This window comes from Stegostoma tigrinum, chromosome 23, assembly GCF_030684315.1.
Source record: "Stegostoma tigrinum isolate sSteTig4 chromosome 23, sSteTig4.hap1, whole genome shotgun sequence".
In the NCBI taxonomy this organism is placed as follows: domain Eukaryota; kingdom Metazoa; phylum Chordata; class Chondrichthyes; order Orectolobiformes; family Stegostomatidae; genus Stegostoma; species Stegostoma tigrinum.
The window spans coordinates 12847889-12919977 of NC_081376.1; the positions used below are offsets into that span (position 1 = coordinate 12847889).

General features: G+C 43.3%; 1 protein-coding gene across 3 annotated transcripts; it reads left to right on the plus strand.

Annotated features, from left to right (window-relative positions):
• The first annotated feature begins 15121 nt into the window (after positions 1–15121).
• Positions 15122–38358, plus strand: LOC125462508 (cytochrome P450 3A30-like). Of its 3 annotated transcripts, XM_048552624.2 has the most exons (14): positions 15122–15266; positions 16415–16508; positions 20082–20134; positions 21486–21585; positions 22124–22237; positions 23185–23273; positions 27092–27240; positions 28281–28408; positions 29381–29474; positions 30775–30935; positions 35113–35339; positions 37488–37700; positions 37832–37994; positions 38170–38358. In XM_048552624.2, the coding sequence occupies exons 1-14, from the start codon at positions 15169–15171 to the stop codon at positions 38263–38265; spliced, it is 1779 nt and encodes a 592-aa protein (XP_048408581.1). In that variant the 5' UTR covers positions 15122–15168; the 3' UTR covers positions 38266–38358. The 3 variants fall into 3 exon arrangements, with proteins under 3 accessions (XP_048408581.1, XP_048408583.1, XP_048408582.1); XM_048552626.2 differs by lacking the exon at positions 38170–38358 and having other exon boundaries at positions 37582–37700; positions 37832–37947; XM_048552625.2 differs by lacking the exon at positions 37488–37700 and having other exon boundaries at positions 15123–15266.
• The last annotated feature ends 33731 nt before the right edge of the window (positions 38359–72089 follow it).

Sequence of the window (72089 nt, forward strand, 5' to 3'; positions counted from 1 at the left end):
AGGATTGATTTGTCCAAAGTTTGAGATCATCCCTGTTTGCTTCATGTAATGTGTTTAATGGCTATTACTTTTAAGGTGAAAGCAAGTTACAGCAGAGATCTTATGGCTATGACAATTCACAACTGCATAATGTAGAAATATTTCTTGCCAATCATTTCCCTTTTAATCCCTCCTGAAGGGAAGTTGGTGCCAGGCTGACAAACCAGCCATAATACACTGTAGGCAGGCTGAAAAGTCAGGCTTCTACCCTCTGGAGCTATTAACATATCTGCTCCAATAGTTCTGGCAACACCAGATCTTAGCAGTCGGTGCTGAAAGCAGGAAGGAGGCATTTACTAACCTTAGGGAGGAAAGAATGGGGGTTGAAGGTGTTCAATTTTGGAGTGTAGTTCAAAAAGTGGGGGTACTGTTTTATTGCAGGGGTGTGGGATGGGAGAGGAGGTTGTATGCCTTTGATGGGCATAGGGACCTACCAAAGATAGCAAGCCCCTTCCTTCCAGCCAATGCTAACTATATTATGTGTGGTAGCAGTTTCACTGTATTCTGATTGTGATCTGTGATGAATAACCCCAGCTTCACTGACTAACTGAAGTTTGTCAATCTTGCCATTCCGTTAAGTCTCTTCTGCACTTTCTCAGAGATCTTGATAATCCTCCTGAAATCAGGTGCCCTGAAACCAACCTAATACTCTAGCTGAGGGCTAACCCGTGAAGTGTAAAGTTTTAGCAACCTTTCCTGGCCTTTGTAATTCATTCCTATCTTCAAGAAAATGAATTCATATTAACATTTCCATTCTCAATTTGTCCTACCATCTTCAAAGATTTCTATGGTTGCAATCCAGGTCCCTTTGTCCCTGAACTCCCTTTAAGATGTTATTATTTAGTTCAAACTTTAAGGTTTTGGAGTAAATCTATAGCTCTGGTTGTGGGTGTTGAGGTTAGTTGGATCGCTGAACTGGTTTGTTGTTTTGCAAAACAACAAAACAGCTCTGTGAGCCAGCCAACCTCAAGTTCCATCTTTCTCCTCAGTCTTTCTTCCAAGATGTATCATTTTACAATTCTCTGTGTCACATTTCATCTACAATTTACTTAACCAGTTCATTAGTTTGTGTCCATTCCTGGAATTTGGGACTGTTTTCGTCAGTGTTTACTGTGTTTCTGAGCTTCTTTATATCTGAGAATTCTCAAAGGATGCAAATATGTCCAAATCTAGTTCAATTTGTATCAGTACTGTATTCCCACTACTGCTACCTAGGAAGAATACCTACACCCTTGACTCCAATTTGAAACTGCCCAACACTGATCTGTCTTCTGTCCCTTAGCCAATTATCCACACCACTGTTTTAATACGGTGAATTTGCAAACTAGTCTATCAAATACCTTTTGAATGCCATAACACACATCAACTGCACTACATCATTAACCTTTTCCATTACTTCATTACCGGACTAAATCAAGATCATCAAATATAATTTGCATTTAACAAATTGGTGCTGACTTTCATTTAAAATTTTATACTTATATTATTATCCTCAATGGTGGTTATTACATTTCCAAATTTCATATTATCTTTGAACTTTGAAATTATGTTTTGTATTTCCAAGTCCATGTTATCGATATATACCTCATGAATGTACTGAGCCTAATACGGAGTTTGATGAAACATCCTATCTACTTCACATAATTGTGTAAAACAATTATTCATCAGTACAATCTGCTTCCTGGCCAGTTTTGTACTGCTCCTATCCTTTCAATTCCATGAGTTTGTGTTTTGTTCACAAGTGTATTAAGTGTAATTTTGCTTTGGCAAAATCAGATTCTAGGCGTTGGGCAGAACTCTGATGCTTCATGTCTTCAGTTGTCATTGGGTGGAGAGTCGTTTATTTCCATGCATTTGCATTTCATTTATACTCCAACTTGGCATATCAGTGTGGGATTTCTAATCTTCCTATCTGCAGTCAAGAAACTTAATGGAGCAAAATCTTGACCAGTCAAACAGAATGGGTACTTGGTGATTTGTCCAGTCAGCACTCATTGAAGCTTGTGGAATGCTTGTGCCAGCCATTTAGCTTCTCTTTACATGGAACCACTTCTTCCATACAATGTGCCTTATAGTCAACGGCCACGGCTTTCTTGGACGCTTTATCCACGCAATGTAGCACCAGCAAGGCATTATCGGGCTTGGTCTTGGCCCAACTCAGGCACAATTTGAAAGCTTCAAGTATATAATTTGGAGCTAAGGGAGAGCAAGAACTTCAATTTGTGGAGGTTATTTTGTGCTGAGGGACAGCCAGGGTCTTAAGTATTATCAGAGTTTTTAGTACTGAGGTAAAGACAGATAACCTCTGTGTCTTAGCTTCCTTGTTAGCACAGATGGTTTTTAGCACTGAGTTAGAGGCTGGCATTCTCTGTGTTTTAGCTGGACTTTTACCATAGGCAGCTAATGGCAGTAGGTAGTGCTGAAGAGTGAATGGATCAGTCAGACAGGGGATGGTCATGTCACTGTACGGTATGGTGATGTATCAAAGTCAGCTGCAGCATGTACTCAGATTACATTGAAAAGACACTACAAATGTTTGAAGAAAATGGCAATGTGTAATCATCAAAAGGAACAAGTGTTTAGTTAGGTAAGGACGGACTGCAATCAGTTAGGGATACTGCTACAGTCAGTTGGAAGTTTGGTTCATGTGGGCACTTCAAATCTTTTAACCTATGTCACAGTTAATCCCTATGGCTTCTGAACTATTCCTTAGTCTAGTTCTATTTGCTGCTTCCAGACCTCTGCACACCTGGTTTTATCTCTTTAATCCCCAAACCCATATAATCAACTGAATGTTACTTTGCAGTTTCTTCTTTCAAAGGGGTATTATTTCCAGAAACATTCTGTAATATAGAAAGGATTACTGTATTTTCTATTGCTCTAGATGGACATGACTCATTGTCAGTAAATAAAATTTGACACCCCACCCATTTCATTGAATTGATCTATATGGTCTACTCCATCTTCTAGATTATCTGCCACTACGCCAAAGAAATATGTTCTCCTATGAACCACAGCACCAACTCAAAACTAAGTAATTCATTTTAGTAATGTTCCCTAACATACTGCTAACAATTATAAAATAAATAATCTCTGAATTGATTCATATACTCTTGCACATTTAATTTCTTTTCAGACTCACAATTGATACCAATCGCTAAATATTAAATAAAAATCACAAATTAATTCATTGCCAATCTAAATCCATCGATGAACAATTAAAATCATTGAATCCCTACAGTGCAGATAGATGCAATTTGGCTCATCAAGTCTGCATTGACGCTCTGAAGACAATCCCACACATACCCTGTAACTCCACATTGTCCATGGCTAATCCACCTACCCTACACATCCCTGGACACTACGTGGAGATTTAACATGACCAATCCACCTAACTTGCACATCTTTGGACTGTGGGAGGAAACTGGAGCCCCTGGAGGAAATGCATGAACTCACAGGGAAAACATACAAACTCCACAAAGATAGTCATCCAATGTTTCCTAGCTATAGATTATATTTTCCATATTTAATTATTTTCCTCATTCCATTGTTTTTCATTAAATCTGTAAATGAAACAGTAAATTAAATTCTGTCCATACCAACCAATATGTGGATAATTTGTCCAGTCACAACACTTGCTGATTCACTCTCCAATAACGTAATAAATCTCCAATTTTTTCAGGCTATGGATTATTAAATGAAGTTTTTGCACTTTATTACTTATTTGCTCAACATCTTTAAAGTCTTTAAAAAAAGTATTAACATCAAAAGATGTTCAAGTAAGGGAACAAGATAAACTGGGCAATGAGCCAATATTTGGAAGGCATGGTGGACAGTCAAAAAGAGAGAGAAAAAGTACAGAGCTAGGGTGGTAATTCTGGGGAGTGGGATCTAGGCAGTTGAAGCACTAAAAATGACTGGAGCTGCTGAAGGACGGTGTCACAAGAAGGCAGAAGAAAAGAAATACAAAATATGAAAATGTGTAGTGTCTTGTGACAGTATTGTATGTTGTAAGTGAGTTGGAGGTTGGGTGGGAATTAAGGCTGGCAATCTATTTTCACAGCAAAGTTCATTAGCAGTTATCCCTTGTCTTGCTAAAAATAACATGGTCAACAAAAATCATTCCCATATGAAAATATATGACCAACCCGTAACTTTTACATTAAAATTCCTTTTGCCTGCCTTGAAACTAACCAGTCCAAATATCTGATTACTAACTCGTAAAAACTTTAAAAAACTATTTCTATTCTTGCTGTTTGACAAAAGTACGTAGAAATGTATGAATTAGGAGCAGCATTGAAAATATTCATCAATACTATCTATGCCACTTTTTTAGGGGAGCGGAATTCTTCAGACCAACGACGTTCTGAGAGAAAATATTTCTCCACACCTTTGTCTTAAATGGGGCACTTCTTATTCTCTTCAACTTTCCATGTCTCCCATTCTCAGCTTTCCTCCCAAACCCCTCTGGTAGCTGCTTCCCCTGTTTCCCGAGCCCCATGCTTGCTGTGGCCCTCACACAATCTCTCTTATTCACTACTCGCTTCTCCCTGAGTGAGGGCTGGGGTGAGAGATGATGAAAGGGAGGAACTGAGTGAGAGGAGCTGTGAGTGGGATGGTGGCAGGAAATGGTGATCAGGAGGACTGACGAGCAAGACTACTGTCAGGGAGTGAGGCCGTAAGTGGGAGCAGCGAGCAGAGTGTAGGAGGGGAAAAGCACACAGGAAAGTCACAGGACTTAGATGCAGGAGTAAGTCATTTGGCGTTTAAACCAGTTCTGCTAACCAATTCCATCCATTCACCTGCGTGGGCCCATGGAAACGTGGTGTAGTCTTTTTAAAAACCAGAACATGCTCAATAACTGTGCTAAAACAAAAATGCAAGCTGTGCTAATGATGTGCTGATGCCTAATGCATTACAAATGCTATTAGAACCTGTTTTAATGGGAGAATGTAATCAGTAAATTCTACTTAAATGATCACTATGACGCAGCAACATAAGATTTAGCCATGATTCTCATTCAAAAAATAAGATTTCCAACAGTGGAGGATAGTTACAAAAGACAAAATGTGTATGTAAAATCTATTCCAGTCATTCACAGCTATGCAGTCACCATGTATTTGAGAAGGAAATAATTTTCATTCCAGCCAGGATTAGCTGTAGTCATCAAGAATGTGAGGTGTGTGAGAGAGGGGATGGTGGGCAGGGGGGATGGATGGACAGAGGGATTGTTAGGATGAAGGTTGTTCCAGGGATGGGGAGTGAGGCCTGCAGGCGAATTAAGTACGACAATGCAAGGAATGCATAAAAGATTCTGTCCAGACTGCTGCTGATCCTCTGACACGTATATTATCAGGAGTGGTTAAACATCAGTATGTATTAAAACTCCAAACTGCAATTTCCTTTAGTTGGCTTCCTTTAGCTGTCTTATAATGGAGCTGTTTCAAAATCTCATTAATTTGGAATTAAATCTGAAAACAAAACATCATTAACATGTGCTTCAATTCTTCCCTTAACCCTTTAGCACTTTAAATAACTCGGACAATTGTACCCACAGTCATTTATATTTTGTGCACAAACCAATTGGGTGGCACAAATGAGCATACAATATTTGGCTTGTGATTTATTTGCATGGCTACACATGCCCTTGTTATGGCCGTCTCTACCCAAATACATCACTATCCTTAAAGCACTCAAGTTACAGAGCTTTACCCTAAGGATTGTCATGATGTGGAGGTGCCAGTGTTGGACTGGGGCAGACAATGTCAGAAATCACACAACACCAGGTTATAGTCCAACAGGTTCATTTGAAAACACAAGCTTTCGGAGCCTTACTCCTTCAAGTGTCACTGAGAGAGGTTGTATCAGACATAGAAGTTATAAGTAAAAGATCAAAGGTTCATGCCATTGATTAGAACGTACAAAAAAAAACCTAAGATGCCGTTGAATCTTTAATCAGTTCAAAGGTTTTAATTTATTAGTATGTATATGTAAATCCTGAATTCCTTTCAAGTCACAGTCCTTACAGAACTAAAGGTTTTATCAGTATAAAGAAGAGTGCCAACATTTTCATGCACAAATTGAAACAAGACTTCTTTGCTGCACACCCTCCAGCCAGCTATACACCAGATACATTGATGGCATTTTCTTCCTTTGGACTCATGGCGAGGAACCACGGAAACAGCTGCATAGTGATATCAACAAATTTCGTCCCACCATCAGACTTAACACGGACTTACCTTCAGAATCAGTCTCACTCTTGGACATATGGCTGTCCATCAGGGACGGACACCTTTGTACATCACTCTATCGCAAGCCCATGGATAGCCTCATGATGCTGCACATCTCTAGCTTTCACCTGAAACATATTAAAACAGCTATCCCTTATCGACAAGTCCTCTGCACACAGAATCTGTTTGGATGAGGAGGAACAAACGGACATCTGAAGGTGTTGAAGGATGCACTTATAGGAACAGGATACGATGCTCAACTTATCGATCACCAGTTCCAGTGTGCTACAGCAAAAAATCATGATGACCTCCTCAAAAGACAGACACGGATTCCAACCGATAGGGTGCCCTTCGTCGTCCAATACTTACTGGGAGTGGAGAAACTATGCCATGTTCTTTGCTGCCTTCAGCACATTAACAATGATGATGAGCAGCTAGCCAATATCTTCCTCATGCCTCCACTTTTCACTTTCAAACAACTGCCAAATCTTAAACAGACCACAACTGCACCTCCCAGTCACGAACCATTTGAACTCCCCCTCACATTCCTCAGATGACATGTCCATCCTGGGCCTCCTGCAGTACCACAACGATGCCACCCGAAGGTTACAGGAACAGTACCTCATATTCCGCTTGGGAACCCTGCAGCCCAATGGTATCAATGTGGACTTCACAAGCCTCAAAATCTCCTCTCTCAAACTGCATCCCAAAACCAGCCCAGCTCATCCCTGCATCCCTAACCTGTCCTTCCTCCCACCTATCCTCTCCTCCCATCCCAAGCCCCACCCCCATCTCCTACCTACTAACCTCATTCTGCCCCCTTGACCTGTCCATCCTCCCTGGACTGACCTATCTCCTCCCTACCTCCCAACCTACATTCACCTCTACTAGCTCCATCCCCACCTCTTTGACCTGTCTGTCTCCCCTCCAGCTATCTTCTCTATCCATCTTCTATCCGCCACCCCCCCTCCCTATTTATTTCAGAATCCCCTTCCTCTCCCCCATTTCAGAAGAAGGGTCTAGGCCCGAAACATCAGCCTTCCTGCTCCTCTGATGCTGCTTGGCCTGCTGTGTTCATCCAGCTCTACACCATAATACTAGACAACCATGTTATGGTAATCTCTGCAAGACATGTCAGATCTTCGACATGGGCACTACCATTGCACGTGGGAACACCACCCACCTCAAACACAGCAGATACTCGTGTGACTCGGTCAACATTGTCTATCCCATATGCTGCACGCAAGGATGCCCTGAGGCATGGTATATTGACAAAACCATGCAGACATTTGACAACGGATGAAAGTGCACCATGCAACAATTACCAGACAAGGATGTTCCCTCGCAGTGGGGGAACACTTCAGCAGTCAAGGGCATTCAGCCTTGGATAAACATCCTCTAAGCTGCACTTCAGGATACACAACAGAGCAGAGGCATATAGGCAGGTTCAGTGCCCATGAGGACAGCCTCCAGCGGAATCTTGGGTTCATGTCACACTACAGGTGGTTGTACAACACACACACACACACACACACACACACACACACACACACACACACACACACACACAGAGACAGACAGACAGACAGACACACAGACACACGCACAGACATACACGTGAATCTATGGGGTGAACTTATATTTGCAAATGCATCTTATTTTGTTCAAAAAGCACACAATTTATAGATAGTCAATATGGCGTTTTATAAATTCCTACTTTAGAAGTTGAATCAGTCTGACTCCAAACCAAAACACAGATTCTAAACAGGGCCTCATACCAAACATGCATTGTCTGACCCAAAATATCACCTCTGCTTTACACTGATAAAACCTTTACTTCTTCTCAGGACCGTGACTTGTAAGGAATCCGGGGTTTACATATATATATGAATCAATTAAATACTTCCAACTGATTGGAGATTTAACAGCATCTTAGGTTTGTTTAGAACATCCTTATCAATGGTCTGAACATTTGATCTTTTACTTATAAATTCTGTGTCTGATACTACCTCTCTAACACTCTGAAAGCTTGTGTTTTCAAATAAACCTGTTTGACTTTAACCTGGTATTGTGTAATTTCTAACCTCAGGATTGTGAAATTGCACTTTGCTCAGAAGCTCTCTTCAAATTATGACTGGTTTTCAAGACACAACGAGCATTTCATAACTTTTATATTGATGTGAGCTGCTTTGTATTTTTTTGTTTTGTTTAATGCATTTTTATGTCACCACTTTAATTCTGCCCTGTTGTAGATTCTTAAATATGTTCATGATGTCTATGATCAATGGTGGAATATATTGAAACTTCAATTTCTACAAAGAAGGAGTATTGATGTGTGTTCCCTATTGCTTATATTGATCAATTCTCATTTTATTTTCAGATGAATTCTAATTAGATTGGTGGGGAAATCAGTGTTTTTAGAGATCAGGAAAACAGACAAAGGAATGGGACCATGGTTAGGCCTAAACTCCTTTTGCAGTCTATACAGAAAGTTTAGGGGCACATCTTTCACGGAGTCAACAATATATATATAATATTGAGTGGTCCTGCCATTTAAACAGACAGCTCCACTTTCTTTGATAACAAAGTGTGCAGCTAGATGAACACAGCAGGCCAAGCAGCATCTTAGGAGCACAAAAGTTAACGTTTTGGGCCTGGACCCAAGGGTCAAGGCCCGAAATGTCAACTTTTGTGCTCCTAAGATGCTGCTTGGCCTGCTGTGTTCATCCAGCTCCACACTTTGTTATCTCAGATTCTCCAGCATCTGCCGTTCTTATTATCTCTGAGCTCCACTTTCCCTTTTTTTAAAATCTTGTTAATATTTGAATTCAAGTTTATGGTATGCACAAAAGCTGTATACCAGAGTTGTGGACATATTGGAACTGATTTCTTTTTAAATAGTAAAGGCAGGCATCTGGCATATGAATGCTATCCTCTGGCTATCCAAATTAAACAAGCATCTAGTATTAAAGAAGGTCACAATTTGTGGGAGTACCAGGTATCTGCAGTTGACAAGATGGAAATGAAACTCAGACATAATTACCAGATGTAAAAACAGTTCATTTTACCAAAGTATGTCCCATTTGCAATGACATTGCTGTTAAACGTTTAAGACCCATTCGAGGTCTTTACATAGCGTTTCTTGCAGGTGTCTCAGTCCAGTGTCTGGACTAACACTTCCAGTAACGGGGTGCAGCATTATGGAAGGTACTGTCTTTTGGGTGAAACATAAAGCTGGGGACTCTGAAATGAACATAAAAGACCCATTAGTATCATTCAAAAATGAGAAAACAAAACCTTCCTGATCAATATTTTTCCTTCAGCCAACATCACTAAAAAGATGGATATAATAGGAACTGCTGATGCTGGAGAATCTGAGATAACAAGGTGTGGAGCTGGATGAACACAACAGGCCAAACAACATCAGAGGAGCAGGTAAGCTGACATTTTGGTTCGAGACCCTTCTTCAGAAATGGGGGATGGGAAGGGGATGCTGAAATAAATAGGGAGGGGGGGGCAGATAGAAGATGGATAAAGGAGAAGAAGGTGGAGAGGAGACAGACAGGTCAAAGAGGCGGGGGTGGAGCTAGTAAAGGTGAATGTAGGTAGGGAGGGGATAGGTCAGTCCAGAGAGAATGGACAGGTCAAGGAGGCGGATTGAGGTTAGTGGGTAGGGGATAAGCGTGGGGCCTGAGGTGGGAGGTGGGGACAAGCTGGGCTGGTTTTGGGATGTGTTCGGGAGCGGGGAGATTTTGAAGCTTGTGAAGTCCACATTGATACCATTGGGCTGCAGGTTCCCGAGTGGAATATGAGATGCTGTTCCTGCAACCATCGGGTGGCATCATTGTGGCAATGCAGGAGGCCCAGGATGGACATGTTGTCCAACGAGTGGGACGGGGAGTTGAAATGATTCGCGACTGGGAGGCCTGGTTGTTCATTGTGAACCGAGCGTAGGTGTTCCACTAAGCGGTCCTCAAGCCTCCGATTGGTATCCCCGATGTAGATGAGTCCACAAGGGGAACAGTGGATACAGTATACCACACTGGCACATGTGCAAGTGAACATCTGTTTGATGTGGAACGTCATCTTAGGGCCTGGGATGGAGGTGAGGGTGGAGGTGTAGAGGCAGGTGTAGCACTTCCTGCAGTTGCAGGGGAAAGTGCCAGCGGTGATGGGGCTGGACGGGAGTATGGAGCAGACAAGGGAGTCACGGAGAGAGTGGCCCCTCTGGAAAGCAGATAAGGGTGGAGAGGGAAAATGTCTTTGGTGGTGGGGTCGGATTGCAGGTGGTAGAAGTGCTGGAGGATGATGCATTGGTTTCAGAGGTTGGTGCGGTGGTGCGTGAGGATGAGGGAGATTCTGTTTTGGTTGTTACTGCGGGGAGGGGGTGTGAGGGATGAGTTGCGGGAAATGCGAGAGACACGGTCGAGGTCGTTTTCGACCACTGTGGAGGGGAAGTTGTGGTCCTTGAAAAACGAGGACTTCTGGGATGTCTGGGAGTGAAACGCCTCATCTCGGGAGCAGATGCGGCAGAGGCAAAGGAATTGGGAATAGGGGATGGCCTTTTTGCAGGAAGGTGGGTGAGAGGAGGTGTAATCTAGGTAGCTGTGGGAGTCAGTAGGCTTGAAATGGATATTGGTTTCCAGGTGGATGCCAGAGATGGAGACAGAGAGGCCCAGGAAGGAGAGAGCGGTATCAGAGATGGTCCAGGTGAACCTAAGGTGGGTTGGAAGGTGTCAGTGAAATGGATAAACTGTTCGAGCTCCTCATGGGAGCACGAGGCAGTGCCGATACAGTCATCGATGTAACAGAGGACGAGGTGGGGGACAGGGCCATCTGCCAAACCATCCACAACCTCATCACCTCAGGTAGCCTCCCACCCACAGCCTCCAACTTCATCATTCCCCAAATCCACTCCACCCGCTTCTATATCCTTCCCAAAATCCACAAACCTGACTGCCCTGGTCAACCCATTGTCTCCACCTGCTCCTGCCCTACCAAACTCATCTCCACTTATCTTGACTTCATTTTCTTCCCCTTGGTCCAGGAACTCCCTACCTATGTCCGTGACTCCACCCACACCCTCTACTTCCTCCAAAACTTCTGATTCCCTGGTCCCCAACACCTCATCTTTACCATACATGTCCAGTCTCTATACAACTGCATTCCCCATACAGATGGCCTAAAGGCCCTCCCCTTCTTCCTGTCCCGCAGGCCTGACTAGTCCCGTTCCACTGACACCCTCATCTGCTTACCTGAACTCATCCTCACCCTCCACAAGGAGCTCGAACAGATCATCCAGTTCACTAACACCTTCCACCCCAACCTTAAGTTCACCGGGACCATCTCTGATACCTCTCTCTCCTTCCTGGACCTCTCTGTCTCCATCTCTGGCAACCACCTGGAAACCAATATCCATTTCAAGCCCACCGACTCCCACAGCTATCTAGAGTACACCTCCTCTCACCGACCTTCCTGCAAAAAGGCCATCTACCTATTCCCAATTCTTTCGCCTCCGCCGCATCTGCTCCCGAGATGAGGCATTCCACGCCCGGACATCCCTGACATCTTCATTTATGACAGACCGCAACTTCCCCTCCACAGTGGTCAAAAATGCCTTCAACCGTGTCTCTGGCATTTCCCGCATCTCATCCCTCACGTCCCGCAATAACAACCAAAACAGAACCCCCCTCGTCTTCGCGTACCACCCCACCAACATCCGAATCCAATGCATCATCTTCCGACACTTCTACCGCCTGCAATCTGACCACACTACCAAAGGCAGTTTCCCTCTCTGTGACTCCCTTGTCTGCTCCATACTCTCCACCAGCCCCACCACCCCCAGCACTTTTTCCCTGCAACTGCAGGAAGTGTTGCACTTGCCCCTACACCTCCCTCCTCATCCCCATCCCAGGCCCAAAGAAGACCTTCCACATCAAACGGATGTTCAACTGCACACCTGCTAATGTGGTATATTGTATCCACTGTTCCCATTGTGGCCTTGTCTATATCGGGGATACCAAGCGGAGGCTTGGGGACCGCTTTGTGGAACACCTCCGCTCGGTTCACAATAAACAACTGCACCTCCCAGTCGAGAACCATTTCAACACCCCCTCCCACTCTTTGGACAACATGTCCATCCTGGGCCTCCTGCAATGCCACAATGATGCCACACGAAGGCTGCAGAAACAGCATGCCATATTTCGCTTGGGAACCCAGAAGCCCAATGGTATCAATGTGGACTTCACAAGCTTCAAAATCTCCCCTCCCCCGACCGCATCCCAAAACCAGCCGAACTCGTCCCCATCTCCCTAACCATTCCTCACCTCAAGCACCACCCCCATCTCCTACCAACTAACCTCATCCCACCTCCTTGACCTGTCCGTACTCCCTGGGCCGAACTATCCCCTGCCTACCTCTACACCTACATTCACCTTTACTGCTCCAACCCCACCTCTTTGACTTGTCTGTCTCCTTTCCACCTATCTTTTCCTTTATCCATTTTCTATCTGCCTCAACCCTCTCTCCCTATTTATTTCATAATCCCCTTCCCGTACACCATTTCTGAAGAAGGGTCTCGACCTGAAACATCAACTTTCCTGCTCCTCTGATGCTGTTTGGCCTGCTGTGTTCATCAGCTCTACACCTTGTTATGCTGTTCGAATGTATTTTTTTTCTTTCCATTCATTATGAAGACAGTCAGGCAATCAGAAAAAAACATTGAATGAATTGCACAATTCACAAGGAAATACACTCATTTCCTGTTGAAATCAGTTGCTTTTCAGAAAACAAGCTGAGGGTGAAGTAGAGCAACATATTATAGAGTCACAGAATCATGCGGCATGGAAATAGACTTTTCGGTCCAACCAGTCCATGTTGATCATTATCCCAAACGAATCTATTCTCACCTGCCTGCTCCTGGCCCATATTCTTCCAAATCTGTCCTACTGAAGCACTTATCCAAATGTTTTTTAAACGTTGTAATTGTACCCACATCCACCACTACCTCAGGACATTCATTCCACATGCGAAACACCCCCTGAGTAAAAGATTTGCCCCTCATGTCTTTTTAAAATCTCACTCCTGTCACCTTAAAAATGTGCCCCTAGTCTTGAAATCCACCGCCCAAGGGTAAAGGCAACTACCACGAACTCTATCTATATCCCTCATCATTTTATAAACTTCAATACGATCACCTCTCAACTTCCTACGCCCCAGTGAAAAACAATTTCTGAACCTCTTCAGTCTCTCACAACCCTGATTGTCGGTGTCCATCTCTCCAATAGACCATAAGACATAAGGTGTGGGGGTAGCCCATTCAGATCATTGCATGCTTCACCAATCAACAAGATCATGGCTGATTTGAGAATCCTCAACTCCTCTTTCCTGCCTTTTCCCCATAACCCTTGATTCCTTGACTGATCAAAAATCTGTCTATCCCAGACTCAATAGCCCTCTCTGACAAAGAGTTCCACAAATTCACCAACCTCTGAGAGAAGAAATTTGTCCTTATCTTTGTCTTAAGTGTGTGACACTTTCTGCTGAGACTATGAACTCTGGTCCTATACTCTCCCATAAGGGGAAACAAACTTACCGTAGCTACCCTATCAAGTCCCCTAAGAATCTTGTGTGCTTCACTAAGTTCTCTTTTTATTCCTCTATGTTCCACTGAGTACAGACTCAATCTGCTCCTTCTCTCCTAACAAGACAATCTCTCAAGCCTGGTATTAGCTTAGAGAACCTTCCCTGGAATACCTCCAATACCAGAAAACCAAAATAAATAAGGGGCCCAAAACTGTTCATAGTATTCTAGTTGTGGTTTGAGTAGTGCCTTGTATGGTTCTAACTAAACCTCCCTATTTTTGTACTCCATTCCCTTTGAAATAGAGGCCAACATTCCATTTCCCTTCCCTATTACCAGGTGAACTTGGATACTAGCTTTTTGTGACGCAAGCAAGAGGACATCAAATCATGTGCCAAGTTTTTGCTCACTCACTTAACTTCTGCAGACTCAGTATTCGCCTTCCCAGATATTTACTGTCATTTGCGAACCTGGCTAATGTACATTCACTTCCCTCATTCAAGTCTTCAACATAAATTGCAAACAATTGTGGCCCCAGCACTGATCCCTATGGCCTTGCAATGGCTACAGTTTACCATCATGAAAATGTCCCCCTTATCTCAACTCTTTAACATCTATCAGTTAGCCAATCCTCCATCCATGCTAATATACTATCTCCAAAACCATGAGCACTTACGAAGTAGCCCCTAATGTGTGGAACCTTTTCAAAGGCCTACAGAAAATTCAAATATACATCCACTGCTTCCCGCTATCGATCCTGTTTGTTACCTCATCAAATAATTCCTGTAAATATGGCAGACATTTCTCCTTCATGAACTTATGCTGACTGTGCTTGAACATATGATCTACTTCTAAATTATCTGCCTGCACATTCTTTATCATAGACTCTAAAAGGTTCCAATAAGATATTTCAGCTGATTGGCCTGTAGTTACCTGTTTTATATTTGTCTTCTTACGTTTTTAAATTAAGTTTCAAAATCTTCGAAACAGTGTCCAACCTGCAGGATGGTGGGCACACAGGGACTGCAGGGTCGGTAAACGAATGTACACGTTTGTTTCTTTCTGTATGATTTGGGTTTTATTAATTGGGCATTTTAATGAACGTGGATGATTCAGATGTGCAATAAACTCGATTAAAAGAGGCACCTTGTTGGCACGCGATGTTTCGTCACCTCACTTTGCAAATAACAAAGTTATTTTGTGGGATGGAGTAACCCTGATTCCACCCACTGGCTCGCTGCTCCCTCCCCCTCCGTATAAACACTGTCAACACTAGCTCAGGCTGCCTAGAGCTGTTGCTTGCTGTTTCTCGTCGGGATGCCTGTCCTTTTCACAGAGAGGCTGGGGGCGATCCGCGCCGCTCTGTCCGACCAGACCTGGATCCTTCTCCTCACTTTCCTGCTGCTGCTGGCCTGGTAAGTGCGGGATCTCTCTATCGCCTTGTCCTCCTTCCAGCGATGGGACACAATAGTCACAGAGTTCAACTGCAGGTGCTATCGGAGACGAGGAAAGTTTTGCAGCATTTTGTCACCGGTTGGTGTTTGTGTTTGAACTCTGTATTTGTGTGTATGAGGTCGGGGAGAGACATAGGGAGCTCTCCTCAGCGTCTGACCCCACTCACCCTGCCCGAGGAATCGCTGATGATTCGTTTCCCCTCCGGCTGCCCCCAGCCCTGTACTCCAGGCTGGAGCTGGATGAAAGCTGCGGATTCAAGTTTAGGAGGAAGGTGACTTGATTGGGATTTTATTCTGCGGGAATATTAACATTCCCATGGATTTTAACCCCACGCGGAATTAAATCATTTGGCTATTTTTTCCAAGTTTCCACTTTAGAACAAAGGTGAATCTTGGCAGGTGAATGTGAAACTCTACATTTACTGCTGGTTTACACTAAGCTGCAGCAATAGGACAAGGTTGAAATCTCGAGTTGCTTCTGCTAAAATCCAAGATTATGTACATGAAGAGCAATAGTGAAGGTGAGATTGATCTCCTTCAAGTGGAGAAGATTTGATAGAAATTTTCAAAATCATAAACGGTCATCGTAGAATAAATAAGGAGATACTGTTTCCACTGAAAGGGGGATTGGTAACCAGATGGCCATATAAGGAAGAGAGAGATAATGGGAACTGCAGATGCTGGAGAATCCAAGATAATAAAATGTGAGGCTGGATGAACACAGCAGGCCAAGCAGCATCTCAGGAGCACAAAAGCTGACGTTTCGGGCCTAGACATTCATCAGAGCCATATAAGGAAACAGTTTTTTTTGGTAAAGTGGCAAGTTGCTATGATCAGGATTATATTGCCTGAAAGGATGGAACAAGCGCGAAGTGTACTTCCTGAAGCATGGGCTAATGCACTGTGTAGCTATGTCCAGAACTCACCCCTGAACCTTGTTTTAAAATGTTCAAAATTATTTCCATTTTTAAGTGTTGATGTTTTATATGGAAAATTGGTGTTTAAATGAGAAGTTATTTTGTGGGACTAATTAATGGGAGTTTGTTTGATTTAGCTCATAACCAGTTTATTTATTGTTCACTAAGATTTGTAATCAATTCGCTTTACAGGTACAGTGTTCTACCATATAGGCTATTTAGGCGACTTGGAGTTCCAGGCCCAATGCCGCTGCCATTCCTTGGAACATTTCTACATTATAGAAAGGTATGTTTGATTTTTGTTTTTCTTTCTCAAGTCAGAGTTCTGTCTGTTATTGAACAGTTCTGCTCTAGCACTGTTTCTTCTTTCATAAGCGATGATAGAAGCTTGTGATTGGATGAGGAGACCAAAACTCAAAACACATGAGAAAGGCAAGTGTATTTGCCATTTTTTTTAAAGCACAGTGAAAATGGGTGAGGGGAACAGAATGAGGAAATTAAAGAAAGGTTAATCCCTGTACTATATTACTTTACATTATGGTTCTCCTGTTGTCCTGAACTGAGAAATAGCAGGTACCTGATTGAAAGTGGGGAAGATGGTACTAAATTGTGATTGGATGAGCAGCTTTCCTCACTGATTGTGTTGCTCCAGCCCAACCAGTGACAGTTCCCTCTCACCCAATCTAGCAGCTCCTGCAGGGACAGAATCTATTGTATCAGAGGTAATGGGAACTGCAGATGCTGGAGAATCGAGATAACAAAGTGTGGAGCTGGATGAACACAGCAGACCAAGCAGCTTCTCTAACTGTGAGCCTAACCATCCCTCCACCCGCCTCCAACACAAGTCCTCTTCCTGGACACCACCCCAAGGCCTCCTACCCTCCCTCGACCTCTTCATCTCCACCTGCCGTTAAGACATCAATCACCTCAACCTCTCCACCCCTCTCACTCAGTCCAACCTCTCCCCGGCAGAACGTGCAGCTGTCTGCTCCAATCCCAACCTCATCATAAAACCCGCGGACAAGGGAGGCGCTGTTGTAGGATGGGGCACTGATCTCTACATTGCTGAGGCCAGGCGTCAGCTCTCCAACACCTCCTCCTACCGCTCCCTGGATCATGACCCCACCCATGAGCACCAAACCATCATCTCCCAAACCATCCACAACCTCATCATCTCAGGTGACCTCCCACCCAAAGCCTCCAACCTCATTGTTCCCCAACCCTGCACCGCCCACTTATATCTCCTTCCGAAAATCCACAAACCCGCCTGCCCCGGTTGACCCATTGTCTCAGCCTGCTCCTGCCCCACCGAACTCATCTCCACCTATCTGGACTCCATTTTCTTCCCCCTTGGTCCAGGAACTCCCCACCTACGTCCGTGACACCACCCATGCCCTCCACCTCCTCCAGAAATTCCAATTCCCCGGTCCACAACACCTCATTTTCACCATGGATGTCCAGTCCCTATATTCCTACATTCCCCATGCAGACGGCCTAAAGGCCCTCGCTTCTTCCTGTCCCGCAGGCCCGACCAGTCCCCCTCCACCGACACGCTCATCTGCTTAGCCAAACTCGCCCTCACCTTCAACAACTTCTCTTTTGTATCCTCCCACTTCCTACAGACAAAGGGGGTGGCCATGGGTACCCGCATGGGCCCAAGCTATGCCTGCTTCTTTGTCAGTTACGTGGAACAGTCCTTCTTCTGTACCTACACGGTCCGTGAACCCCACCTCTTCTTCCGTTACATTAATGACTGTATCGGTGCCACCTCGTGCTCCCATGAGGAGCTTGAACAGTTCATCCACTTCACCAACACCTTCCACCCCAACCTCAAGTTCACCTGAACTATCTCCAACACATCCCTCACCTTCCTGGACCTCTCTGTCTCCATCTCAGGCTACCACCTAGAAACCGATTACCATTTCAAGCCCACTGACTCCCACAGCTACCTAGAATACACCTCCTCCCACCCAACTTCCTGCATAAATTACATCCCCTATTCCCAAATCCTTCGCCTCCACCGCATCTGCTGCCAGGATGAGGCAATCCACTCCCGTACATCTCAGATGTCCTCGTTTTTCAAGGACCGCAACATCCCCCCCACAGTGGTCAAGAACACCCTCGACCGTGTCTCCCGCATTTCCCACAATTCATACCTCACACTCCATCCCCGCAATAACCGCCAAAAGAGAATCCCCCTCGTCCTCACATACCACCCCGCCAACCTCCGGATACAACGCATCATTCTCCGACTCTTCCGCCATCTGCAATCTGACTCCACCACCAAAGACATTTTCCCCTACCCACCCCTGTCAGCTTTCCGGAGGGACCACTCTCTCCGTGGCTGCCTTGTCTGCTCCACACTCCCATCCAACCCCACCACACCCGGCACCTTCCCCTGCAACTGCAGGAAGTGCTACACTTGCCCCCACACCTCCTCCCTCACCCCCAGCCCAGGCCCCAAGAAGACTTTCCACATCAAGCAGATGTTCACCTGCACATCTGCCAATGTGGTATACTGCATCCGCTGTACCCGTTGTGGCTTCCTCTACATTGGGGAAACCACGCGGAGGCTTGGAGACCACTTTGCAGAACACCCATGCTCGGTTCGCAGTAAACAACTGCACCTCCCAGTCACGAACCATTTCAACTCCCCATCCCATTCCTTAGACGACAGTCCATCCCAGGCCGCCTGCAGTGCCACAATGATGCCACCCGAAGGTTGCAGGAACAGCAACTCATATTCCGCTTGGGAACCCTGCAGCCCAATGGTATCAATGTGGATTTCACAAGCTTCAAAATCTCCTCTCCCCCCACTGCATCCCAAAACCAGCCCAGCTCGTCCCTGCCTCCCTAACCTGTTCTTCCTCTCACCTATCCCCTCCTCCCACCTCAAGCTGCACCCCCATTTCCTACCTACTAACCTCATCCCGCCCCCTTGATCTGCCCATCCTCCCCAGACTGACCTATCCCCTCCCTACCTCCCCACCTACACTCACCTCGACTGGCTCCATCCCCGCCTCTTTAACTTGTCTGTCTCCTCTCCACCTATCGTCTCCACTATCCTTCTTCAATCTTGCACCCCCTCTCTCCCTATTTATTTCAGAACCCTCTTCCCCTCCTCCATTTCTGCTGGAGGGTCTAGGCCTGAAACGTCAGCTTTTCTGCTCCTAAGATGCTGCTTTGCCTGCAGTGTTCATCCAGCTCCACACTTCGTTATCTGGGACAGGATCTATGGTGGATTGGGGAAGTGGTGTTCTGAAGGATGTGGAGGGTGCATACACCATACCACAGGAGATGCAGTAAGGAGTGGGAGCACCTGTGGATTTGGGTTCCCATCTGGTTTGAGATATTTAACTTTTCAGCCGAGAGAAAACACTGGGAAATCGTGCATGTGATAGCAGCTGCCTTTCTCTAGCATGTCAGAGTGGTTGAAGTGAATAGACAGATGCTTCTAATAGACAGGTAGACAAGTGCGTCACAGATAAAGGAACAGAAAGGGATCTGGATGAAATAGGAGGGGCTTCATATGGAGGATGAACACTGGCACAGACCATTTGACTCAAAAGACCTGCATTCATCTATGAATGTGGCTTAAAACTGCCTGATTCTTTCTTGAGGTCACATTAATACACAGCTGAAAGATGTGATCTCTTGAAAGAATAGTTGTGAGGGACTTGAGTGGAACTAACTATTTTTTCATTTCAAGCAATAAAACAGGTTTTATATCCTTTTGTCTTCAATAACATCAAAATAGCTTTCTGATGCACTGTGATGCAAGTATTTGTTGTTACACCTTTTTTGTGCTTTGTGATTATTTTTGCTGATTTTTAAAAATATTTGTTTTCTTCCTGGCCAGGGAATGTTTGGATTTGACACAGAATGCTACAAGAAATATGGAAAGATGTGGGGGTGAGTGCATTTAATCAACACGTGGTATTTGTAAAGGTTTTGATTATTATCTTTGAAAAATCCATTTTACTCCAGTTATATGGTGTAGCCTAAGATATAACATACAGCCGTGGTAAACCCATTTTAAAGGTAAAGATCTTTTCAAGCGGATTTTGTAATCAATTATTTCTCTTTAGTGATGTTGTGGTGCAGGCGGTGTTGATATATTCACTTTGTACTCAAAGGATGCCACATTTTTCTGGAATTTAGCAGATTTTGGGGAGGGATGTTCAACCTTAGTGCAATTAGCTCTTTTTAACAAACATTCAAATTGAGAAATGGCTGCAATGATGCACTCACACTGAGCTTGACATTCACTCTGCTTTGTTTCAAACAGATGTCTCACACATTTTTTCCATCCAATAAACTGGAATAATGGAGTGAAGTCTTATTCAGCTAGGGATTCACCCATGTTGTTGCTGGAACTTAGGCAGTAGATTTGGCTGAATTTTGTCCACACATTATCACGGGAGCATTTCTGGGAGAATATCATTGTCTAACACAGGAATTCAACCCATTGAAAACTATGAAGAGTCCGGAGGAGGCACTGGGAAATGTCCCAATAATCTGCTGAAGTTCATTGATCCAGGGGGTGAATTTCATAAAGCTGGGGCCTTCCATTTTGCCCTTTTGTCTTTGCCCAGGTTTAGATCTGGACGTGGGTGATTAATCCACCCTTGGGGGCGCTGTGTCAAATTGTGAAAGATTTTATCCAGTGTATTTATGCCATTGATTCTACACACTTTTTTTCCTGGAATCCCTAGGCTGGACTGTTCCTCTGTTTCCCTGACCACCTCCTTCTACAGCACTCTAATCTCCCATTGCCATCTCCTTATCTCCCTTGCCTTCTGTCTGCTCCTTGCCTACAGCCTGAAACTGCATATTTCACCCCACTGACAGTCTGCTTAATCATGCATGCGGTAGCGAGGGGGGATGCTGATGAAAACCAATTGAGATATCCGTACATTCTATAGTTAACTCCTTGGGGTCTGTCCTTGCTATGCTAATGTCCCATTCTCGAAATTCCATGGTGGTTCTGGCAATTATACAGTATAATTTGGTCCAGCACAGATCAATTGGAATTTAACCTGTATAAATTCAAGCAATTCACTTTCGACTTAAACACACTGCTTGCGGATTTATAAATTGATTAGAGAGGAGTTGATCCAAATTAGAATAAACTCAACCACTTCACACCTCTACCAACCCCTCTGCCCTGAATCCCCCACCCCCCCCCCAACTCCACAAGGAGAATCTCTCTCTGTCTGATTTAAAACCCAGATTCAGCATCGAGCTCTTTTTTCTCCTTTAGCATCTATGATGGACGCCAGCCCATTCTATGTCTTATGGATCCTGACCTAATTAAAACCATCTTCATAAAAGAATTTTACACTCTGTTCACCAATAGACGGGTAAGTATTGAACTGCATGAACTAGAATAAACCCTTATTTTTTCTCTACCTGATTCGTATAAACCTACCTTGACAATGCCTTAGCTGGGATGTAACTTAGTTCCCACATTTTCTCCATCTGTTGTTCTAATGCCATGACATGCAGAGCAAAAGTTAGGCTTACCAAACACATCTGTGTGTATCATGAAGTGGGGTGTGGGGATGATAAAATAAGTTTATTAGGATAAGGCTATTTGGCCCCTCAAGCCTGTCTTCCCGCTCAGGAAGATCTGGTTGTTGTTTCCAATTGTGTAGTTGATGCCCACTGTTGAGATTTTGCCATAGTTTGTATCTGAAAAGATTCAAGTCAGATCCGATTGCTGCTCTTCCCTCACCCCCTTTCTGTTTTGTCCCCACCACGCCTGCCTTTTCTAGTCCCCCTGCTGCTATTCAACCTAAATACTCACTGCTGCTGTAGCAGAAATTTGCTGATAAATTAATATGTATAGAACCTAACATGTAAAGTAAAACAGAAGTTTGTTTTGACAATTTTCTGTAGGACTTTGGTCTGAATGGACCACTGGCTGAGTCCATCCTGATTGTTCAAGATGACCATTGGAAGAGAATCCGAAGTGTCCTTTCACCAACTTTCACCAGTGGGAGACTGAAAGAGGTAATGAACTGCCATCCCATTCCTGAGTAATTGAATGTTTTGTCTATGCCTGTAATTGTGGTGTGTGAGATCAGGTATATGGGTAATTGTGTTTCAGATACAAAATTGTATGATAACTGATCTCATATGATGAGTATAGCTGCTGATACACAATGAAACTATAATTTAAGACGATAAAATACAGACTAATGTGAGGATATCTTAAACTCTGCTGCTCAGGTCTTTACTCCCAGCACATTCCATTCCCCAAAAACCTCTCCACTCCCTGATCTCCTTTTCAAATGTCTTAATTTTAAAATTCTCATCCTTTGTCCACATTACTCCGTGGCTTCCCTATCTCTGCAACATTATCCAGCTCCACAATCCTGCAGGAATTCTCAGCTCTTCTGGTTTTGGCTTATTCTGGATCCAATTTGTAAATGCCCCACTATTGTGTGACTTCAGTTGTAGAGGGCCCAAGCTCTGGAATACCTTTCTTTCTCATGTTGTTCCTTCAAGGCACTCCTTGAAACAATACTGAGACCATCTGTCTCCTTCACAATTTCAATTTCCCGTCTGACCCTTCTCATTTCAACCTGAATACCATGTTATTCACCTGACGTGTCATAATCACACTTTTTGGGTATGGAATTTATGATGAGATTGGCTACGCATAGTTGAGTTTTTGAAGGTGTATGTCTGTGTACACAGGTAAAGTACTAAGAGTTCTTCACAGCGTGGTTTACGGACTGGGAAGGTTGAGGAAGTTGATGATTTTTGATGGGAAATGAAGGAGCCATGAATTGTCATTATCTGTCATTGTAATCCTGAAGGGATGTGGAGAGTGTAAAATTTCCCTTTACTAGATGAAAGCTCTTGATCTCCAGGAACACATGAATATATTTAGGTCCAAGCCATCACTGTGTGTATCCCATACGTTATTCACCCTGTTTCTTTTCTCTTCCCAGATGTGTCCAATCATCAGTCACTACGTAGAAAATCTTGTGAAGAATGCAAAAAAGAAAGCAGAGCTGAATGAATCTGCTGACATGAAAGAGTGAGTAAGTTGTCTATAAGATTACACATCCTGAGTTTACCAAATACACCTATATACCAGCTAGATGTGGTGGCACAACTTCTCACTACAACACAAGCATGTAGCTTCCCATCCTTAAAGAGTATACAGTTTAAAGTTCCTCAAGAGGAATTCAATCCTTCCATTTAATTTCTCCCTTTTGGATAACATGGATAAACTGCTTCTGAGGTTTCCCCAATGTCAGTTTAAACCACTGCGTAGACATATAATCAGAGGAACTGCCATGAGAGATTATTTTTTCTCCTCCACCAATCCACAGTGGCAGCATTGTACACTGCTTACAAAATACATTACAGCAACTCACTTCTTCCAAAGCTGTGATCTCTGTAAACTGGAAAGACAAAGGCAGATGATATATTGGATACCATCACCTGCAAGCATGACATCATGACCTGAAACACAAGTCTGACTGGATCAAAACCCTGGAACATCTTACCCTGGTGTCACAGTGGGTGTGCCTACACTGGTTGGGCTGCTGTTGTTCAAGATGATAACTCACTGCCACTTTCTCAAAGGCAATTGGGATGAACCGACACAGTGACACCTGCATTCCTGAAAAGGAATGACAACAAAACCTTCAGTCTAAGCAGAGACACACTCATATAATTAGAGATAGTAGGAACTGCCGATACTGGAGAATCTGAGATAACTAGTTGTAGAGCTGGATGAACACTGCAGGCCAAGCAGCATCAGAGGAGCACGAAAGCTGACGTTTTGGGTCTGGACCATTCTTCAGATGTCAGCTTTCCTGCTCCTCTGCTGCTTGGCCTGCAGTGTTCATTAAGCACTACACCTTGTTCTCTCATATAATTAACTGCTTTTACCCTGTAAGCTTGATTGGAACTCAAATAGTATCCACATACAAGAACACAAAGTCACTGGGTAAAGTATAAATAACCAGACCATGTCTTCTTTTTGCCAAACACCTTAAATTGGTGAATAAAAACCAAAAGAACTGCGGATGCTGTAAATCAGGAACAAAAACTAAGTTGCTGGAAAAGCTCAGCAGGTCCGGCAGCATCTGTGGAGGAGAAAGCAGAATCAATGCTTTGGGTCTGGTGACCCTTCCTCAGAACTCAACTTAAATTAGTGCCCTACACCAATGGGAACATTTTCTCTCCACATTGTCTGGACTGTCATTTTGAATTCTTCTATCAAATCTTCTAAGCGAATAATCCCAGATTCTTCAATTTATTTATGTAACTGTAGATCCTCTGTCCTGAAATCATTTTAGCGATTTCTTTTTTTGCATTCTCTCAATTCATTCCCTTTTAATATAGTGCCCAGAACTGAATATGATGCTTACCGTTGAGCCTAAAGTTTTATTTTTAGCTTAGTTTATTATAACCTCCTTGTTGTTGTACTCTCCATACCCTTATTTATGAAATCCTGGATCCCACTGGCTTCATTAGCCACACTCCCTCTGGACCTGTCCTTTCACCAACAGTGAATTGTGCACCTATACCCCAACTCTCTTTGCTCCTGAACACCTTTAGAATTGTACCCTTTATTTTATACTGTCTCTCCCCATTCTTCATACCAACCGAATCACTTCAGACCCCTGTGTCAAATTTCATCTGCCGCTTGTTTCCCCACTTCATCAAAAAGTCTGTCTTCTTCCAAGTTTAATATTATTCTCTTTGCATTTCACATACCTCCAATTTTTGTCCTATTTAAATTTTGACATTACACCTTGTCCACACAAGTCTAGATCATTGTTCTAGATCAAGAACAGTAGGAATCCTAACACCAACCCACTATAGACTTTCCTCCTGATCAAAACTAATTTTTCTTTTAACGTCTGCCAGTTGTGTATCCATGTTGTTTCCGTGTGTTCAGGATATCTGCATATTGCTGATAAGACTGTGTAGCACTAAATCTGTGTTCCCATCGATAAGATTACCATCATCTGCCTTCTCTGTTTACCCTGGGCAAAAAAAAACTCAGGGAAGTCAGTTAAACATTATTTTACTTAAGCAAGTCCATGTTGACTTTCCTTAACTAATCCACCTTTGTCCAAGGTACTTTCTTTTATTTTCTCTCTGGTGGGGTGCATAATTATCCCCGATACTCATTTTATACCACAACCGTGCCGTGGTGTTAATCTAAGTCCTCACTTATCCTCATTCCTTGTAGCTTCTCATTTATTATTTAAATACTTCATAGATTTTTGGATACCTTTTTGTTAGAAGCCAGTTATTTCTCATACTCTCATGTATTTTTCCAATTCTGCTCCAAACCTTTTTTGTATAGCCTCATTTCTTAATTGTACGATGCACCTGATATCTCCTTTTAATGCCCTCTTTTCTGCTTCATCTTATTCTGTGTCTTTCTTCATCCCACAAGGCCTGGCTTTGTTTGCCCTATGTTTCCTTTGTGGGAAATGTACCTTGCTTCGAACAATTTTCTCCATTTTGTTTTGCCCATATGAGCCAAATCTGTTCTTACTCCACTGAAGTTGGCTTTGCCCAATTAATTATTCAATTTCCTGAATTTCTTCATGTCCTCTTCCATAGCCAGTCTCAACCAGATAACAGTGTTCACTGTTCCCTAGATATTCACTTGCTGATACTTGGCCCACCTCATTCCCTTAAACCAGATTCAGTAATGCCACCTTTCTGCTTGGACTGGAAATATGCTGCTGTCAAATCTTTTCCTATAAACACTTAGGAATACTTTCTCTACTCTGCTTTTTACAATGCTCCTATCCCCAGTTGATAAGCCTCCCTTTGGACATTTGCTTCCAGATGTGACTGGTGCTCTCCCTGCATGATACTGTACGGTTCCACCACTCACATTTGCACCTGCACCTTATTGGCCACTGTGGCATCACTGTCTGCTTATCCATGGTTTCTGGCAGCCAAAACTATGATGGAAAAATGTCCATTAAAATGAAGTTTCAACCAGGCATTCCATACTTATTATAAAAGCAATAAAATGCCTCAGATGCAATTTATGGCATGACTAAAAAGGCCGTGATCACTAATTAATGTTATCCACTTTATCTATATATTGAGTGGCATCACTGCCAATGCTCTCAGTGCTGTGAATACACAGCTGATGATTGGCTCCGTGGAGTACCTGGCTTGACTGCTTACATTTATAATCATTATTCCAACGAACTGAAGGTGGAAACAATACAATTGCAAACCTACTGTAGCTGATTGGTTTTAAAAATCACTGAATACCACTTTACAGCTTTAAAATACTGCACTAGGCTTTCCTGACCCAGATCACTTAATGGAGTCTAAATTTTCATATTAATGGAGTTCAAATAGCCATAGTAGCACAAAATAGGAGTACTTCCCTGAAGCCTGCTCTGCCATTCAATATAATCATGCCTGACCATCCCACTCAGTGCCCTGTTTTCACTTTCTCCTCATACCTTTGATCCCTTTAGTCCTAAGAACTCTATCTAATGCTTTCTTAAACATTCAATGATTTGGCTCAACTACTTTTGGTGGTAAAGATTTCAATAGGCTCACCACTCTCTGGGTGAAGAGATTTCTCCTCTTCTCAGTCCGAAATGGCCTACTCAATATCCTTAAAGTTCTGGTCTCCCAGTTATTGGGAACATTCAATAAATTTTAAGGAGATACTAAATTAACATGTGAGGGACAACAGAATAGTATTACATACTGAGTGTTAGATCACAGTTTGGAAGGACACGTTGCAGACATGCAATGGTTTTATAATGTCTTTACTGTCAAGTGGCAAAAGTTTATTTTTTCTTTCAGCTGTTAAGCAGTTGTACCATATACATCTTTCTCTTCTTCCAGTATCTTTGGTACATATAGCATGGATGTGGTGACGAGCACTGCATTCAGTGTGGATGTCGACTCGATCAACAATCCCAATGACCTGTTTATCATCAACATCAAGAAACTGATTGAGTTCAGCTTCTTTGACCCTGTTCTTATGCTTGCTTGTAAGTGATTCAAAATATTTCTTTTTGTTTTAGTCGAGGTAGGGGAGGGTTTTTTTCTGATTTGAAGAGATATGCTGTTGGTTGTGCATGCCATGGAGACTATTCACCCAATCTGCCCTGTTTCCGTAGCTGTAGTATTAGCAGTTTGCACTTCCAGTAGCTTTGTGAGTAGATTCATCGTAACAAAATGGCTCAGGACCCAGCAGACTTCATTAGGTGCCCTACAACTTTTAATAATCATAATAATGTTAACAATATCCAATGAGGTGTTTCCTCACTTCAAAATTTGTCAATTATTCAGTTCCAATTGTAACCACCCACCCAAAGGGAACATCTGAACCACCTCCCCTTGAAATTCGATGACAATGCCATTGCTGAATGTCTGCCGTCATCAGCATTCTAGGATTTTTTTTATCATTGACCAGAGACTGAACTGGCCATATAATTATGGTGCCACAGGAAAGGTCATCATCCATTGCCTGCCCACATTCTCAGTCAAGAATGATGGAATACTCCCCACTTGCCTGAATGATTGATTGTAACTTCATAGGGATAGTATGATCCATGATTTTCAATAACATTCCAAGCATGAAGCCTTCCAAAATGAAGTAGGCTGCTTAACTGGCACCCCATCCACCACCATAAACATTTGTTGCGCATCCCCAGTTGACCTCAGGAACTTACCAAGGTCTCCTTGACAACAACTAACAAACCTATGAGCTCTATTACCCAGAAGAACAAAGGTTTGGAAGACCACTGCTGCAAATTATTTTCTAAACCATACACCAAGTGTGACTTGAGGCTATATTGCCACTACTACAGTGCCATGGGATCAAAATCCTGGAACCCCTTTCCTAACAGTGCTGTGAGTGTTCCTTTTATCACAGGGATCATAGTAGTTCAAGAAGATGGATCACCACTAGCTTCCAAGGGCAACTGGAGATGTGCAACAAATGCTGGCCTTTTAGCATTACCAAATCCCATGAATAGTGTCTAAATATTCTAACACTGCTATTTGTCATTTTTATCTTTTATTCTAGTGGCTTTTCCTGCTGTTATTCCAATCCTTTCAAAGCTTAATTTTAGCTTCTTCCCAAGAGATGTGAACACATTTTTCACAAATGTTTTGGTGAATTTGAAGGCAAAGAGACAAAAAGGAGTGCACACTGTGAGTGTTAAACTAACCACTGAAATGTTTCATGTTCTTGCGCATGTTTCACCAGCCTCAACACTGAGCCTTTCTGCCGAATTTTATATCTAAACGGAATGTGGCAGTAATCAGTGGGGGTGAATACCTGAGGAATATTGTGTACTTCAGCAGTTGCTGATGTTTAGCAGGCAGCTGTGTAGTTGATGTTCAATCTGATAGCAGACAGCTCTGCAGTCTCACACCTGGGTTTGCTGTCCAGGTTCTCCACTATCAAAATGTAAATCAGGGTGACAATGCAGCTTTTGTTCTTTCACTTGGGCTTCTGCCTAAGTTCGTGGTGGAGAGCAATCGTCTGGAAATTTCACCCCATGGTGTACAGGCTGGGTATTTTCTTCACTATTAGGAAGACAGCAGTAAAGAAGAAATTCCTGGGTTACTTGTGAATAGACCTGAGTGAAGAGGAATGTGGGGACAAGAGCTGAGTATATCAGTAACCTCGGGATGTTTGAAAGCGGTCTATTTCACTACTGATTAGAAATCTTAATGTTCTATCATATTTAAGTGATAGCCTCAAATATTTCATCTCCTTTCCCAATTTGTTCTGTGGTTGACAGCTGTACTATTTATATATGCAGTGTGGGGCAGACCAGGAGAAAACGGGAAGGTAGAGAATCAAATGCCGAATAATGCTTTGCCTTTAGGATACAGACGTTGTGCGTGCCATGGAGAATAAGCACGAAGCAGGTAGTTATTACCCTTGGTACACTGCAGGGGCAGATGAGCAGGGAACAAGGCTGTTGAGAACAAGTAGATCTCTATCATCTGCAGGTAGACTTTATGTAGAGGCGATGGTCTCCATCTCCTGACCCTTGTTCCTCTTCTTTGTCAAGGGGATGAAGCTGAGCTTGGGGAAGGTAGAGCTGTGCTGTGCTGATTTTTTAAAATTTGATTTGAAACTGAGTCCTCACGTGGTGGTTGTTTAATTCTCAGGATCGGGTGGATTTTTTGCAGCTGATGGTTGATTCTCAAGTAGCCAGTGTCAGCGCCGAGAAGCAGAATGGTGATGGCAAGTCGACAGGAAAAGGTACCATCCATTGAAAACTTCTCATTGTTTTCATTCTTGTTTCTTTGTGTTCCTGAATGAACGTTTCCTTTTCAGTTTCTGTTTTGTTTGCTACTGTCTGTTCTTCTAGTTTTCCCGTTCCCACCTGGCTGACCCATTCCATGCCCCTAATGAGTCTATAAACTTCTATAAAGCCACCCCTCAGCTTCCTACGCTCCAGAGAAAAATAGCCCCAGCCTATTCAGCCTCTCCCTAAAGCTGAAATCTTCCAACCCTTGCAACATCCTTGTAAATCTTTTCTGCACCATCTCAAGTTGCATTACATCTTTCCTAAAGCTGGGAGGCACCTGCAACATGATCTCTCAACTCCTACACTCAATGCACTGACCAGTAAAGGCAAGCATACCAAATGCTTTCTTTACCATGCTGTTTACCTGAAACTCCACTTTTAAGGAACTATAAATTTGCACTCTGAGGTCTCTTAGTGAGGCAACATTCCCTGGGACGTTACCATTAGATATATATGCCCTGCCCTAATTGATCTTTTCAAAATACAGCATCTCACATTTATCTAAATTAAACTCCCATCTCCTCGACCCAAGTGATCAAGGTCCCATTGTTCTCTGAGGTAATTTTTTTCATTGTCCACTACAGTGATTTTTGGTGTCATCTGCAAACTTACTAACCATACCTCCTATCTTCACATCCAAATTATTTATATAAATGATGAAAAACAATGGATCCAGCACTAACCTGAAGAAGTTATCCTCCTCCCTCCCAACAAACCTCAGGGGATCTCCATCTTCGATCCGCCTCCCCTGTCTCCCTATTTATTTCAGAACCCTCTCCCCAACCCCTTTTCTGACGAAGGGTCTAGGCCCAAAATGTCAGCTTTTGTGCTCCTAAGATGCTGCTTGGCCTGCTGTGTTCATCCAGCTCCACACTTTGTTATCTTGGATCCAGCACTGATCCTTGTGGCACATGCAAGTCACAGGTCTCCAGTCTGAAATGCAACCCTCCACCACCACCATCTGTCCCCTACCTTCTTGCCAGTTCTGTTTCCAATATTTTGACAAGATCTAACTTCTCCTGGGATTTTAGTTTATTTTTGCTTACCTATATGGGAATTGTCTGCTTCACCTACTCTGGGAGTACATATGTTAATGATTTTAAGCTATGCCTGAAATCAGTGCATCATTTAATTATTTGTCATCATATTTTTAAGCAATTTTAGGAATTTCTGGCATTGAGAGCCAAAATTCTTTTCCTCTGGCGCTGTAAGGCAAAATTTGTGATAGACATATTCTAATTCTCTCTGCAGCTCTAACTGACTCGGAGATTCTCGCACAGGCCATGACTTTTATCTTTGCTGGATATGAGACCACCAGCAATACACTATCATATACTGCACACAACCTGGCAACACACCCGGATGTGCAGAAGAAACTGCAGCAAGAGATAGATGAAGCTTTCCCAAACAAAGTGAGAACTTGCATTTCTATTGTGGTGGTAATGACTTTGGGATCCTCTTTGCAACAGCTTCTGAATTGTAGTAACTGCATTTTAAAAACCTTGCACGCATTAGTCTGATGATAACTACTTACATTTGTAGTAAGAACTCCCCCGCTATTCAAAATCCTGCTTTGAGATGTTTTACATCCAGTTGAAAGGATTTTCGTTCACTGTCTCTCATTTGGAATGCTGTGTATTGCACTGTTTTCTTCAGATGGTGAGTGCTGTTGGCAAGGCCAGTATTTTTTTTAATCTCTTAATTGCCCTTGAACTGAATGGCTGAGCAGGCCATTTAATTGGGTAGTTTAAATGAACCACAGTTGTCGTGGGTCAGGAATCATGTAGGCCAGACTGGTTAAGGTTGGTAGATATTATTCTCAAACAGTCTTCCAGGATGGAATTAAAACCTCAACCTTCTGACTGAGGGGTGCTCTCCAGCTGAGACATAGCTGTTGTTGAGAGAGTTGTGATTGGTTGATACCGATCACTTTCTAAGTACACCTTGGCAATGAGAAAATCCCAAATTCTGGGAGCTATTACTGGGGAAAGCAATCCATGTTCTGCTTTTAATTTTGCATCGTTTACTTCAAAGAGACATTCAGAGCCGTAGAGTCATAGAGCTGTACAGCATGGAAAGAGACTTTTCAGTCCAACTTGTCCATGCCAACCGGATAACTTAAATTAATCTGTCTCACTTGCTAGGCTTTAGCCCATGTTCCTCTCAACTCTTCCTATTCAAATACACATCCAGATCCCTTTTAAATGTTGTAATTGTCCCAACCTCCACCACGTCCTCTGGCAGCCCATTCCATATATACTCCACCCGCTGTGCCCCTTTGGTCCCTTTTTAAATCGTTCCCCTCTCACCTTAAACCGATGCCATCTAGTTTTGGACTCCCCTCCTTGGGAAAAATACCTTGTCTATTTACCCTATCCATGTCAATCTTGATTTTATAAACTTCTGTAAGGTCACCCCTTAGCCTTCTATGCTCCAACGAAAATAGCCCCAGTCTATTCAACCTCTCCCTATAGCTCAAATCCTAGCAGAATCCTTGTAAATCTTTTCTGAATCCTTTCAAGTTTCACAACATCCTTGCTATAGCAAGGAGACCAGAATTGAATGCAGTATTCCAAAAGTTTCCTAAGTAATATCCTGTACAGCTACAACAAGACCTCCCAACCCCTCCTGAATACATTGACCAATAAAGGCAAGCATACCAAATGTCGACTTTATTGTCCTGTCTACCTGGAACTCCACTTTCAAGGAACTATGAAACTGCATTCCAAGGTCTCTTTGTTCAGTAACACTCTGCATGACCTTACCATTAATTGGAAAAGTCCAGCCCTGATTTGCCTTTCTAAAGTGCACATATATGTAATTAAACTGCATCTGTCACTCCTTGGTCCATTGGCCCGTCTGATCAAGATCCCATTGTATTCTGAGGTAATCTTCTTTGCTGTCCACTGCACTTTCATCTGCAAATATATTAACCATACCTCCTCTGTTCACATATAAATGAAGAAAAGCAGTGGACCCAGCACCAATCCTTGTGACACACTGCTGATCACAGGTCTCCATCCGAAAAGCGACCCTCCACCATCACCGTCTGTCTCCTACTTTTGAGCCAGCTATGTCTTCAAATAGCTAGTTCTCCCTGTGATCTAACCTTGCTACCCAGTCTACCATTAGGAACCTTGTATGCCTTTACTGAAGTCCATATAGATCGCTTTGCCTTGATCAATCCTCCTTGTTAATTCTTCAATAAACTCAATCAAGTTAGTGAGGCATAATTTCCCACACAAAAAGCCATGCTGACGATAATATTCAGTCCTTGCCTTTCAAAGTACATGTAAATCCTGTCCATTAGGATCCCCTCTAACAACTTGCCCACCACTAATGTCAAGCTCACTAGTCTATAGCTCCCTGGCTTTTCTTTACCCTCTTTCTTAAATAGTGGCACCACGTTAGCCAGCGTCCAGTCTTCTGGCACCTCGCTTGTGCCTATCAATGGTATAAATATCTCAGCAAAAGGCCCAGCAATTACTTCCTAGCTTCCCACCGAGTTCTAGAGTACACCTGATCGGGTCCCAGTGATGTATCGACCTTTATGCGCTTTAAGACTTCTAGCACCTTCTCCTCTATATTTTTTGGACATTTTCCAAGATGTCGCTACTTATTTCCCCATGTTCTATATCTTCTGCATCCTTCTTTGCAGTGAACACTGATGCAAAATACTCATTTAGTATATCCCCGTATTTCCAGGCGTTCCACACAAAGGCAATCTTTAAGCGGCTCTATTCTCTCCATAGTTACTCTTTTATCCTTGGTCTATTTGTAGAATCCCTTTGGATTCCCCTTAATCCTGTTTGACAAAGCTTTCTCATGTCCCCTTTTTTCCCTCCTGCTTTCCCTCTTAAGAATACTTCGACTGCCTCTACATTCTTCTAGGGATTCACTCAATCCCTGACATATGCTTCCATCTTTTTCTTGACCAAAGCCACAATTTCTCTAGTCATCTAACATTCCCTACACCTACGGGTCTTGCCCTTCACTCTAACAGGAACAAACTGTCTCTGGACTCTCATTCTTCCGTTTGAAGGCATCCCATTTTCTAGCTAGCCCCTTTACCTGCGAACAACCACCCCCAATCAACTTTTGAACGTTCTTGCCTAATACCATCAAAATTGGTCTTTCTCCAATTTGGAACTTTAACTTTCAGATCTGTCTATCCTCTTCCATCACTATTTTAAAACTAATACAATTATGGTCACTGGCCCCAAAGTACTCCCTGTTGCAAAGTTGAATATTTGTGGATTGGGAGGCAGGACATTAGAATTTAGTATTTGTAAAATGCTCAGAGTGGAAAGCAGTGTGTGGTCCCTTTAAAAGATTATGTTCTTTTTCTATGCTTAAAGATTCAAAATGGATGCCTGTGAGGATTAGTAGCTTGCAGGTGCATAGAGCAGTTGAACTTAAACATTTTTATTAAAAGGCTGTACTGCTAGCAGGCAAGACAACAGGTTTTTGGATTTAGCCAATTAATTTAAACCAAACCCTTAGATACTAAAAACCAATTAAATTTAAATCTGATGGTTTTGAAAATATAGGGTCATCAAGGGTATAAAAGATGAGGGCACTTGGAAAATGGGGTGAGAGTCAACACTCATCTGCCAAAACAACAGCTCTCAATTCTAAAATAAAGAAGCACAGGCCCTCACAGAATTCTGTATGCATTGGAGTAAGCGCCATCTAAATTAAAGGTGCCTTTGACACAAATAGTTAATCTTCATGACAAAAGAATGAATAGGAGAAGGCGTTCTTGACAGAAGAATTCATTGGAGAAAACACAGAACATTCCAGAAGACGTAGCCTGGCTGTAATTTCAAGAGACTACATTCTAATTTTTTAGCTAAATTTTATGTAAGTGGGACTTATATTTACTGGGACAGCAGGCCATTAGAATTTTGTTTTATTCAGGAATAGTTTGTAGTGAGAGGGAAATTGTTTGGTTTGTTAATTGTTTGGTTAATTTGTTCACTGTTGGAGTTAGATAAATAAATTGTTTTTTGTTGATTATAGAGTGAGTGTCAGGATTTTATTTCATTTAACCATGGCTTTATAACAGATTAGGGTTGATAGGAATGTTATACCACTTTTTACATTTCTTTTAACAGATTATAGAGTGAGATGACCCTCTCAGGGCGTTTCAGTTTTTGTTATCATAAGGGGTCAACCTCTGCTATATAACATTCCCTGCTGACATCCCAGCCACCTGCCCTTCCTTATTTCCCAAAAGAAGATCATGTTTTGCTAATTCGCTTGTAGGTACATCCACAAACTGAATCAGAAAGTATTCCTGTATACATGGAACAAGACCTTAACACTATGGCAGTTGTAGTCTATGTACATGCACACGCGCATGCACACACACATGGGGGTTTGACATCATTGGGAATGCAATATCTGAATTCTCAATTAGATTTCTCTGTGATTATCTGATGTATGAGCTTCATTTCAGTCTTGCCGCTATTCATACATTATCTGTACTATTATAAAAAAGAGAATGTTTCTCTTGTCCTGTGACAAAATAGTGTAACTTTCTGAATTTCAAGAATGGCATGTTCTGTTTTTTTACCTCCTATGAAGGCTCCTCCCACATATGATGGAGTGATGCAGTTGGAATATATGGAAATGGTGATATCGGAAACCCTACGAATGTTCCCCCCTGCCCCCCGCATTGACAGAGTGTGCAAGAAAGATGTACAGCTTAATGGGATAACCATACCAAAGGGGACTGTTGTCATGGTTCCTGCCTATGTGCTGCACCGTGATCCAGAATACTGGCCAGAGCCTGAAGAGTTTAGACCTGAAAGGTATAACTGCACTCTATGCTGTACTTGGTTGGGCTATTCTCACTGATTCTGCTGCATCTGTTTTTCTATCATCTAAGAGTAACTTGTCTGAATCCTCGTAAGTGTTATAAACGCTTTATTAACATACTAATATACAGGATACTGATTATCCCTCCCCCTCAGACAGTTCTAATCCTCTCTTGGTCAATGGGGAGGGAGGGGTAGGTAATTGGGTGGGAAGATGGACAGGTCAAGGAGGTGGGGATGAAATTGGTTGGTCTTGGGATGAGGTTTTGGGGGTGGTGAGATTTTGAAGCTTGTAAAGTCCACATTGAGACCATTGAGCAGCAGGGGTCCCAGGCGGAATATGAGGTGCTGTTCATCCAGGCTTTGGGTGGCATCGTTTTGGTATTGGAGGAGGCCCAGGATGGACATCTCGTCCAAGGAGTGGGAGAAGGAGTTGAAGTGGTTCGCGACTGTGAGGTGTTGTTGTTGTCACGAAGTGGTCTCCAAGCCTCCGGTTGGTTTCCCTGATGTAGAGGAGGCCCGATCAGGAACAGCAGATACAATATACCATGTTAGCGGATGTTCAGGTGAACATCTGTTTAATGTGAAAGGTTTTCTTGGGGCCTGAGGATGGAGGTAAGGGGGGAAGTGTAGGGGCAGGTGTAGCACCCCCTGTGGTTGTAGGGAAAAGTGCCGGAGGTTGTGGGACTGGTGGGGAGTGTTGAGCGGACAAGGGAGTTGTGGAGAGAGCAGTCCCTCAGGAAGGCAGCTAAGGGTGGGAAGGGAAATATATCCTTGGGAGTGGGGTCAGATTGCAGGTAGCAGAGGTGGCAGAAAATGATGCGTTGAATCCAGAGGTCGATGGGCTGATAGGTGGGGACAAGGGGAATTCTATTTTTGTTGTTATTACTGGGAGGGGGTGTGAGGGCTGAGGTGCAGGAAACACGAGTGATGTGGTCAAAGGCGTTTTCAACCACTGTGGAGGGGTAAGTGTGGCTCCAGAAAAACCAGGATATCTGGGATGTCCGGGAGTGGAACACCTCATCTTGGGAGCAGATGCTGCAAAGGCGAAGGAATTGGGAATAGGGGATGGCATTCTTGCAGGAAGGTGGGTGAGAGGAGGTGTATTCTAGGTAGCTGTGGGACTCGGTGGGCTTGAAAAAGGTATCAGTTTCGAGGTGGTTACTAGAGATGGAGACAGAGAGGTCCAGGATGGAGACAGAGGTGTCAGAGATGGTCCAGGTGAACTTAAGGTTGGGGTGGATGGTGTTGGTGAAGTGGATGAATTGTTTGAGCTCCTCATGGGAGCAAGATGTGGCGCCGATACACTCATCGATGTAGCGGAGGAAGAGGTGGGGGATAGGGCCACTGTAGCTGCGGAAGAGGGACTGTTCCACATATCCTACAAGGAGGCAGGCATAGCTTGGGCCCATGTGGGTACCCATTGCTACTCCTATTGTCTGTAAGAAGTGGGAGGAGTTGAAGGAGACCTTGACCTGTCCATCCTCCCTCCCACCTACCTGCACCTCCCTCCTCACTGACCAACCCCCATCCCAACTCCCTAACTACACTCACCTGTACTGGCTTCTCCCCGCCTCCTTGACCAGTCCGTCTTCTCTCCACTTATCTGCTCCTCTATCCACCTTCTATCATCGCCTCCCCCTCTCTCTGTTTATTTCAGAGCCCCCTTCCCTTCTCCCATTTGTGAAGCAGGGTCCAGACCTGAAACGTCACCTTTCCTGCTCCTCTTATATTGCCTGGCCTGTTGGGGTGTTCATCTAGCTCTGTTAGTCACTGGCTGTCATCTCTGACTTCTGCCAGTCAGCAAATCCTTATCCATGCCAGTACTTTGCTCTTAAAAACACAGACTCTTATTTAACAGCCTTCCAGCGTGGCACCTTGTCAGAGGCCTTCTGGAAATCTAAATAGATCATGTCAACTGGTGCTCCTTTGTCTAACCTGCTCATTACCACTTCAAAGAATTCTAACAGATTTGTCCGGTATGACATCCCCTTGACGAAGCAGTGTTGACTCTGACCTATTTTACCATATACTTCCAAGTGCTACATAATCTCATCTTTAATGGACTCAGACTTTACCAATGACCACCATCAGGCTAACTGGCTTATAGTTTCTGTCTTCAGCCTCCTTCCTTTTAAACAGTGGTGTCATATTAGCCATTTTGCAGTCCTTTGGAACCCTCCTGACTCCAGTGATTCCTGAAAGATCACTACCAATGGCTCTACAATCTCCTCAGCTATCTTGTTCAGAACTTTGGGGCACAGTCCAACCTTCAGACCTTCCGGCTTCCCCAGGACCTTCTCCTTCTGTGATGGCCACCAGACCTACCTCTGCCCCGACTCCACTGAAATTCCTGTAAGTTACCAGTACCTTCCACTGACAAAACTTTGTTTTCTAGTCACCTGAGGATGCGTCAATATCACTTGCATCTAAGCCAATTTGACAATGGTCTCTTTCCCATATTTTGTTTTTGCCAATGTAACTAGGTTCAGTAAAGAGAATAGGGAGTCTCGGGATCCACATATCTTCCTGCCATTTGGAATGGGCCCTCGGAACTGCATTGGGATGCGATTTGCTCAGCTTATGATGAAGATGGCACTTGCTTCATTCTTGCAACATTTGAGCATTGTGCCATGCAAGGAGACATCGGTGAGAACTTACAGTTTATAAAAATTATCTAAAAGTGTGAATGTGTTCCTAAGTTGGATTTAAAAAATAAGTAGATAAATGGACAGGCAGGAAATTACAACCTCATTGTTGGATACATAAAATTTTGCAGTCAAACCTTACCGCTGCCTTCCTCACTATTGCTGTTCTATTTCAGATTCCTCTAGAAATGGATGTGAAAGGACCCATGCATCCCAAAAAACCTGTAATCCTGAAATTTGTGCCACGGGTGAATGCTGATTCAAAGCAATAAAGCACTGATCAACTTGGAACTTAAAATATTTAAGAGTGTGAATGCTTTGGACTAAACAGAAACAATGGCAGAATAAAATTTGCATGCTATCAATCTGCAGTGAAACAATGGAATATGTTGCTGTCTGCCCCAGCAGCATTCATGGCCAGTATGATATTTGACTAGCCTGTAGCTCTGAATGCTCCTATAATGCCCATAGTCAGGGATGTGCCCAGTTCATGGACTGCACCATGATGCCTCTCTCGGCTCTTAACTCACTGTCAGTGCTCACTCACTTTGAACAAAAACAAAAGTTGCTGGGAAAACTCAGCAGGTTTGGCAGCATCCGTGAAGAAAAAAATATGGTGACCCTTCCTCAGAACCGGACCCAGATCCAAAATGTTAACTTTTTTTTTCTTCACAGATGCTGCCAGACCTGCTGAGTTTTTTCAGCACCTTCTGTTTTTGTTCCGGATTTATAGCATCCGCAGTTCTTTCGGTTTTGCTCATTGCTTTGAGTCTATCTTGATGCTCACAACATCACTGCTTGCCTCTATTGCACCTTGCTATTACTGTTCATGCATATGGAGAGGTGTTATGAATAAATAGGCAGCACAGTGGGGCATGCTGGATTAGTGGCCTTGGGATTTGGGGTTTATGAAAGCATGTGGGAAATGCTGCAGGCATTGCTGGTGGAGGTAGAGCTTGAGCTGTGGTGGGTGGATTCAGTAGCAAGGGTAGAGAGAGCATGAGGAATTGGAGAGAAAATGGTTATTGTAAATGATCTGTGAGCTCCGTGACTGACTTTCTGTAACTCCCTAGACATTCAGCACTGGAATTGCACAATTGTGGCCTATTCCCTCTGGCCTGATCACCCAAGTGATCAACTAGTCTTGTCCAACCTCTGCACCGATACTGGAAGCTGCCTTTGATTTACTGTGCAGGACCCTTGACTGAATGGCTGACTCCCATGGTTTGACTTCACCCTTGGGTGACTGTGTGTGGAGTTTGTACATTCTCCCCATGTCTGCGTGGGTTTCCTCTGGGTACTCTGGTTTCCTCCCACATTCCAAAGACGTCCAGGCTAGGTGGATTGGCCATTGTTAAATTGCCAGTAGTCTTCAGGAATGCGGAGCTCGGGTGGGTTATAAGAGGATGGGTCAGTGCGGACTTGTTGGGCTGAACGGCCTGTTTCCACACTGTAGGGATTCTGTGATCTATGATTCTATAACTGATGGCTACATCCAGTAGACATTGAGACAAAACCATTTTGTTGAAGCAGAATGCCTTGTATGCTGCTGGCACAGTCTGCATTGTGACACTGATATAGCATGATGTGTTCAGCAACATATCCACCCTTGACAATACACTTGGCGAGCTGCCTGTCTTTGTGTCTGCACTAAATGGCAAGGCCATACAAAAGTACTGTGAGTATCCAAGTAGGCACAAAGTGAGTGAGTGTTAAGAGAGCAAGCATGAAGCCCTGAGCTGCACCCAGTCCAGTCAAGGAGTTGATGGCTGTCCCTGTGCACAGCGTGTCCTGGTAGGAAGGAGCACTGCAATTCAAGGTGCCAGTATGCTCCAAAGTGCTAGGAGGTAGACGCGCAATCTTTCACTGAATTATTAAAATCCTGGCAGAGCTTGGTAACTTGTCAAAAAGTCATTTGAATTACTGGTCATAAACTAAAAAAAAACACACAACACAATTCACATTTTAAACATACTTTTATTGTAACAAACATGAAAACAAAACAAACACTTTAATTTCACTCAGAACAACACATGAGATAACACTTGCTTCTCAAAGACCAGTTATGAGGATAGTTAAATTTTAGTTAAATTGGAACGAAGGTTCATGAGCCTCCTAAATTGTAGACCTGAATTTCAGAGTGGCCAACAGTGATATTCTGATTGCCATGATAAATTATTTGAAAGTCTTTTACTCCAGTCATAAGAAACACAAATAATGGCAGTTTTGGTTTTAGACTTCGGTTGTTTACTTATTTCAGAAATGTTGAAAAAATAATGTATTTGAAATCTTAAAAGAAATGCTAACAGATTTGGGAACAATGGGAGTTTATTCTAAAATTCATCTTCAATGATGAAACTTGTTTTTGTTCTTTGAAATGATAATGTTACCAATTAAATAAATAATCTATTGAAGGTGTCACAGTGGCCGAGGTCTTCGCCGAACCTGAATAAAATGCAGAGAGAATTGGGAAGTTGGGTTGGAAATTGAAAAGCAGGATCTCTAGGGTTGTAATCTCAAGTTTACTTGCTATGCCATGTGCTCATGAGGCCAGAAACAGGAAGATAATACAGTTGACTGTGTGGCTAAAGAGCAGGTGTCGAAGGGATGGCTTCAGAAAAAGGAATCATTGCAATGTGTTCCAGGGTATGGGGGACCCGTACACAAACGATAGGTTGCACCTAAACTGGAGGGGCAACAAAATCCTTGCAGGGAGATTTACTAGTGCCACTCTGGAGTGCTTAAACTAGTGTGGCATGGGGTGGGAACAAGAGCAGTAGGTCAGATGTGAAATGTTTGATGAGAAGAGTGGCTAAGTGAAATAAGTCAAATACAAAGAACAAGCAGGGCCAAGTTAATTAACCTGGCAGGATCAGTGATCTAAAGTATATTCATTTTAATGCAATGAGGATAATAGATAAGGTAGATGAGTTAACAGCCTTGATTAGAACATGATACAATGATGAGACAGCCATTACAGAAATGTGGTTGCGAGAAGGGCAGGACTGCAGCTCCATGTTTCAGGGTTTACATGTTCCGGGCAAGATAGAGAGGGTTGTAAAAGGACTGTGAGATTTGCATTACTGATTAAGAGGAATGTCACAACTGTACTAAGACAGGACATCTTAGAGAGCTTATCCAATGAGTCCACATGGATAGAATTTAGAAATAGGAGACATGCAATCTATGACGGAGTCATTACATAGGCCTCCCAATAGCTCGTGGGAGATGGAGGAACAGTATAACGGTGGCTGAAAGAACTTTTGATGAGGACTTGTCTACTGAGGTGGTATGGGCTGAGGTCAGAAACAGGACAGGAGAGGTAACACTGCTGGGAGTTTTTTTATAGGCCCCCGCAAAGTTCCAGGGATGCGGAGGAGAGGATCGGCAAAACTATTCTGGGCAGGAGTGAAAAGAACCGGGTGGTCATTATGGGAGACTTTAACTTCCTTAACATTCACTGGAAATGCTATAACTGTAATACGTTGGATGCATCAGGTTTTGTCCAATGTGTGCAGCAGGGTTTCCTGACTCAGTATGTCGAAGGGCCGACAAGAGGGGAGGCCACACTGGACCTGGTACTTGGTAATGAATCAGGCTAGGTGTTTGATTTAGTGGTAGATGAGCACTTTGGAGAGAGTGACCGTAATTCTGTTATGTTTACTTTAGCAATGGAAAGGGATAGGACCATGCCACAGGGCAAGAGTTACAGATGGGGGAAGGGCAATTATAATGCGATTAGGCAAGACTTAGGAGGCATAGAATGGGTTAGCAAAATGCAGGGAATGGGGACAATCGAAATGTGGAGCTGGTTTAAGAAACAGATATTGCGTGTCCTTGATAGGTATGTCCCTGTCAGGCAGGGAGGAAGCGATAAGGTAAGGGAACCGTGGTTTACTAAAGAAATTGTATCTCTTGTTAAGCGGAAGAGGGAGGTTTATGTGACGATGAGACGAGATGGTTCAGATGAGGTGATGGAGAGTTACAGATTAGCTAGGAAGGATTTAAAGAGAGAGTTAAGAAGAGCAAGGAGGGGACATGAGCAGACATTGGCAGGTGGAATAAAGGAGAGCCCTAAAGCTTTCTATAGGTATGTGAGGAATAAGAGGATGACTAGGGTAGGAATAGGGCCAGTCAAAGACAGAAGTGGGAAGTTGTGTGTGGACCCTGTGGAGATTGGAGAGGTGCTAAATGATTATTTCTCATCTGTTTTCACTGAGGAACAGGAAAATATTGTAGAGCAGATGACTGAGTTACGGGCTACTAGAATTAGGGTTAGTAAGGAGGTATTATCAATTCAAGAAGGTGTGAAGGTAGATAAATCCTCTGGGCCAGATGGGATTTTTCCGAGGATTGTCTGGGAAGCCAGGGAGGAGGTGGCGGAGCCTTTGGCCTTGATCTTTGAGTCCTCATTGTCTATAGGTTTAGTGCCAGAGGACTGGAGGATTGCAAATGTTGTGCCCTTGTTCAAGAAGGGCAGTAGGGATGACTCAGGTAATTATAGACCTATGAGCCTTACGTCTGTTGTAGGAAAAATTTTGGAAAGGATTATAAGAAATAGGATTTATAATCATCTAGCAAGTAACAATTTGATTGGTGATAGTCAGCATGGATTCGTCAAGGGCAAGTCGTGTCTCACAAACCTCATTGCGTTTTTTGAGAAGGTGACCAAGCATGTGGATGAGGGAAGGGCAGTTGATGTGCTGTACATGGACTTCAGTAAAGCCTTTGATAAGGTTCCACATGGTAGGCTATTGGAGAAAATACAGAGGCACGGGATTGAGGGAGATTTAGCAGTTTGGATTAGAAACTGGCTTTCTGTAAGAAGGCAACGAGTGGTGGTTGATGGAAAATATTCAGCCTGGAGTCAGGTCACTAGTAGTGTGCCTCAAGGATCTGTTTTGGGACCACTGCTATTTGTCATTTTTATAAGTGACTTGGACGCAGGCACAGGTGGATGGGTTAGTAAGTTTGCAGATGACACTAAAGTCAGTGGAGTGGTGGACAGTGTGGAAGAATGTTGCAGTTGCAGGGAGACTTGGATAAACTGCAGAATTGGACCAAAAGGTGGCAAATGGAGTTTAATACAGATAAATTTGAGGTGATTCACTTTGGGAGGAATAATAGGAAGGCAGAATACCGGGTCAATTTCTTGGTAGTGTGGATGTGCAGAGGGATCTTGGTGACCATGTACATAGATCCTGAAAGTTTCTGCTCAGGTTGACAGTGCAGTTAAGAAGTCTTACAGTGTGTTAGGTTTTATTGGTAGAGCGATTGCGTTCCGGAGCCGTAATGTGCTGCAACTGTACAATACACCAGTGCGGCCTCATTTGCAATATTGCATGCAGTTCTGGTTGCCCCATTACAGGAAGGAAGTGGAAGCATTGGAAAAGGTGCAGAGGAGATATACCAGGATGTTGCCTGGTCTGGAGCGCAGGCCCTATGAAGAAAGGCTGAGGGACTTGGGTCTGTTCTCATTGGAGAGAAGGAGGCTAAGTGGGGATTTAATAGAGACATACAAGATGATCAGAGGATTAGATAGGGTGGACAGTGAGAGTGTTTTTCCGAGGATGGTGACTTCAGCTTGTATGAGGGGGCATAGCTACAAATTGAGGGGTGATAGATTTAAGACAGATATCAGAGGCAGGTTCTTTACTCAGATAGTGGTAAGGGCGTGGAATGCCCTGCCTGCCAATGTAGTGAACACAGCCACATTAGGGGCATTTAAACAGTCCTTGGATAAGCATATGGATGATGACGGGATAGTGTAGGGGAGGGGCTTAGATTAGTTCACAGGCCGGCACAACATTGAGGGCCGAAGGGCGTGTTCTGCGCTGTATTGTTCTATGTTCTATGAACAGATATATGAGCAGATCAAGGAAAGTTGTAAAACAATGGGCTGTGATAGTGGCTTGATTTTAATTTGACCAATATGGACAGGACTCCTTAACTCTAGGAACTTGGAAGGCGCAGAATTTGTTAGGTACATCCAGGAGGATTCTTGAAACAATATGTTGATACTTTAACGAGGGAAGCGGCCCATTTTGGGAACAGTAAGTTTTTAAGATAGTTATAGAAAATGATAAGGCTGGCCAGAGTCATTAGAGATAGACACCACAGGAACAGACCCTTCAGTCCAACCCGTCCATGCCAACCAGATATCCCAATAAATCCAGTCCCATTTGCCAGCATTTGGCTCATATCCCTCTAAACCCTTCCTATTCATGTACCCCTCTAGATAGCGTTTAAATATTGTAATTGTACCAGATTCCACCACTCCCTCTAGCAGGTCATTTCCTAAACACACCACCCCTTGAATAAAAAAGTTGCCCCTTAGGTCCCTTTTAAATCTTTTCCCTCTTACCTTAAACCTATGCACTCTAGCTTTGGACTCCCGCACTCTGGGAAAAAGATCTTGTTGATTTACCCAATCCATGCGCCTCATGATTTTATAAACCTCTATAAGGTCACCTCTCAGCCTCCGACACTCCAGGGAAAATAGCTCCAGTCTATTCAGCCTCTCCCTATATCTCAAACACTCCAACCCAGGCAACATCCTTGTAAATCTTTACTGAATCCTTTCAAGTTTCACAACATCCTTCCTATAGCAGAGAGACCAGAATTGCACGCAGTATTACAATAGTGGCCTAACCAATGTCCTGTACAGCTGTCAGAGTTAATGGGAACTGCAGATGCTGGAGAATTCCAACCCACCTCTTCCTCCGGTACATTGATGACTGTATCGGCGCCGCCTCTTGCTCCCCAGAGGAGCTCGAACAGGTCATCCACTTCACCAACACCTTCCACCCCAACCTTCAGTTCACCTGGGCCATCTCCAGCACATCCCTCACCTTCCTGGACCTCTCAGTCTCCATCTCAGGCAACCAGCTTGTAACTGATGTCCATTTCAAGCCCACCGACTCCCACAGCTACCTAGAATACACCTCCTCCCACCCACCCTCCTGCAAAAACTCCGTCCCCTATTCCCAATTCCTCCGCCTCCGCCGCATCTGCTCCCACGATAACACATTCCACTCCCGCACATCCCAGATGTCCAAGTTCTTCAAGGCAACTTTCTCCCCACAGTGATCGAGAACGCCCTTGACCGCGTCTCCCGTATTTCCCACAACACATCCCTCACACCCCGCCCCCGCCACAACCGCCCTAAGAGGATCCCCCTCATTCTCACACACCACCCTACCAACCTCCGGATACAACGCATCATCCTCCGACACTTCCGCCATTTACAATCTGACCCCACCACCCAAGACATTTTTCCATCCCCACCCCTGTCTGCTTTCCGGAGAGACCACTCTCTCCGTGACTCCCTTGTTCGCTCCACACTGCCCTCCAACCCCACCATGCCCGGTACCTTCCCCTGCAACCACAGGAAATGCTACACTTGCCCCCACACCTCCTCCCTCACCCCTATCCCAGACCCCAAGATGACATTCCACATTAAGCAGATGTTCACCTGCACATCTGCCAATGTGGTATACTGCATCCACTGTACTCGGTGCGGCTTCCTCTACATTGGGGAAACCAAGCGGAGGCTTGGGTACCGCTTTGCAGAACACCTCCGCTCAGTTCGCAACAAACAACTGCACCTCCCAGTCGCAAACCATTTCCACTCCCCCTCCCATTCTCTAGATGACATGTCCATCATGGGCCTCCTGCACTGCCACAATGATGCCACCCGAAGGCTGCAGGAACAGCAACTCATATTCCGCCTGGGAACCCTGCAGCCAAATGGTATCAATGTGGACTTCACCAGTTTCAAAATCTCCCCTTCCCCTACTGCATCCCTAAACCAGCCCAGTTCGTCCCCTCCCTCCACTGCACCACACAACCAGCCCAGCTCTTCCCCCCAACCCACTGCATCCCAAAACCAGTCCAACCTGTCTCTGCCTCCCTAACCGGTTCTTCCTCTCACCCATCCCTTCCTCCCACCCCAAGCTGCACCCCCATCTACCTACTAACCTCATCCCACCTCCTTGACCTGTCCGTCTTCCCTGGACTGACCTATCTCCTCCCTATCTCCCCACCTATACTCTCCTCTCCACCTATCTTCTTCACTCTCCATCTTCGGTCCGCCTCCCCCTCTCTCCCTATTTATTCCAGTTCCCTCTCCCCATCCCCCTCTCTGATGAAGGGTCTAGGCCCGAAACGTCAGCTTTTGTGCTCCTGAGATGCTGCTTGGCCTGCTGTGTTCATCCAGCCTCACATTTTATTATCCTGTACAGCTGTAACATGATTTCCCAACTCCTGTACTCAATGCACTGACCAATAATGGCAAGCATACCAAATGCATTTTTCACTATCCCATCTACCTGTGACTCCACTTTCAAGGAACTATGAAGTTGCACTGTCTCAGGTGAAAGTGATAAACTGGGAGAAGGCTACTTACAAAAGAATTAAGCAGGAAAAATTAAACTGGGGGCACCTATTGGAAGGTAAACCTACATCTGACATGTGGGAGTCTTTTATAAAAACCATTTGAAGAGAGTTCAAGACCAGTGTGTTCCTATAAAATGGCTGGCAAGATTGATCTTGGGTAATAAAAGTTTAGTTTGTAAGTTTACTTAGAAAACAAAAGGAAGTACATGTAAGTTTTAGGAAGCAGAAATCAAACAAGGTCCTTGTGGAGCATAAAGGAAACAAAAATACATGTAAAAAGAAATTAGGAGGACTAGAAGGGGCCATGAAATATCCTTGGTAAGTGGACTAAAGGAGAACTCCAATGCATTGTATACCTATACTAGGAGCAAGTGTAACTGGGAAAGGGTAAGTCTAACTCAAGGACAAGGGAGGGAATTTATGCCTGGTTCCAGAGGAAGTGGGTGTGCTACTAAATGAGTACTTTGCATCACTACTCCAGGGAAACAATGGATGACATTTACTGTTAAGAAAAAAAACGGTGATGCAATGAATGAATCAGACAATCCATGTGGAAACATGTGATAATGGGAACTGCAGATGCTGAAGAATCCAAGATAACAAAGTGCGAAGCTGGATGAACACAGCAGGCCAAGCAGCATCTCAGGAGCACAAAAGCTGACGTTTCGGGCCTAGACCCTTCATCAGAGCCTGAGGTGGTGGTAGAACACCTCCTTTCAGCTACACATTGCAGCTTCTGTGTGACTTTAGAAGCTTTTACTCTCGCGTTGCAAGCTCCAGGTCTCTTGCTACTTTATCGGATCATGCTCCCCAGGGGTGAGAGCCAGAAAATAAAAATAAAACCTGGAAAAGCACGTGACAGATCCCATAATGCTGATTCAGATATTACTTTGTTGCGTTTAGTATGCACATTGCATTACACTGCCAGTCTTATGATAAGTGACTGACACATTGGACAACACTATTCTAGTGGACCAGCAGCGAGTGAGTCAAGTTTATCAGAGGGCAGACAATTCTGGATAAAGATAGAGGCTGGATGCAAAGGTGTCTTCACTGTTTGAGAATTGATCATTAAGATTGGATTCTCACACAAAGCAACTCTCAACAGTTTTCTAATGCAAATTTTTAATAACATGTAGAGATAAATTATGAGATGTTTTACAAGTGATCATCCAAAATTATCACACAATAACATAAAATGCAGCAGGTAAACAATTGGCTTGCACAAATGACTGAGCAGAGACCCTCGACAAATGTACTTCACATTATCTCAAGGAGAATGCCGTTGCTATCCCTTGTCAGTGTGCATTACCAACGGGCAGCTCCAACAACCATCAACAAGGCACAAATTACAAATGTGATGGAATACTTCTCACTTGCCATGTGGAAACATGCTCATTTACTCTTGAAATCAGTTGCTCATCTAAAACCAAGCCAAGGGGTAAAGTGAAGCAATATATTCCAGAAAGCATCTTATTCTGCTTGATTGGGTATTGTATTTGGAGAGGCTGTTCCTCAGTTTCTGAACTTCTTCAGTCATTAACACCCCTGATCGTTGGCCACCCACTGTGGGGTTGGGGTGAGTGCAATAGGTAAGTTGGATGTCTTACACCAGGCTTGGACAAAATGATCATCCACTGCCCAGGTTGATAACAGTCTTTGGAAAATGGGCAGTCTGATGCCCATGTCCCCAATAGACCATAAGGCATAAGGAGTATACGTAGGCCATTCAGCCTATTGAGTCCACTCCAGCGTTGAACGAGATTATGGTTGATCTGAGAAGACTCAACCCAGCTTTCCTGCCTTTTCCCCATAATCCTTGTTCACGTTCCTGATTAAAAACTTATCTCCGTCTGGCATATACTCAATGGTTCAGACTCTGTGCCAAAGAATTCCACAAATTGACGACTCTCTTCTGGCTGCTGGGCTTTGCAGCTTTTATTCAATTAAATAATATTCAGTTCCTCTATTCCACCTGCAGAAGTGCATAACCTCACATCTCCCCACAGAATATTCCGTCTCCAAGGCTTTGCTCACTTGCTTAACCTGAACACATCCCTCTGCAGCCTTTTTCTGTCAGCTGTTGCTTGCCTTCCAATATTTTTGTGTCATTTACAAACTTGAATAAAGTATATTCATTTTTTTTCACTCATTCACAAGATGAGGGCATCACTAACTTGGTCAATGTTTATTGCCCATCCCTGATTGTCCTGAGGGCAGTCAAAAGTCAATCACATTGGTATGGGTCTCGAGTCACATGTAGGCAAGACTAGGTAATGAAAATAGATTTTAATATAGATTGCAAATTATTCTGGCCCTAGCACTGATCATTGTGACATCCAAATAGTTACAGGGTGCTATCATGAAAATGTCCACCTTATCCCAACTGTCTGTTATCTCATAGCTAGCCAAACCTCTATCCATGCTAATTTACTACCTCCAACATCATGAGCACTTAGTAAGTAGGCTAACATGGGGCATCTTATCAAAAGCCTTTGGAAAATTCACATATATTACTCACTGTTTCCCTGTTATCTATCCTGTGTGCTACCTCTTCAGACAGTTCCTGTACATTTGTCTGACATGATTTTCCCTTCATGAAGCTATGATGACTCTGATTGAACATATGCTGTATTTCTAAATGTTTTGCTTTTATATCCCCTTTAACATAGACTCTAATATATTCCAATAACATATTTAAGCTGGTTGGCCTGCAGTTAGCTGTTTTTTTGTTCTATTCTCTTTTTAGAATAAGTTGCAGAACTCTTCTCCAGGGGAAGAAACACAGTATCTTCCCTGAAGGATGGCTGGCACACAGGGACTAGAGACTGTTGTCAATGCACGGACACATGGTTGCTGCCTTTTGTATGATTTGGGTTTTATTAATTGGGCATTGTAATGAACTTTGATGAATCAGATGTACAATAAGCTAGATTAAAAGAGGCACCTTGTTGGCAGGCGATCTTTCGTCATCTTACTTTGCAAAGTTCAACTGCAGGTGGTATCGGGGATGAGGTAATTTTGCAGCATTTTGTCACTGGTTGGTGTTTGTCTTTGAACTCTGTGTGTATGAGGTGGGAAAGAGACGGAGGGAGCTCTCCTCAGCCTCTGACACCATTCACCCTATCCAGGGAATGGATGCTGACTGCAGGGTAATTTCCCCTCCTGCTGCCCCCAGCGCTGTGGCGCCAGGCTCTGGGTGAATGCAGCTGATCCCAGTTGGGGGTTTGGTTTATTTCTGGGGGTGGACGGAAGAGTCTGAACAGGGATATCGAGGGATTGGAGTTTTCAATCTCATTTCAGGAAGGGTCTGACCCAAAGGAGATTGATGCCCCACTGCAACGGCTGGAACCAACTTCTCCATTTAGGATGAAACTGACACAAATGGGATTTTATTTGGAAAGAATACAAATGCTCATGGATTTTAACCCTGCCTGGAATTAAATCATTTGGCTACTTTTTCCAAGTTTCCACTTTAGAACAAAGGTGAATCTTGGCAGGTGAATGTGAAACTCTGCATTTACTGCTGGTTTACACTAAGGTGCAGCAATTGGATAAGGTTGAAATCTCGAGTTACCCCTGTTTAAAAGATTAGTTCTGTATTTTCCACTTTCTGATCAAACAGGAACATTCACAAAAATAACCTATTCTACTCTGTAATATAAGACACCTTCATAGGGTGTTCCCTAGCTGTGCTTTAAAACCTGTCAAGCTGGTTTGTAATGGATCTCTGAACTGTGTTAAATAAGAGGTTTTGACAATATTGCTTTGGATGAAATGATCAGATAGAGAAACTGGGAAATGGCCATAGAGCCCATGTTCAGTTGAAACATTGCATAAAATGACACCTGATTTTAACAAACTTAGTATAGAAAATTTGGCATTTGTTTTGGGAGACCGAGCTGGGACCTTGATTTGGACAGTGACTTTAGTTCACATTTTGCACAAGGCACCCTCTCAGCAAAGAAGGTGTCGAGCTGGATGAACACTGCAGGCCAAGCAGCATCAGAGGAGCAGGACCCTTCTGAGGAAGGGTCTAGGCCCGAAATGCCAGCTTTCCTGCTCCTCTGATGCTGCGTGGCCTGCTGTGTTCATCCAGCTCTACACCTTGTTATCTCAGATTCTCCAACATCTGCAGTTCCTGCTATCTCTCTCAGCAAAGAAAGTTGTTTTACTGAAGGTTGTGATGGGAACAGTTGTCATGAAGAGCCTAATTGCTACTGAAGAGGATGCATATAATTTTGCTAGTTAAAATTATTTTCAAACAACATGTTTAGACATGTTATGATAAATCTTCCTATCTATCCTATTTGTCACCTCTCCAAGTAATTTGTGTAAATTTGTCAGACATGATTTCCATTTTATGAAGCTATGCTGACTCTGATTGAACATTTTACATATTTCTAAATGCTCTGCTATTACATCTTTCATCTTATACTAATATTTAACTAACAACAGATTTAAGCTGATTGGCCTGTATTTGCACGTTTTTTTTGTCTCCTTCCCTTTTTAAATGAAGGTCATTGGGTCTTTTCCTAAAGAAAGACTACTGGGTGTCTGCAGGATGGTCGGCACACAGGAACTAGACAGTGTAAGCAACGCTTGGACACATTAGTTTCCTTTCATATGATTTGGGTTTTATTATTTGTGCATTTTATTGAAATCTTATTAATTTAATGATTCTGAGGTACAAAATGCTGGATTAAAAAAGGTACCTTTTTCATATGCGATGTTTTGTAAACTGACTTTGCAAATAGCAGATAGAATTATTGCACATTAATAGTTTGGCTTGATTTGGGTTTTATTAATTGGGCATTTTAATGAACATGGATAATTCAGATGTACAATAAACTCGATTAAAAGAGGCACATTGTTGGCCCACGATGTTTCATCACCTCACTTTGCAAATAGCAGAGTTATTGAACATTGATAGGTTGGTGGGATGCAGTAACCCTGATCCCACTCTCTGGTCTGCTGCTCCCTGCCTCTCCGTATAAACACAGCCGGCACTAGCTCAGAGATAACAAGGCGTAGAGCTGGACGAACACAGCAGGCCAAGCAGTATCAGGGGAGCAGGAAGTGATAATGGGAACTGCAGATGCTGGAGAATTCAAGATAACAAAGTGTGGAGCTGGATGAACACAGCAGGCCAAGCAGCATCTCAGGAGCACAAGAGCTGAAGTTTCGGGCCGAGACGCTTCATCAGAGAGGGGGATGGGGAGAGGGAACTGGAATAAATAGGGAGAGGGGGGAGGCGGACCGAAGATGGAGAGAAAAGAAGATACGTAGAGAGGAGAGTATAGGTGAGGAGGTAGGGAGGGGATAGGTCAGTCCAGGGAAGACAGACAGGTCAAGGAGGCGGGATGAGGTGGTAGGTAGGAAATGGAGGTGCGACTTGAGGTGGGAGGAAGGGATGGATGAGAGGAAGAACAGGTTAGGGAAGCGGAGACAGGCTGGGCTGGTTTTGGGATGCAGTGAGGGAAGGGGAGATTTTGAAGCTTGTGAAGTCCACATTGATACCGTTGGGCTGCAGGGTTCCCAAGCGGAATATGAGTTGCTGTTCTTGCAACCTTTGGGTGGCATCATTGTGGCACTGCACGAGGCCCATGATGGACGTGTCGTCTGAGGAATGGGAGGGCGGGTTAAAATGGTTCGCGACTGGGAGGTGCAGTTGTTTGTTGCGAACTGAGCAGAGGTGTTCTGCAAAGCGGTACCCAAGCCTCCGCTTGGTTTCCCCAATGTAGAGGAAGCCACACCGGGTACAATGGATACAATATTACCACATTGGCAGATGTGCAGGTGAACATCTGCTTAATATGGAAGGTCATCTTGTGGCCTGGGATGGGGGTGAGGGAGGAGGCGTGGGGGCAAGTATAGCACTTCCTGCGGTTGCAGGGGAAGGTGCCAGGTGTGGTGGGGTTGGAGGGGAGTGTGGAGTGGACAAGGGAGTCGCGGAGAGAGTGGTCTCTCCAGAAGGCAGACAAGGGTGGGGATTGAAAAATGGCTTGGGTGGTGGGGTCGGATTGTAGATGGCGGAGGTGTTGGAGGATGATGCGTTGTATCCGGAGGTTGGTGGGGTGGTGTGTGAGAACCAGGGGGATCCTCTGGGGGTGGTTGTGACGGGGTCAGGGTGTGAGGGATGTGTTGCGGGAAATGCGGGAAACACAGTCAAGGGCGTTCTCCACCACTGTGGGGGGAAAGTTGCGGTCCTTGAAGAACTTGGACATCTGGGATGTGCGGGAGTGGAATGTCTCATCCTGGGAGCAGATGCAGCGGAGGCAGAGGAATTGAGAATAGGGGATGGAATTTTTGCAGGAGGGTGGGTGGGAGGAGGTGTATTCTAGGTAGCTGTGGGAGTCGGTGGGCTTGAAATGGACATCAGTTACAAGCTGGTTGCCTGAGATGGAGACTGAGAGGTCCAGGAAGGTGACGGATGTGCTGGAGATGGCCCAGGTGAACTGAAGGTTGGGGTGGAAGGTGTTGGTAAAGTGGATGAACTGTTCGAGCTCCTCTGGGGAGCAAGAGGCGGCGCCGATACAGTCATCAATGTAGCAGAGGAAGAGGTGGGGTTTGGGGCCTGTGTAGGTGCGGAAGAGGGACTGTTCCACGTAACCTACAAAGAGGCAGGCATAGCTTGGGCCCATGCGGGTACCCCATGGCCACCCTCTTTGTCTGTAGGAAGTGGGAGGAATCGAAAGAGAAGTTGTTGAGGTTGAGGACGAGTTTGGCTAGGCGGATGAGCGTGTCGGTGGAGGGGGATACTCCATTCATGAAAACATCATCTCCAACGCCATCCATGACCTCATCACCTCAGGGGACCTCCCACACACAGCCTCCAACCTCATTGTTCCCTAACCCTGCACAGCCCGTTTCTAGCTCCTTCCCAAAATCCACAAACCTGCCTGCCCTGGTCGACCCATTGTCTCAGCCTGTTCCTGCCCCACTGAACTCATCTCCATCTATCTGGATTCCATTTTCTCCCCTTTGGTCCAGGAACTCCCTACCTATGTCCGTGACACCACCCACTCTCTCCACCTCCCGCAGGACTCCCAATTCCCTGGCTCCCAACGCCTCATTTTCACCATGGACGTCCAGTCCCTATACACCTGTATTCCTCATGCAGATGGCCTCAAGGACCTCTGCTTCTTCCTGTCCCGCAGGCCCGACCCATTCCCCTCCACCGACACCCTCATTCGCCACACACATACACTGGCATCAACCCTGAATCCTCTTTTCTTTCTGCTTTTCTGTTGCTGACGTAACTGCACCCATCCTCCTGTTTTGGTGCAAATAGCCTGAAGTTTGTGATTTTGATTCATTAGTGTCCATTGCTCCATTTTTGTAAGCTTTGCATGTAAGAGGAGCCATCAGCCTTGACCACTCAGTGGTAATGAATTTGATACTCTAACCTTTCTAGATAGTACAATATCTGAATTCTCAGTTAGATTCATTTTTGATTATCTGATGTATGACCTTCATTTGGTCTGCCCACTATTCATACATCAACTGTACTTATACAAAAGCCAGAGAACGTTTCCCTTGCTGTGTTTAAATACTTTAATTTTTTGAATTTCACAAACAGCAAGTGCTGTTTTTCTGTTGAAGGCTCAACTCATATAAATTGGAGTGATGCAGTTGGAATATTTGGAAATGGTGATATCTAAAACCCTATGACTGCTCCCCCTTGCCCCCCGCATTGAAACAGAGTGCAAGAAAGATGTTTGGCTCAGTGTGGTAACCGTTCCGAAGGGGACTGCAATAATAGCTCCTACTTATATCTTGCACCATGATCCAAAATACTGGCCAGAGCCTGAACAGTTCAGACCTGAAAGGTATGTAGTAATTGCAATCATTGTGACTGCAAGCCTCCACTCTTCTACCAGTGTGCGTTCTGCCTTCCGTGAAGTATGGGCTATACCGCAATTTGGAGTTTGCTCCACTTAATAGATGTGGTTGTGTAACACAAGCAATTCTTGTTTCGTTGATGTTCAGGAGCCCATTAATACAACAGTGTGTTATTTTAACAATGAGGCCAACCAAGTCAGCACTGAGTAAATGTATTTAACATGTTCAAAAACACTTCAGATACTGGGTTGTGTATTGTTCCCTGTTTTCAAAGGGCCATCTAATGTGACCACAGAACTGAATTACTTCTAATGGTCAGCTAATTATGATAGCTTCAGGTAACTTGAAGCCTGTATTGTGCAATGACATGTTTAATTATTAATACAAACAGACAAACAACCACCTCATTGCCGTGAAGCCTAAGCAGTAATCTGTCAAAGATCTACAAAATATTTGTTGGATGAACTAAATATGTTAGCAGCTCAAAGTAAACTTGTAAATTGACTAAAGAATAGAAAGCACTTTATACCTATTTGGAGAAATGGAGGATATGCTGCATTGTTTGCTCCAAGCTCAAATTGGAATCACATATTTTGAATTTACATAAATTAACATGACACACACTGACAAAATGGACTTAATGAGAGACAAATTGGCAAATGATGCCAAGATAGGAGAGGGCATTAGAACTATAGAATGCAGCTTGGTACAGACTTGAACAAAACCTGCAACAGAATAATAAAATGGTAATTAAAACCTGTAGTTGTGAGTAACTGCTGATAGGAAGTAAGGGAATTGCTGTCCACATATATCCATTTTCTTTTGATATATGTAGTATAGTCCCCTTTCCCAATGTCTTAAATAATTCAAAATGTTAGAAGGCAATTGGTTTAAAGTCAGAGAAATATCTGAAGCCAGCATAATAAAAATATTCTAAATCTATATATAACTGTTTATTTCAAATTACACAAATATTTTTCAGGGCCCGTGAAGCTGTTCTGTAAAATACTTGTATTGTTAAAATCCCAGGGCATTATCCACTCAAAGTGCAACTTCTCCAGGTGTTTTTGAAACCAAACAAATAAGGCAAAAGATAATAAAATGTGAGGCTGGATGAACACAGGAGGCCAAGCAGCATCTCAGGAGCACAAAAGCTGACGTTTCGGGCCTAGACCCTTCATCAGAGTGGGGGATGGGGAGAGGGAACTGGAATAAATAGGGAGAGAGGGGGAGGCGGACCGAAGATGGAGAGCAAAGAAGATAGGTGGAGAGAGTGTAGGTGGGGAGGTAGGGAGGGGATAGGTCAGTCCAGGGAAGACGGACAGGTCAAGGAGGTGGGATGAGGTTAGTAGGTAGCTGGGGGTGCGGCTTGGGGTGGGAGGAAGGGATGGGTGAGAGGAAGAACCGGTTAGGGAGGCAGAGACAGGTTGGACTGGTTTTGGGATGCAGTGGGTGGGGGGGAAGAGCTGGGCTGGTTGTGTGGTGCAGTGGGGGGAGGGGACGAACTGGGCTGGTTTAGGGATGCAGTAGGGGAAGGGGAGATTTTGAAACTGCACATCTGCCAATGTGGTATACTGCATCCACTGTACCTGGTGCGGCTTCCTCTACATTGGGGGAACCAAGCGGGGGCTTGGGGACCGCTTTGCAGAACACCTCCGCTCAGTTCGCAACAAACAACTGCACCTCCCAGTCGCAAACCATTTCCACGCCCCCTCCCATTCTCTCGATGACATGTCCATCGTGGGCCTCCTGCAGTGCCACAATGATGCCACCCGAAGGTTGCAGGATCAGCAACTCATATTCCGCCTGGGAACCCTGCAGCCATATGGTATCAATGTGGACTTCACCAGTTTCAAAATCTCCCCTTCCCCCACTGCATCCCTAAACCAGCCCAGTTCGTCCGTTCCCCCCACTGCACCACACAACCAGCCCAGCTCTTCCCCCCCACCCACTGCATCCCAAAACCAGTCCAACCTGTCTCTGCCTCCCTAACCTGTTCTTCCTCTCACCCATCCCTTCCTCCCACCCCAAGCCGCACCTCCATCTCCTACCTACTAACCTCATCCCACCTCCTTGACCTGTCCGTCTTCCCTGGACTGACCTATCCCCTCCCTACCTCCCCACCTACACTCTCTCCACCTATCTTCTTTACTCTCCATCTTCGGTCCGCCTCCCCCTCTCTCCCTATTTATTCCAGTTCCCTCTCCCCATCCCCCTCTCTGATGAAGGGTCTCGGCCCGAAACGTCAGCTTTTGTGCTCCTGAGATGCTGCTTGGCCTGCTGTGTTCATCCAGCCTCACATTTTATTATCTTGGAATTCTCCAGCATCTGCAGTTCCCATTATCTCAAATAAGGCAAAAGCGTAATTTGTCAGTTCATTGATTTGCTGTCTGCAGTGATTTGCAGTTGCACAAGCCATCACTGGCATACCAGGATACCATCACTGACAGAAACTGCTGGATTTCCTCATTCAATTGCACATGTGCAATTTCAGGTACAATCCATTTTTGGCGGAGTTATGACTTATGCACTGACAGTTCCACTATCATTACTACCACAAATCAAGAAAGTGCTGAACGAATAGTGATTTATTAAAAAAGAATTTGAAATCCATTTGAATAACTTATTAACAATAATGATCAGATGTTGCTGATATCGAAGGGGCCTGTCACTGAGTGGGTGAGTGACTGGATTGGGTACTTTTATGTTATACAATTTGCACATTTTGTGCTACAGCGACATGCATCACACTCCAGTTTTACCATTTTTGATGCTGGACAAGGGTAGGAACAAGATTGCGTGTTCTCAGATAGTCTGGAACCACTTCACAGTCTGGACTCTCCAAGGTTGACATTCAGTGGTTGAGTATCACCAGTTCACTATCAGTAAGTGAACGGATGCTCGCACAGAAGTATCGCTACCGTTTCAAATTTTGTATTCTCCATTCATCTCTGAAGATATATCTGCAGCATTTGTTTCCAAGCCAAATTGACAATGGTCTATTTCCCTTATTTTGCTTTTGCCAACATAACTAGGTTTAGTAAAGAGAATAGGGTGTCTCGGGATCCAAATATCTTTCTGCCATTTGGAGTGGACCCTCGGAACCGCATCAGGATGCAATTTGCTCAAATTATAATGAAGATGGAACTTGCTTCATTCTTGTAACATTTGAGCCTTGTGCCATGCAAACACTGGTGAGAATTTAAGCATATAAAAAAAATTATCTGAAAGTATGAATGTGTTCTGAAGTTGCATTTAAAAATTAAGTGGATAATGGGACAAGGCAGGAAAGTACAGCCTCATTGTTGGATACATAAAACTTTGCAGTTAATCTTTACCAATTCCTTCCTCACTACTGCTGTTCTATTCCAGAACCCTCTAGAAATGGATGTGAAAGGACCCATGCATCCCAAAAAACCCGTAATCCTGAAATTTGTGCCACGGGTGAATGCTGCTTCAAAGGAGTAAAGCAGTGGTCCACTTGGAACTGTTAAAATATTTGGGACAGTAAATAACTCAAACCTAAAGTGAAATAGGTTATGTCACTGCAAAGGAAATGAAAATACATGGATAAACAAAGTCTATCATGAGAGCAAACTAGGGTTAATTGATGAGAATCTACAATCTTTCTCCAGTTGCTAAGACTGGGTTTTGAGTGTACTAGAAAGATATAATAAGAGCATATTCAATAGGAAAACACATCAAGGTAATATCATACGATTAGAATGTTACAAATGTATTTTTAAACATTTTTGATATCTTAAAGAATAATTTTGTTACTAAGGTCTATTTAATAGATGGTTACACATCATTTTCACCAGAAAACAGTTTAGAAACATATCTGTCAGGGATTTCTTGACATAATTGTATTTTTTCACTCAATTCTGTTAAGCAAGTTAGCATTTATAATTTATTAAAAAGCGCAATATCCAATTTTGACTAGCTGTGCCTGAATTACAAATTTGGGAAATGAAATGCACCTGATCATTGCAGGGCTTGTAAAGCACAATTTAACTTGCATCCTGACCCACTAAGACAGGTGGCATGCAACATTTATTCTTCCCTCGTATCAATATACAGTGAGACATGGAATATGTTGCTGTCTGCCCCAGCAGCATTCGTGGCCAGTATGATAGATGACTAGACAGTAGCTCTTAATGCTGCTATAAAGACATTGGTTTTGTGTCCCCAAGCACATTCATGGACTGGGCCAGGATAACCTTCAGTCTATTAGCTTGCTGTCAGCGCTCACACTCTCTCTCAGCATATCTGGATGCTCAGAGCATCTCTGCCTTGCCTTTCTGCACCTTACTATTACTATATGCAGAGGGAGAGCTGTTCTGAGTAGGTACATAGTGATCATGCCAGATTAGTGGTGTTGGGAAATGGGTGAGGCTGTGTGTAAAAGTGCTGCAGACTGACATTCCTCTAGTCTTCTTGATTTTATTCAATGCCAAAGTATTGTGGACAAAGATCTATGGGTGGTTACTACCCATGGAGCTTGTGCTAAGATGTTGGTGTCTTGTTCCCAACATTAAGGGACAAAGGAACACTTATTCTGATGTTTGTTTTTGGAATTCTTGACATCCAGTTTCTATCTGATGCATGGGAGAATGGAAAACTGAGTATCAATGAGGCATGATTGAGTAGTAATGCCTTGCTTTTGCATATAAATTTACAGAAATTGCCCTCTTGCTGCTCATGAATGAGATTCTCAGCATCTCACCACTCAGAATTTGGTCACAGAAACTGACCTTTCGTTCTCAACATTGAGAATTTCAGTTTTGCTGATTTCACATTATTTTCCCAGCACTCACCAATACCAAATTGTCCAGGGGCTGCCAAGTGTGACACTTTGAACAAATTTTTATTAATTAATTTGTAACTATCATTTCAAAGAAAAACATATAATTAGTGAAAGTAGAATTCTAGAATAAAGTTTAGAAGAAATTCCAAAATTTGTTAGCATTTCCTTTATAAGATTTCAAACTCATTGTTTTTTGACATAACTGAATGACTCAATAAACAAAGTCACCTCAAATATCCCAAATTCCAAATCACACAATTAATCACTAATATTCAAAACTGCTGATGTTGTGTGTCTTCAATTTGAGTTAAAGAGTTTCATTTAATTTATCATGACAATCAGAATATCATTGTTGGTCACACTGAAATTCAGGTTTTCACAATTTAAAAGGCTAGTGGGATCTTAATTCCAATTTAAACTAAAACTTTAATTATCCACAGACGAGAATAACATCTGCTTCACAAAGACAAGTTATGTATTGTTCTTGTTCTTTCTTTCAGGAGCGTTTTGAATTGCTGGTAAACAAACTAAAGAAGCAGCTCGCTTTTAAACATGATAAAATTGTCAACATTCTTAAACCAAATAGAGTTGAATAGGATGGAGTTTTCACATTCTGAGCTCTGAAATTCATACCAGTTGTTGAAAGAGACAGTCTTTTCCCAACAGAAACATGGTAGAATCTTTCCTGTGATAGTAGGAACTGCCAATGCTAGAGAATCTAAGATAACAACGTGTAGAGCTGGATGTAGACAGCAGGAAAGCTGACATTTTGGGTCGTGACCCTTCTTCAGAAAATTTTCTGAAGGCAAGAATCTTTCCTGTATTCCATTTATTCCACTTCAGATTTAGATTAAGTTATCTTTTCTCTCATTCAACCCAATTTTAAATTTCTAATGTTTGCTGCTTCATCTAATTTGGAAAAACAGTAAGTCATGTCTTTCCTTTTAAGCTGTTTAAAGAAAGCAATTTCAGTTTCTAAAATTACATTTTAAAATTTTAGTCTGGTTATAGCAAAGTGTTTTGGAAAATTCAAATTACATTTCAGTCAGAATCTTAGCAAACATAAGATTGAAGTCAAAGCATATCGGCAAAGTGTTCTGCCCCTTTCACAGACACAAAATTAAATTTTTGGTTAAATTAAATCCACAGAAACAACTTTGACATAAAATATAATACAGTTTCCAATTCTGGCTGCTCACACTTAAAAACTGAAATGAATAAACTAAACAAACACACTCACATTCCCATTTTCATATTGTTAAGATACTTAAAAATATTGATTCCTGTAATGTATTAACTCAAAGTGCCAATTTTCTTTATTCTATTCCTTGGTCTTGAGGAACGTTTAGAGTTTGTATATGGAAATATATAAATTAGGTACAGCAGTAGGAGAAGGTTGCAGAAATGCTCCAGTTTCATTTGGGCAAGCTGAGTGAGTGGGCAGATGCATAGCAAATGAAGTATAATGTAAAAAAAAGTGAGGTCCTCTACTTTGGAAGCAAAATCAAGAAGGCGGATTCTTATCTGAATGGCAATAGATTGATGAAGGGAGAAGTACAACAAAACCCAGATCTCTTTTCTACATCAGTTGCTGAAAGTAAGCATGCAGATATGGCAGCTGGTGAAGAAGGCAAATGGTGTGTTAAACTTCATAGTGAGAGAATTTGACTACAGGAACAGAAATATCTCTTGCAATTGTAGAGGACCTTGGCGAGACCACACCTGAAGTATTGTGTGCAGTTTCTTTATCTGAAGGAGGATGTTCTGGCTATGGGGGAATGCAATGAAGATTTTCCAGACTGATTCCTGAGATGGCAGGATTGATGCATGTAGAGAAATCGGTTTGGTTAGGACTATATTCATTGGAGTTTAGAAGAACGGCAATGGGAGTGGGGGGTATCTGACAGAATCCTTTACAATTCTAACAGGACAAGACAGGTTAAATGCAGCAAGAATTTACCTGATGAGAGGGGAATCCAAAAACAGAATGCATACTTTAAGGATATTGGGTAGGTCATTTAAGATTGAAATTAGGAAAAATTTCCTCACTCAACGAATGGTGAGCCTGTGGCATTTTCTGCTACAGAAAATGGTTGAGGACAAATCATTCAATGTTTTCAAAAAAGAATTAAGATATCGTTCTGAGGGCTAAAATGGGTCAAAGGAAAAGCAGGACCAGTGTACTGCATTTGATGATCAGCATGATTATACTGAAGGCAAAGTCGGCTCCAAGGGCTGAATAGCTTCTACTTGCTATGTTTTTATGTAAGATCATGGCTGATCTGACTGTGGCATCAATGTGACATTCCTGTTTACCCCCTATAATGTTTGACTCCCTATAATGTTTGACTCCCTAATCAGTCAAGAATTTGTCAAACTCTGTCTTAAAAATACTTAATGACCTGGCTTCCACCTCACGGGGGGGAGAAGAGAATTTCACAAAATAAAACCCTAATGAGAGAAAGAAATTCTCCTCATCTATATCTTAAATGAAGTGTAACATGAGATCTGAATACACAGAAGGTCCAAAGATCACTGAGCAGGAACCTTTTATTGCACTGGTATCAAATCATTACAAACATGAAGGAAAATTAAAGTTAAACAAGGATGTTTTGAGATTGTTGTTTACATTGGGTTGAAGAGTCCTTTCTCCGCCTGCTCCTTCTACTAATAATGCTTCCATTCTCCCATTTTTGACTGTTCCGGCCACCCTCCCTCACCACCGCAGCTTGTTGTTGGAGGTTCCAGTACAGGATGTTAAATCAAAGGAAAGTTTAAATTTAAAAATAAGTGAATTTCATTTCTAACTGAAAACAGACTGTATGTGCATCTTGGAGATGGGTTGAGAATGAACCGCTCCTTTGTTAAAACAGATTCCTTCTATGTTCACTGCATCTAAGTCATTCAGGGAGAGAGAGTCTGACAGCAGCCAGAACAAAAACAAGGTAGGATCCCAGGAATGTTAGCTATTTTCAACTTGAAGTCATTGCACAGGATGTTAGTAAAGCTGGGGAAATCCAAGTTCACGAGGAATTGAAGGCTGTCAGATCTGCCTGGCAAATCTAGTGGAATCTTCACAGTGTGAGCGTGAGTCCTTCGAAGTTTGATATGCCGGGTTGGGAAATCAAGTAGAATCGGAATGAATTCCGGTTGATTTGTGAAAGATTTATTTGGTTCCAGATGGAATTGAATGACCATTCACAAAACTTTGAAGTAAAAAAGGATTCTTGATTGAAATTAAAAGCAGAGGGGCAAGTGTTCTGTATGAGTATTCATTTCAGATGTGTGTGCTTACAAGATATAGACTAATAGTGTTTGTTTTGTTTTCATGTTTGTTACAACAAAAATTTCTGTTTAAAATGTGAATCTCGTTGTGCGGTCTTTTTAGTTAATGACCAGGAATTCAAACTACTTTTGAACAAATTACCAATTCTGCAGAGATTGTTAATTGGATGGGAGACTGCATATGGGAGAGAGCCAATTAATGCGACTTTACAATATCTGCAATACAGATCAAGAATATTTCAGGGCTGAAACAAACTCTCTGGATACTAGAGCTGAAATGTTTACTGATGTTCTGTTCAGTGTTCTACCTTCATGTCTTATTCCTATACTGGTGAACTTTGAAAACAGATGATCATAAACCTGCAAGGGAATCCATCACTGTAAACTAAAGCTTTACAAAACAAAGAGTAACATTCACTGCCATAGCAACCACCACAAAACATCCATTACTTTGGAGGAAGAAAAGGTCTCCCTTGGTAGTGAACTCAATCTAAATGCTCTCTTCCTCTCTAACAAATTCAAAGGCAAGAAACACACAGGCTGCAGCATAAAACAAAGACTTAACAAAAATTTTGGATTCACGGCCCAGTTGACATTGTGAGTAATTTTAAGATAATTTTTCTGAAAAGGACACGTTGTTGAAGTTTTTCATCTTGTATCCATCAGGTTTATGCACAAGAATTATTCAACACTGTACGAGAGGAGCGTGCTGAGAGTACCTCACAAATAGGGCCTCAGCCACTTGTTCACTGAACAAGCTTAAAGTTGAATTAGACCATATGAAAGGCACCACACGGAATCATGACTATTCCAATTAGATAATTTATTGCCGAATACTGCACACAATCATGACTGGGACAAATGATGCTTTTTATCCTGAAAACTGCCTTATCTACCTCAAAATTACTCTGGAACGGTAAGGTATGGTACCTCAAAGATATGAGCAACAGTTGAATCAAGCTTGTCCATGATGCATGAATGATGCTCATCACTCTAAGACCATAGATTATAGCAGCAGGAGTAGGGCATTCAGGCCATCAAATCTGTTCTACCATTTAATAAGATCATAGTTGAACTGATAATCCTCAACTCCACTTTCCTGCCATTTCCCCACGACCCCTGATTACCTTATATATTAAAAATCTGTCTATTTCAGCCTTCAGGATACCTAATGGCTCAACTTCACTAGCATTCTGCAATAAAGCATTCCATAGATTCTGTACTATTCCACACTGACTGGAACACTGCTGTCAAGCTAAAAAGATATGCCAATCAAACAAATGAGTAAAATAGTTTATGAATTTCCATGCTGATGGTAGGTATGTAGGCTGTTGGTCCCAAAGACTGAGAGCTCTTATTTTGGCTGTTTGCAGGAATCAGTGTATTGATTATGCCCAACCAGCCTGCACTTGGAAATCTTACAACAGTGTCCAGCTCTTGATTTAATTCCTCAACTGGACATTGTCACATAATCCTGAGTGCACAAAGAATTATGCTGACAACTAATTTAGGATTATTAATGGAGCTTGCAGTGTGGCATACTTGTGTGTGCTGGAAGCTACAATATTAAGACAGAGACCTGTTCATTGCAGACATAAAGAACATGTACATGCACTGCACCTGAGTCAATGAAAAAAAAAACGAAAAAACCTTGTGGAGACAGCCATTCGTTGATTGATTTCTCAGGGCAATGCCTTGATGAATCAAAGTCAACCTGCCTTGTTTAAAATTTAGAAGAAACTTGGCAGTTAACTGGCAGTCATCATTAATTTGCATACTGTCCATGGCAATGCCTTTACCAATCAAAGTGCACTTTCCAATGATTCAGCACTTTCCTCTCATACTGTGTAAGTTTTGTTTTGGTATTTCCCATCTTGACTCTGCCCTTGTCCAATTTCTTCCCACTTGCATTCAAGATTCATCAGATGCTTTACATCGGTTCCACAATTTCAGTTTTCTGTCCCCAGTTGCCTTGTCTTCACCATGGCTGTACAAAAGATGTTATTAAACTTGAAAGGGTTCAGAAAAGATTTACAAGGGTTGTTACGGTTGGAGTGTTTGAGCTATAGAGAGATGCTGAATAAGCTGGGTCTATTTTCTCTAGAGCATTGGAGACTGAGGGATGACCTTATAAGTTGATAAAATCATGAAGGACATGGATAGCTGAATAGTGAAGATCTTTTCCCAGTTTAGGGGAGTCCACAACTAGCGGGGAAAGATTTAAAAGGAACCTAGGGGGTAACTTTTTCACTCAGAGGATGGTGCATGTTAGAATGAACTGCCAGGGAAGTGGTGGAGGCTGGTACAATTACAACAGTTAAAAGGCATCTGAATGAAGATATGAATTGGAAGGGTTTTGAGTGACACGGACTAAATGCTGGCAAATGGGACTAGATTAATTTAGGATATCTGGTCAGCGTGGGTGAGTTGGAATGAAGGGTCTGTTTCTGTGTTGTAAAACTCTATTGACTCTATTATATGTCCATTCTTCATTAGTAAGGTCAATAAGTTAAAAAGAGACCTGCACATTCTCCATCCACCACCATCCTTTTTGATCTAGCTTAGGTCCTTCTCACGTTGAACAACGTTTCTTTTAACTTGTCTCACTTTCTCCACATCAAAGATATGGCCTTGGATCTCAATTATGCCTTCCTATTGGTGGGCTTTTGGAATGTTCCTTGTTCTAGTCTTACTCAGGCACTTGCTCACAACTCTTTCTCCTGCACATTGATGAGATTATTGGTGCTGCTTCCTGCCCTTGTCCACAATTGGAAAAGTTTTACTTCCAATTTCTATTCCTTTTCACCCTCACGTGGTCCAGCTATGACTCTTCCTTCTCTGGGGACAGACTGTCCACCAATATCCATTACAATTCCACTGACTCCCAAAGTTCTCTCAATGACACTTGCTTATACTCTGGATTCCATTCCAATTTCCCAGTTTTTCCATCTCTGTCACATCTATTCTAGTAATGACACCTTCCACCAGGGTGCCTCTGACAGGTCCTTGTTTTCTAAACTCAGCTAGGAATCACCTCACCATTGTAGATTGGGCTCTCACCATTTTTGACACATTCTGCCCGGGTCACTTCCTTCCTTACTAAAGCAATTAAAGGATTCCCCAAACAAGTTTTCTAAGTGACACACATGTTAGTTGCACCTCTTTCAATCTAGACTACTGTATTTGCTGCTCAAAATATAGTCTCCTTTGCATTAGTGACATCTAATGCAGGCTTGGTGACCACTTCCGATCTGTCCATAAGAATGACTATCCAGTTGCTTGCCATTTCAATAAACCACCTTGATTCCATGCTGATATTTGTCCTTAGCCTACTGAGTATTGCTCGTGGCTTGAGAAAAGACAGACAGGTCAGGGAGGAGGGGCCACCCAAAGGTTGCAGGAACAGCACCTCATATTTGGCTTGGGAACCCTGCAGCCCAATGATTTCAATGTGGCCTTCACAAGCTACAGAATCTCCCTGTCCCCAACTGCATCCTAAAACCAGCCCAGCTCATTCTCACCTAACCATTCCTTCCACCTCAACTCCTACCCATGACCTACCAGCCTCATCCCCGCCTCCTTGATCTGTCTGTCTTCCCTTGACTGACCAACCCCCATCCTAACTCCCAACCTACGCTCACCTTTACTGGCTCGATCCCCACCTCCTCGACCTGTCCATCTCTTCTCCATCTATCTGCTCCTTTATCCATCTTCCATCCACCTCCCCGACTCTCCCTGTTTATTTCAGAATCCCCTTCCGCTACCCCATTTCTGAAGAAGGGTCCAGATCCAAAACGTCAGCTTTCCTGCTCCTCTGATGCCTGTTGTGTTCATCCAGCTCTACACCTTACAATCTCAGATTCTCTAGCATCGGCAGTTCCTACTATCTCTGAACCAATTTAATAACTCCTTTTGCTTTCAAAAGGAGAGTCATGTTGGACTCCAAACATGAAGTCGTTTTCCACAAATGCTGTCAGATTTGTTAAGTTTTGAATCACTATCATTTTTTAAAAATTAACTCTTAAGTGCTCGGGCTGTCTCTAAAACAATTGGTAGGATGAATGTCTGTCTAACATTCTACTTTTGTGTTTTTGTTAAACCAAATGTTTGGAGTAAGACTGGTGCCATAAAGGTCTTGGTTTTGTGTCTCTAAGTACTGCAGGGTCAAATGCATTATTTCTGTACCTTGACAATTTGGGTGCCTGTGAAGTAGAGTGTTTGCTATGACCAGACCAATTTCTAAACATTTCAACAAGTGGGAAGCATCTATGGCTTTCCACAGTCTGGCACTGAATTAAACCAATGAAAAATGGGCTCTCTTGGACAAGGGCAATGACAAATCAAAGCTGGAATAAAATTCCTCTTTGGCCCCACTAATTGCTTCTGGATTTCAGCAGGTACACTGCTGACTGGAGTGCACCGTTTCTAGGTCAGGGTGAACTAAAGGGTCATGAGGCATTTGCTTATCTAGGGGAGACTGGTTGAGATGGTCAACTAGTTTGATTTTTATAGCGAAGGCAGCCCTATGGAGCTTCTGGTTTGCTTTTCCCAAAGAAGTGCAACTGCCACCTTGCTAGACTTCACCAGCTCTCTAAGAATCACTCAGGGCAGCAATGTCAATGTCATTATGCTGCAACACCAGGCTACAATAGTGATGTAACCTCCAGGTCTGTCACTGCTGGTGTTGTCACAACATGAGGGCCCTGAGCTTCATTTTGAGATGATGAGATGTCTGAGTATTGGTTCTTTTAACATGATTTGGCTTTTGCAATGAGGTGGGGAAATATCTTGGCACAATTACATGGCTTCATTCCCCTCATCTGAGGGAGCAGAGTATGCCAGCAGATGTGAGACATCATAATTGTGATTATCTTAAGAAAGGATATAAGACTGATTGTAGTAACTAGACAGGGATGTTCCTGCTGTCCATCATAAGGAAGATGAATCCTGTTCAATGGTCTCCTCCAAGGGGTGAAGTGCTTCTACTGGAGTGGCAACGTGGATTCTGTCCATCAAGGCATATGGTAGGTAAGATCTTCACAGCAAAACAAGTCTAAGAAAAGTCCAGAGAGCAGCAACAATCTTTATGCATGGCTTTCTTTGACCTCACAAAGGATGTTGCCTTGGTCAAAAAGAAGGGTCTATGGAGCATGCTCCTCAAATTGGCTACCTTCAGAAGTTGCATGATGGTGTGAATTTCATAACACATCCATAAACCCAATACAATGCAACTGGTGGTAAAGCAAAGATGGATCGTTGCAACTATGCTTTTCTCAGTTGTCCTTTCTGCAAACATTCCACCCAATAATCATGAAACTTTTTGCTGAAGTGAAGCTTTTCCATAGGATGGCCAAGAAACTGTTCAAACTGTGGCAACTCCAGTCCAGAACCAAGACCACCCCACCTTGGTATCAAGTTTACAGAAGATGATTGTACTCAGAGGCCAAACTCTAAACCATTGTCAACTCATAATGACATGACAGTTCATAATGAGATGACAGAATGGGCTTTCTGCTAAATATGTGGAAGACAGAGAGGTCTGCCAGCCTGTTTCTGCTGTGCAAAGTTGCCAACTATCAAGATCCATGGAGTTTGAACAAAATGGGGATCAAGTCATATCAATGGCAGACACAGATAATTAAATTCAACATTGCCTCCATGATGTCACTGCAGTGTTTGGCCATCTGAAGAGCACAGTGTTTGATGCTGGAGTTCTCAAATCCAGCAACAAGCTATGGTCCACTGGGCAACTGCCCTCCTGTATCTGAGATAATGGGAACTGCAGATGCTGGAGATTCCAAGATAATAAAATGTGAGGCTGGATGAACACAGCAGGCCAAGCAGCATCTCAGGAGCACAAAAGCTGACGTTTCGGGCCTAGACCCTTCATCAGAGAGGGGGATGGGGGGAGGGAACTGGAATAAATAGGGAGAGAGGGGGAGGCGGACCGAAGATGGAGAGCAAAGAAGATAGGTGGAGAGGGTGTAGGTGGGGAGGTAGGGAGGGGATAGGTCAGTCCAGGGAAGACGGACAGGTCAAGGAGGTGGGATGAGGCCCATGATTCGCAACAAACAACTGCACCTCCCAGTCGCAAACCATTTCCACTCCCCCTCCCATTCTCTTGATGACATGTCCATCATGGGCCTCCTGCACTGCCACAATGATGCCACCCGAAGGTTGCAGGAACAGCAACTCATATTCCGCCTGGGAACCCTGCAGCCATATGGTATCAATGTGGACTTCACCAGTTTCAAAATCTCCCCTTCCCCTACTGCATCCCTAAACCAGCCCAGTTCGTCCCCTCCCCCCACTGCACCACACTACCAGCCCAGCTCTTCCCCCCCACCCACTGCATCCCAAAACCAGTCCAACCTGTCTCTGCCTCCCTCACCGGTTCTTCCTCTCACCCATCCCTTCCTCCCACCCCAAGCCGCACCCCCAGCTACCTACTAACCTCATCCCACCTCCTTGACCTGTCCGTCTTCCCTGGACTGACCTATCCCCTCCCTACCTCCCCACCTACACCCTCTCCACCTATCTTCTTTACTCTCCATCTTCGGTCCGCCTCCCCCTCTCTCCCTATTTATTCCAGTTCCCTCCCCCCATCCCCCTCTCTGATGAAGGGTCTAGGCCCGAAACGTCAGCTTTTGTGCTCCTGAGATGCTGCTTGGCCTGCTGTGTTCATCCAGCCTCACATTTTATTATCTTGCCCTCCTGTATCTGTCAGATTAATGGACAATGTATAGCAGATACCAATAATGCTAGAGAAATATACCCAGTGATGCCACACAAAATCCTGCAGACTTTTTGGCAGGATAGGGACTCCAATATCTGTGATCTCTGGCAGGGCAACATCCCAGCATTGAACACTGGTTATGATCGTACAGCTGCATTTGGTGAGCCCCGTGATTTGCATCCCCAAACCAGGACTCCCAAAGCAAGCTCTTTACTATGAGGCTCTTAACAGCATGTAGTTACCAGGAGGATAGAGAAAAATGTTCATGGCTGACATCAAAACCTCCGAGAAAATGCAACATCTTTACCGATTCACAGAAATTCCCTTGCCCAAGACCACCCAAAACTGGAGAAGCAGCTTTTTGTGAAAGTGCCAACCATGTCAGGAGTCTCTGAAAGGCACAGGTGATGGCTAAGTGCTAAAATCAGGAGTATGTGAAAACTTCAGCAACCCACCTACCTGCCTCTTCAAACACACCCTGCCTCAACTGTGGTGGGGTATGTGGAACTAGCTTTAGTCACTTCAGGACCCAAATATCACAAGTGGAAAATTAGTTCTGGAATCCAGTGGACAACCCAAGAAGTTACCAGTTTGAAAAGAGCAATGAAGAAAAAGAGTTTGTTCATACGTTTATTACTACGCAGGAATTTCTGTCGCTGTTGACAATGAAACTCAATGATTGCCCTTTTCATAAACCTTGAGAAAACATTTGACATTTGTGAAGGTCTTTCAGCTTTTTTATTTGCTTCGGCCTTTAGCTAGCCAAGAGCTTGTGTCCAATTATGTTCCGAACCATATTCAGCAGAAAACTGGCTGAAAGTCAAGAGAAAACACATTTTTGGCTCCTGAGTATTTCAAAATTGCTTACTGTTTACAGAATTGGCTCAGAGTATTTGCACACAGAGGCAAATCATTAATCAAGTTCCTACATCTGATTTATCCTTTATCTGATCAAAAACCATTGACCATTTCACCCATTCGGGAAAGGCTATTAACTCAGCTTAACATCTTGTCAAAAACAGTAAAGTGTCATGTTTTGCAATGCTGTGTCTGAAGCTGAAGAGATGTTAAATCAGGGACTCTGAATTAACAGCGACGCAACCCTGCAAGTCTAACAGCAGCTGATGTTTTGCCCAAACACAAAATAATTTCCACTGGGACTGAGCTTATTATTGCCCTCGACCAAAACAAGCAGGGAAAGGTCTGACTGGGTCAGAACATTTGCTGCTGAACTTCCCAGTGCATCTGCCAAGTCCAGAAGATCACTACGGTCCAGGAACAATTTATTCAAACAGTACCAAGCAAGTGAAAAACAAAGTTACTGCAGTTGCTGGAAATCAGACGCATAGCAAAACGGAAGTGCTAGAAACAGTTAGCATTCCGTGCAGACAAGGTGCGGGCTAATTTTTTAGACGTGTATCCTTCTTCCAAATGAAAAAAGTAACACATTTGAGAAAAAGAGGAGAAAGTATGTATTACAAAAAAATCAGACAGTCCCAGAGACAAAATTGTGAATGAAATGATATCGGAGAAAAGTAAACAGACAGTAACATTAAGGTATTAGGAAGATCAAAGGGCATGTTTTGATATGACTCCTGAGCACTTATTTGACTGTTGGTTCCCAGAATGATGTTCTCTTGCTCATAGCTCCAATTTGTTTGGTATACCTATAGTGCCATTTTTTCCAGAGAGTTGAGTCCAGCCACCAGTCTGTTCTCTCCAATGATGCTAGCTGTTTCACAACGTTTAGAACTTGCACACCTCCTCCTGACCACGTTTTCTTCAAGTGTGCAATTTTGCAGTATTTTACACAACTTGTACATATTATCTCATTCTATTTGGATCCCAGAGTGTGAATCTATTTAAAGTGTATATCCACAGTTTCATAATAATAATCCATGAAACTCCTCTGCAATGTATTTTCAATGTAAACACTCTGGTTTCCTCCCACATTCCAAAGATGTGCAGGTTAGGTGTTTGGGCAAAACATCAGCTGCTGTTAGACATGCAGGGTTGTGTTGCTGTTAATTTAGAGTCCCTGATTTAACATCTCCTCAGCTTCAGACTCAGTGTTACAAAACATGAATAGTGTTCAGTGTTCAGGGATGTGTAGATTAGGTGGGTTACAGGGGGCTGGGTCTGAGTGGGATGCTGTGTGGTTTGGTGTGGACTTGTTGGGCCGAAGGCCTGTTTCCACACTGTAGGGATTCTATAATAATATTGGATATAAATCATATCTTAAATTTTTGCAGTTTCTTGTCATGTAATGTTGCTTGAAAAAGCGATAAAGTGAATGCAATCAGTTTAAGAAATCCTTTACAAATATATTTTCTATGGAAAATATTTGGTGTATTTTAATAGTAGACAATTCATAGCCAGGTATTTTTATAATCACATATGATTCACTTCAATATCCAAGATAAAGAAAATAACTTTGCAACATTTATTGATCAGATAACAAAATTCAGTTGACAAATATTCTCTATTGAATAATTATTAATATAGTATTGCTGCAGATAAAGGATGCTTAACCTTTCCAACCTGAAACGTGATGCTTGGCTTGTCCATAAACATCACCAAGGTGAAAGCCCTCCACTAATGTTTCTTGGGATAGTTAAGTAACACCTATGCCATGCACACAGACAGTGTGGCTCTGGAGTTTGGGCAGCACTTTCACATCTCAGCAGCCACGTCTCCCAAGGTACCACTACTGATGAAGAGGTGCAGAATCACCTCACCCCTACCAGTGCTGCCTTCTGCAATAATGTGTCTTTGACAACACGCACCTCTGGACGTTAAAGGTTCAAGTCTACAGATTGTCATGCTAACTACAGCGAAACCAGTTCTGTCTACCAACATAATTTAAAGGTCTTTGAGTACTTCCTCCAGTGGTGCCTATGTCAAATTCTGGGGATGGAGTCGAAGGACCATCAGGATTGTTACGGAGGGAGAACAGCCAAACTCTTTTGATATTAAACCGATATACAAGCCCCAATTTGTTATGACAGGATTAGGGGCTCCCTTCT

Excerpts from the sequence above, each read along its gene's own strand:
- LOC125462508 (XM_048552624.2), top strand. The coding sequence starts at position 15,169 with ATGCCTGTCCTTTTCACAGAGAGGCTGGGGGCGATCCGCGCCGCTCTG. Across the intron at positions 16,509-20,081 it reads CATTTCTACATTATAGAAAG|GGAATGTTTGGATTTGACAC; the intron begins GTATGTTTGATT and ends CTTCCTGGCCAG. Across the intron at positions 23,274-27,091 it reads GAATCTGCTGACATGAAAGA|TATCTTTGGTACATATAGCA; the intron begins GTGAGTAAGTTG and ends CTCTTCTTCCAG.